The following is a 72089-nucleotide window of genomic DNA, read 5'->3' as shown; positions in this document are numbered from 1 at the left end:
AATTGACAAAATAAAAGCATCAAACAAATTGAACATTATATGAATAGGGACCTGGTAACATTTGATCAAGGCCTTAAGTGAGTTCATAGACCGCAATGCTTTGCTAGCAAGTGTATTAGCCGCCTGTATGAAAAATCCACCATAGTTAAATACTACAATGGACAGTTTCAACAGCTTGATCGTTGTACGGCCATATATCATTTCTAGCTAACTGACCACCATTTCTAAACACCACAATTTCAGTCTTTTCCACATTGATCGTCAGAATCCATTTACAGCAATAAGTACATAAATTAGTTAATGACTCCTGAAGGCCTTCCCTAGTTTCTGACACAATAGCTGCCTCGTCTGCGAACAACAACAAATAAACTGAAATCTCATTAACTGCCAGACCTGCATTTAGACATTGTTGTAACTGAAGCTCAATATCATTGAGAAAGAGAGAAAAACAAATCGGGGAGGTTATCTCCCCTTGAAACAAGCCAATATTACTGTCAAAGAAATCTGACACAGAACCAAGATGTTTAATACACATACTCACCTCACTATACATCGACCTCAGCAAAGACAAAAACTTCCCATCAATACCAAGTTTGATAAGTTTAAACCAAAGATGCCCTCTATCAATGCAGTCGTATGCCTTCCGGATAGAGAGTAAAGCATAAACACCGGGTTAACCGTACTGTAATTACTTTTAAAACCAAACTGAGCATCTGTCAAAATATCGTGCTCTTTTGCCCACTATTTAAGCCGGTCATTTAATATAACTGTAAAAAGTTTAGCAAAACAACTTATTAGTATAATACCTCCATAATTGTTTGGTTCCGTTTGCTGTCCCTTTTTATATATTGGAATTATGGCTCCTGTAGCCCAACTACTGAGAAAAAATCGCATATCAACTAAATTATTGAAGAATATCCCAAGGGAATTAATTATAACAGGTAAACTTGACTTTAAATACTCATACAAAATATTATCGAGATAACAAGCTTTGTTATTGCACAATTTCTTCACAGCATTAACAATTTCCTGATCAGATATAGGTTCATCCAAACTACCAAATATTATTGGCATTATTGTCGAAATCCTCAACATACTTCCTACTTTCCTCATCAGTTTGGACATCTATATTTGACATTAAATTATCAAATATTCCTTAAACTCTCTATTTGATATATTGTCCCCGAAATTACTATTTGACTTCTTCTTAAATATTTTCCAAAATTCCGTAGGTATCTTCTTTCGCATTTCATTCATCTCTTTACATCGCGCCTTATTTAAATTAGTCTTAGATGTTCTACACTGATACTTGCAATCTTTCTTTGCGCTAAACGCTACTATTCTATCCTCATCAGTTCAAGAAATATTATAATGAGAGACAGCGTTTTATATACACGGTACTTTCGCTTGCATTCACTGTCATACCAATCATTCTTAATGACCCGTGCCCTATCAAAATAAAGCGAAGAATTGGCTTTTTATATAAGAAATCTTTTTCCAAAGTTCAATCATAGGCTGATTGCTCTAGTTTGACATTAACTACAGTAAGCATTGAAATAAAATCAACAAATTGATTTTTTAAATAAACAATGAGGACAAATTGTACTGGAATTGCGTAGTTATAGATGTCAGCTGTCAGAATAGTTATAGTTATAAATGTCTTTAGAGGTGTACCATAATATTATCGTATTATTCCAATTATAGTTTATTGTTCAGGCATAACAATTGATTACATATGAAGTTTAATGTTGATATGCAACTATATCATTCTCATACCAACATATGATGTTTTATGTGAGTCACACACGATATGAAAACTATGCCATCTGTCGAACAGTTGTCTTGGTCTTGTTGCAAATCGTTCAATCATTTCCAACTCGGTCTATTATCATAGTATTCTATACATACATGTAAAGAATAAAACAAAACCAAGCATATATTGCTTTGTCAACGCCTGATCTGTGTTTCCTAAACCTAAAACTAGACATCCTGCTGTGAGATATTCCTTTAATCCATTAGAAGCGAAGAAACTCACGATTTAAAAGTCGCACATTTTTGTTTTCACAACAAAAAATGGTGCAAGTGATTAGGAATGAAATAACAGCTGAATGGCCCTTAAGTACGAATAAAATGAAACAAAATGATTGTTTTGTTTTTAACTTTTAGGTCATTTTTTAGTTATTATTATTATACTTTGTAAAAACGCTTATTATCATTATTTCCACTAAACGTATGTATTAGCACAATATCAGTTTGCTCTTTCGTCATAGGACACACCCATACATTTGTTTATACAAAAATGGTAATGTCTTTACCGTAGCCTTTCTTTGTTACTCTTGCTTGTGAAAATATAGCTATTTTAGCCAGTGATTCTTTTATAATAAGATTTGCCATCATCTTTTCAGTTGAATTTCATATCATCAGAAAATGTCAGGCGTCGCCCAAACCCGAGCAACACTAAAAAAAGAATGCTCATTTATATCTAACACTTGGTCATTTTCGCGGGAGATCCGAACCGAATATTTGTCTTATTAAAAGGTATTAATGTCAAAAAACAAAATAAAAAAACAACAAATCAAACGAAAAACAAAGCCTCAAGTATTGTAAACGCACACTTACCCATTATTGGTTAAGTCAAAATATCTGAAATAGGAACGTATTTATCCAAGTGTTAAGGCTCATCTTTTACATCACCGATGGTCAATAAAATGTACAGAAAGGTCAAAGCAGGATCAATTACATATATAAGAATAAGTGTACAAGAACACGTAAACATGCTTCTAAATTGTGAACAAACATACCTAGATCAAGTGGCCTTCAGATATCATTTTCGTTTAAGTATTTATATTTTTAGTAACAGTTCACTGGTAAAAAGGACGAAGGAGTGTATTGAAATGTGATATAAAGATATTTGGATTTGGTGCAAATCTTACATTCAATTTGACAAATGCTAGTACCTGAACATTACTTTAATATTGTTAAACCGAAGCAATATGTGAAAGATAAAAAAGAGTTATAAATTATTGTGGTCAGTAATTATACACCTAAATGATTTACCTTTTAGGTATTTTAATAACAATATGAGCTTCACTGACCCGTTTTGTTCACTACAGAAGCATGTAAGCATTTAATGACCATTTTATTATAACAACACAGTCTAAGCACATTTATTGTGTTTAAGGTTATCGAAAACTGTGTCGTCTTTAGTCGAATATCGAATATCGAATACAAATACCTTTAAGATCCTGTATAAATATTATCTGGGCACGAACAAGTGGGCGTACTCGCAATGATTTTTATTGTTGTAAATTAACAGTCTTGCCATCATCTGGTATACTTATATAGAACATAAAAATAATGTCCCATTTCGTTTGCTAAATAATACGCCAAAGAAAAAGTAATACCTTTATTTATGCAAAGTATCAATCTTTATTTTAAATCCGTATAGCAAACACACTAACGACCATTTATATATATACAATCGAACTTACACTTTACGTAGTATATCTATATTATACAAATATTTAATTAAAACAATCGCCTTTAAGTATACACGGTCAAATACTACCTCTATCATCGAACATGAGGGTTTGTAGTTACTAGTTGGCTAAAATATGGCCTCTACATCGTTTGCTTGTGCAGAGCAAAAAATACAAAGACGGTATAAATGCTTAGCACCTTACCGACCATATGCGCTTTTGGCATCGCTGTTCTAATAGAAAATATTGATGCAAAGACGCGGCTGAATAGGATCAAGTGTTCAAGTATGAAAACATGTTTTTGAATATAATTCGAAAAATGTAAACATAAGTTTTAACTTTCTAATAAATGATGGAAATAAGCATGGGTGACATGATTTCATGTACCCCGGTAAAACATATTGGGTCAAGAGAGCATTATGTTGTCAGTAACATCAAATATAAAATCAAAAATTTAGCCCCATGTAGTCATAATTTGTATATACAACATGTACAAACTCGCCAACAGGTAAACGGATAATTATTTTTACAGTTTTACCTTTCAAGCACATCAATAAAATACAAGAAAGTATACAAAGCACAATAAATTTAATCGATGAAATTCAGGACAAATAGAACTCAAAATACCAACTGCCATGGAATTATTCTAAACACGCCATTTATGTCCATATACATGTAGCAACAGAGTTTCATTAAATAAGCCTTCAGATATTAAAAAATCATGTTAAAAACACATTTTGAAAGGACTAGCTTAAGCAAAACATTTATTTGATGTTTGGGATGAACCCGGTGCGATACGCTTGATCAAATCATCTCTAATGTCGCTTCTCAGCCTTTATTTTCGTTATTTTTCTATATTCTAAACGACCTGAATCAAAAAGAGCTATCCAGTTTGCAAGTCATTTTGCAAGAACAATCATAGCCGGGGCTGTTCCAGTATTTGACTTTAGAGGGGCGAACTTGATTGCGTTACAAAGGACGTACGTGCATATCCCTTCGGGACCAAATATTTAGGCTTCGGTCGCGATCTGGGGATTTCTGAATAGTTTGAAAAGTACAATTTGTCACAACATGAAAGGTCTACAAAATTAATAGAACTAAAACATACATCATTGAAACACACATCAAAACCACGAATTCCCGATACATGGACGAGAAATATATATCGAACATCAATCAAACAGAGCTGTTTATTATATTTACAGGCAATGATTGATCAAAGACGGCCGTGGTAATTAGTGGAATGGAACAAACTCTCGTGCCCGTCACGTTGGGAATATAAATGTATTCATTTTCATGCCAGTCTGTTGATTCTACGATGGTCTTGAAATGTTTGTACATATTTCAATTAGTGGTATATTATTTGATGATTTGTGTGATACACAAAGAAAACAACATATTTATAGTTATCGTAATCTTAATTATATCAACAACATTCTACAATTTTGATTAATTTATACATTGTCAGTATAGTATACTCCATAAACGATAAGTTTCTGATTTGTACAGACTTTCCAGGATTTGTTGGTAATTTGTGTTCCAATAGCTGGCTTAAAGTGACTCTCTTATTCAAAATCAATACAAACACATATATAACAAACAATAATTCTGAGTGATATGCCTTAAACTACTTACTAATCAGTGCAATTTTGGAAATTATTAATTACTAAAAGTAAGATTATTACCGTGTTTTTGCTAGTTGAAAACGCAAAAATTTAAAACGATTGGTATAGGTGAATGCAAAAATTTACTCCGATTTTCCATCGTTTCATATAGTAGAAATACCGTGTTTTCTGCATCTTTCTTTCAAATTAAACTCTGTTTCCCGAACACTTGTTTTTGACGTTTATTCATCTTTTTTCGTATAAAAAAGCATAGTGTATTAATTTTGGTTATTCTATTTGGGAGTAAGAATGTATCTTTAAATCAAGACACGATTACCAGTGGTAATGATTTATTTCGAAAGAAATATTGTTGTGACGTCCAGGATTCAAAAGTTATTGACACAAGTGCATGGGAACTTGATGTAAGAGAATGTTTTTAACATTCCCGACAGTCTGGCAAAGATCTTTAAATGGACATTTGTATGATCGGAAAATATATTTTTATTTAGAAGTTATATATGATGTTGTTTTAACCATGAGGAACAACGCCAGCGGAATTGCAGAGTGGATGTCCGAATAGACACAATTGACGAAAGAGTTATTCAATATTCGACTGATATATAAAATATGTTGGTGTTAGGATTTTCTTTATTATTTGTTTTAATGATTATTGAAAGTATTACGAAGATTTACCTCAGTCTGTAGACAAAGTACGATATCTGACACAAGAATGGCTCTCTTGTCCTTGGGCTGTTCATTCCTGGATAACTGTCGGGGGCAGATCCAAGTCTTCAGGACGTAAGAGGGGGCGTTTCTTAAGGGCGTAACAGTTTGACTAGCGCAAATGGTGCATTTTGGACGTATTTTTTTCTCCTATATTGAAATAGTAAACTATGACGTTTTAGGGACAGGGGGGCACTAGGTGCTCTCCCCTACCCCTGGGGCCGTTTGTGACAGGGGAATAATATGGAAACCCTTGCCGGTAATTAAAAAATAACACTTTGTTTTATGTTATCGTAATAATCGCTTTCACAATCATCGTTTAAAACAATCCCTGGTATTCTGTGATGGACGAAATTTATATCCCCGTGTTTCTTACCGAGTACTTGCATTGATAAGGTTGAAAAATGCTGAATGTACAAACTGACTTTTAGATATGAAAAACGAGGTTTTAATGAGGAATGCAGATTGTCAAAAACCATGTCATAACCAGACAAATAAGACAACCTCTTTCGTGGATCTGACCACAAATCAATCATACCTCATTACACGAAACTTTGTGAAAAGCACCCGCAAGTCACATTTGAGGAAATTAATTTAGTTAATAATGCATGAATGTAATACATTACAACAAATTGATTTTATTTATTACTCTCGGTTATGACGGAAAATGCGCATCTAAATTACACATGTTTTTTACAGTTTGTCATTAGCTGCCGGGACAAGTGTTTCATCAGGAACATTTGATAATTGTCAAGTGTCTAATATTTCGTTCACTTAGAGTGATTTAAACCACATACATTTCACAAATAAAATGTGGAAGAGTCAAAGCTGCGATATTTGTAATGACACAGTTAACAAGTTTACTAACACTATTCTTATAGAACACGGACTTCCCACGTGTGATACAACTGTGCTAATAAAATCAAAATTGTTATTTAAAAGAGCGAGCACTTTATGCATAATAACTATGATATGTATACACGCAATTTCTTCAATAAAATTTCAAATAAACTGGCAATGTAAACCACGTGTATTTTACACTAAGTTTTATTCTGAAATGTAAAACACACCCAATCATATACTGAACAATTAAAATGCCAAACCACGTGCGCTAACTACCATTTGAAGTAAATATACTGCCATCATTTTCAGTACATGAATCAGTATAAACAAATATTACACATTCACTAGCATATGAAGACATATGGTGCACAACGCCTATTCATACAACAGGGCTTATCAGAAGTAGAGCGACAGATTGAAACAAGTTGGTGGATCGTTAACAAAACAAAAGTTGAAACTGTGGCTAAGAACACCACCCTGGTCATATCGTTGAAATGTATGTTCGCATTTTCCGTGACTTAGGTATCACGTTTTGAAGACTCTCTTCCTAAAACCCTAAATTGCACCATTTAAATGCTACCACCATTTGTTTTACTCATTCGATTTGCACCCTGTCAATAAAAACTGTGATATGTCTACAAAAACTGTGTCATGTCTACAAAAACTGTGTCATGTCTACAAAAACTGTGTCATGTCTACAAAAACTACAATAAAACACATATCGCATGTTACCACAACCATACTGCAGATTTGTTCGTGATACATTGTTCGCTATTTGTATTTGTGATATATGACTGGGGATAAAATCAAAATACGTTAGATTTAAGACACTGAGGCCATGGCTAAATGTGCCAAACCATTTTGATATTTACAAGAAACTGAAAACACGACATCATAAAATCATATACTGACCAATAAAACTGCTAAGTAACACATTTTGACCAATTAAAATGTCAAACCACGCGCACTTTTATTACCATTTGAAGTAAATGCATTTCCATCACAGCCGTACGTAAAGCCCTTAACCACATGTCTCAATATAAAAAGATTACACATTCACCAGCGTATAACCCATAAGGTGTACAATGCCTAATCATAAAGGATAGGGCTTATCATCAGCAGAACATTTGCCCCACTCATCCGCACACATATTTCTGCCTCACTCTTCCGCCCCCACTCACTAAACTTTGGAATACCTTCTCATTCAGCCTTGGGCTACGTGAACATCAAACAAGGGTGAAGACTAATTGACAGATGGAAACAGGTTAGAGATTATTAACGAACAACACATGAGAATAGATACTACAGCAATGCTGTACATAAAAAAACTTGCAAGGTAGAAATTAAGTTCCTGGATACAAATCACTTTTGTGAGGTACGTTTGCAGAAATTATTAACACTTCATTACCCAGTAAAACATTTCTAGATGCAAATCTACATTATCTTTAATTTCAGAAAAATCTTATTCACCCAAGCAGTCATCGAAGTATGTAGAGCGAGTATTTGATTATACAGTTCTATGTCAAAACAGTAAGTTGATCCAATAGGCCTGAAGTAATTGAATGATTTATCTTTAAGTATCAAAATTGTGATATTGGAACGAATAACATTTCAACGTTAAATAGCTTTTTCATTATACATCAATGACGATGAATGATAATAATCATGTAGTTCAAAAGGGTAACAAAGATGATGAAAACGAGAATGACGACGATGATTGCAATGACGATGATAATTGCACAATTGTCCACAATTGAAAACTTAACGATTTGCTTATTTTGTGTAAACGAATACAATCGCATTATTTCTATTAAAACGTAGGTTTTGTTGCTGGACTACATGTCAAAATGTGAACATACCTCTAACGATAAGGACAACTGTCCATACATTTTGGCACACTCTCACAATTAACAGTTTGCTCTTAAGTCATAGGGTTCTTTCTTGAGTCCATTGATTGAAACAAATGCTTGTGTTTTTGCCTAAACATTCAATGTGTAGTCTAAACTAAAGCTTCTTTACTCAGTGTAATGAAAACTGTTATGATAAATGCTTGCATTTTGGTGACTCCTTTTCCGCTTATATTCATATTCTTGAAAAATGTCCGGCGTCCTCATCGCCTCACCCTAAATGAAAAAAGGATGCTCAGTTTTTGCGAGGGATCCGAACCGAATAATTGTGAAGCATAATGGGGTATATGCCAGTAAACGATGACAACCACAAATCCCTAAGAAACATCGTTCAGTTTTGTAAACCTACACTTGGTTATAGTCCTAAATATCCAAATTAGGAAGTTATTTATCCAAGTATTAAGGCTAACCTTACACATGGCCGGTGGTGAATGAAATGTTCAAAAAGGTCAAAGCATGGTATATCACATGCACAAGAAGAATTGTACTTGAAAATATAAACAGGTTGTGGAAAAAACACACCAAGCGACGCAGTTTGGCTGGAAAAAGTGTGTGGAGTCCTTCTGTGGAGTCCGAAGCGTATTTTAACTCGCTGAACTGCGTTCATATTCCCGATAATGACATCAATCCAACAATTCATTAATTTTATTTACATCAACAGTTCAGTATTTCATTCAAGAATTCTTTAAAAATCACTCATTTCAATGAAAAAAAATAGTTGTCATCCATTCTGTAAATATAACCGCACGACCGTACCCGGAAACAGTTGATCAAATTACGTCACAATAACGCGGGAAAAGACAATCACTTCAAATCACTTCTAAACGTAAAATTGAAACACTAATGACAACATTTGCGTATTATAAATTAACACTTTCTTATATGTTGATTTAAGGTTTTCGGTGCCACCTGACGCAATGCAATCAATAACAATATAAACAATTGTCAGTTTACATGTATATTGTTATTCGATGGTTTGCGATCCGAACATATCCGAATACGTGCGTTCTTCGGAAAATATTCGCAATTGCCGAAAGGCAGTTCATTTAAGGAATGGAAGTTAAGGTGTAAATATTGATTGACAAAAACACATAAATGACACTCGTTTTAGTTCTATGTATTCCTTTTACATACATATTTTAATCACTGTCTTGCTTACCACAGAAGCATGATAACATTATCTGGTCAAGTAGGCTTTACATGTATCTAATAAAAGCGCATATTGTTTGTTTAAGGAAATCGAACAATGCTATCGTCTTCACGCAGATATCAAGGAAAAACTCCTCCATGATCCTGTTTACTATTATTTGGACACAGACACACCACAGTGATGTTTAAACAGCTCTTAATTTAGACTGTCAAATATTCGTAATTTCTTTTTATATATCATTCTCTATGTTCTTTTTTGGTATGCTAAAAAATGCCAAAAAAGATACAGGAATGCTTGCACTTACTTATCACTGGTATAAATCCTGAGTTAAATATCCATATACGAAGTAAATTTATTTAAATTCCACTTTAAATTTTATCGAGGAGCAGAGAGATGCGGTTATATCGAGCAGCACAGCGGTGCGGTGATATAGAGGAGCACAGAGGTGCGGTTATATAGAGGAGCACAGAGGTGCAGTTATATCGAGGAGCAAAGAGGTGCGGTTATATCGTGGAGCAAAGAGGTGCCGTTATATCGAGGAGCACAGATATGCGGTAATATCGAGGTGCACAGATGTGTGGTTATATCGAGGAGCGCAGAGGTGCGGTAATATCGAGGGGCACTGAGGTGCTGTTATATCGAATAACACAGAGGTGCGGTTATATCGCGTTGCATAGAGATGCTGTTATATCGGGGTGCATAGAGGTGCGGTTATATCGAGTTGCATAGAGGTGCGGTTAGATCGAGTTGCATAGAGATGCTGTTACACGGGGTGCATAGAGGTGCGGTTATTTCGAGGTGCACAGAGGTGCGGTTATATCGAGGGGCACTGAGGTGCTGTTATATCGAGTAACACAGAGGTGCGGTTATATCGAGTTGCAAAGAGATGCTGTTATATTGGGGTGCATAGAGGTGCGGTTATATCGCGTTGCATAGAGATGCTGTTATATTGGGGTGCATAGAGGTGCGGTTATATCGAGTTGCAAAGAGATGCTGTTATATTGGGGTGCATAAAGGTGCGGTTATATCGCGTTGCATAGAGATGCTGTTATATCGGGGTGCATAGAGGTGCGGTTATATCGAGTTGCAAAGAGATGCGGTTAGATCGAGTTGCATAGAGATGCTGTTACACGGGGTGCATAGAGGTGCGGTTATATCGAGTTGCATAGAGGTGCGGTTAGATCGAGTTGCATAGAGATGCTGTGACACGGGGTGCATAGAGGTGCGGTTATATTGGGGTGCATGGAAGTGGGGTTATATCGGGGTGCATATAGGAGTGGATATATCGAGGTGCACAGAGGTGCGGTTATTTCGAGGTGCACAGAGGTGCGGTTATATCGAGATGCACAGAGGTGCGGTTATATCGGGGATAACAGGGGTGCGGCTATCTTTAAGATTACAGAAAATATATTTTACATTAAATATATGTCGTCTTATGTCTCGAATTGTACATTGAACACAGGACGATTGGTAAGTGAATCCTAGTCCATTTGGAAAGCTTGGTTTCCTATAGATAGTGCGTACTGTGTTCCAAATTGAATATCACTTTAGTTAAACTAAGGAAAGATAAGATGACACTATTTGGAGGTATATTTTAACGCATGATTTGTTTAAACATCACTGGTAAATTAAATGAAAGAGATATGAAGTCAACCTTACAAGTACTATCCCGTACTCATGTACCGTTAAATATCATTAAGTGCCTGGTTTAAGCCTTCTTTAATGTCAATCCCGCCCTTATATCCGAGATATTGCACAATGTTGTTTAGTAATCCTCATATTTATTGTTCTCTGGTGTCTAATATCAACGATCATGACCTGTGCAGCAACCCAGCCGCAACTGGCAATTAACAAAATAACAATACATAGGAAATAATCACCCTGTTGATGCATCAGGGCAATACATGGGGTGGCATAGCTGGTGATTAAAACGGCTGATTTTATTCAATGAGGATTTTAAGATCCGCCAGGTAACGTTTTAAGAGCATGTATTAATGCATAATTTAAAATAAAGCCACCATCCCAGCGGCGTATCATAGTAATGCACTACAGTCCCCAGGCTCCGCGCTAATTACATGGAAGTGAGTCTTTGCCATTGGAAAACATTGCATATCTCATGATTATCTTCAAAATTTTGAATAACCTTTATCATAGTCCAACAAATAATGTTTATGTTCCGGAAAGAGAAAAGTCAGGCATAAGACAGATTAGCATGAGCTTTATCTTGTTGAATTTTGTCTAATTGTCTTAATCAGCTTTGCCTCTTAAGGTTTTCTTTTTAACTGTATAATTATTTGTTTTCTGTATTTTAAAAGGAATATCATATCGACACCTTTGTACAGCGTCAGTAATTTATGTATTCTAAAAAAAACATTGGATAGCGGCATTATCTAACAGATATAGAATGATCAATCAGAACTTTTGTTCAGTGTTAACACGACTCATGCCCTATATATTTTCGAAACCGCGAAAATACTTCAAAATAAATCAAGTTAAAAACTCTTCGTTCCAACTTGCTTACGGATAATGCAATGAAATCCGTAACAGAGGGAGTAATTATTTTTGACAAGTCGCATTTCTCAAAGCTAATACCATCGCGACATGACAGATATATTGCTTGATCAAGTGTCAAAATTTATTCATTGATACTTAATCTATCAAATTATACATTGATATTAATCAAAAATAATTATGTGCGTCAATAAACGTCAGACAGGTGCGTTAATTAACATCGTTGACAACCGAGTGGTACCAACTCTCGCGTCAGTCACGTGGCGAATATCAATGTATTCAATTTCAGGACAGGTTGTCTTGGAGGAGGGCTCATATTCTAATTAGTAGGTTATTATTTGATATTTTTGTTATGGACAGCAAAAAACAGACTCAAATATCAAGCTCGACTCAAATATCTGGAAGAACAGCTTACCAAGATTAGCCATAGGGATGTACCGAATAAGCCATGTTTTTATTTTTCTCAATCCGGCTAACCAAATACAAATTGGTAGAATAATAAAAGCAGCAACGGCAGCAACAGCGGCAGCACCAGCAGAACCAGCACCGGCACTACCACAACAACAATAATCTCCACTATCACCACCTGCATTAAAAGCAATATAATAATACCCATTTGCCCATGTGTTCAGTCTGTTAACAACATGATTACCGACATGGTTGTTTTAAACTCTCAAAGGAGAACTATTTCATGGTATGCTCATATATTAAAATAAAACAAATAATGTTAGGAATACTACTGCGGTTAACTGTATCCGTCAAGTAACATAAATATAAAAGTTAACCACGATGCTGTTAACAACGTCGTTTACTTTAACAAGGCCCTGAGCATTCGGTCCATTTGCATCAACACATATGAGATCTTTAGCAACAGCAGGAACATTATAGCACCTGCAACCACACCAGCGGCTGCATATCGCTTTCATTTTATTGAATTAGTGTCATTTTAACTTCATTAACTTAACAGGGTCATCGTAACAGAATAAAAACATAGATACCGGAGATCACAATACAAGTAATTAATCTTACCTTTTGTGTACGTACTCGAAATCTGAACCTGCCTATTCAGTGTGTTTTAAATCTTTCAGAGCCAACTCAATCAACAAAATATATAACGAAACGAGAAACTTGATTCAGTAATTGATGCTTCACTGAAAATACACATTATAGTATGCAGGGGCGTAGCAAGCCCATTATTCATGTGGATTCATATTTGTGCTAGGAGGGTCCAGGGGCATGCTCCTCGGACAATTTTGAAAACCATTGGAGCAATCTGGTGCATGCATTCTGGGCGTTCTGAGGTGCTTTATTTAGTAGTGGAAAATGGGCAGTTTTAGGATCATGTAATCAAGTACGCGTACTGCAACTTTTGCTGATTCTTTTCGTCAGGGTCATGTGGATTCAACCGTGTACTCGCGTATAGGAAGCTACGCGCCTGGTAAGATGATGGTTACACGTTTATTTACTAGCCAAAATTCTTGTCCTATAAATGTATTCTCTTTCAATGTCTATATTATAAATATGTACATACATAATGCATAGATCAGAGTAGTGTTTGGATTTTAAATTCCATTCAAAATACAATCTATATAGCATTTGTTTTAAACTTATGACAGACAGTTTGAATGTGGCAAAAGAAATATCGCAAACGTATTTATTTGTAAACGACACGTTCACGTTTTCCATTGTTCATGTAAATTTATTCAAAATAACGTATTTCAATTCAGTTTTAAGAAAATAACAGCTTTCATGGCCCATAACAGGAGCGATTCCAGGATTTGGCGTTAGAATGACAAGAGGGGGGTGGGGGCGAAACATTATGATATAAAAGCTGTTGGGGGTCCTATCCTGAAAATATTTTGGCTGTTTTTAGTCCGAATTAGTGCATTTTAGTGTGTTTTATTTAATCTGTTATAAGCAATAAAAAGCCGACTGCCCCTCCCCGCCACTAACTCAGCAAGTTCATTTAAAGTTAACCAAATCCCTCAATTAGATCTCCCGCAATATAAGGTAAATTTGCATAAACTTGATTCAATCATTGGAAGAAGATATATATCAAATTAACACCAACACAATCAATAACAACAACAAAAACAACAACAGCAACAACCATAACAACAGCAGCAACAATATCAACAGCAACAACAACAACAACAGCATTACTTGCTTAAACATTCATATTGACTATATTTTTAAGCAACTTTTTACGATTTTTTATTCGATTTTCTACAGACTGTATTATAAAATCACCGCACTGGAAAGCGCGGTGGGATGTGTGCTAACGGTCGGAGTCACGAGATACATTATATTGATCGTCTGGGTATGTCTGTATACAGGGATTGCAACAAAATAATTTATCACTATCTTCGTGCAGCAATGGCCGAGTTTCTGCCTTGCATCCGAACAATTTATTTTTAAAACCGATTCTTACGGTTCTATCTAAAAGACAGAAAACTACACAGTTCCAAAATGCCTGTCCACTTGCGCCGTAACTTTGAAGGTAGAGTAAAACTTTCAAAAACGTTTTCATGTGTCGGGTATTCAGCTTGTCTGCGGGCATGTACGTTGTCAAAAAGAAGCGGATAATACCCCAGAGTTTCAAACTGTATAACACAAACCATATGTACAAATAGTTTCTATCTTCCCCTCGCAAGAACGGCCTCACCTCACCTATGTTGAGCCTTTTCATTCTCTGTAATGAAAATAAATATATATATAAAAAACACATATTGAACGCCATGTTCGCGTTTCTGTTATTTACGGTGTCACAGAGATGAAACCCTCAACTCTTTATTAATATTGTGGCCACAACTTAGTAACTTGTGGCAATAACTCAGTAACTAATGACCACAAGTTACTTAGTTGTGGCCACAAGATACTAGGTCTGGCCACAAAAAAAAACGTTGTGGCCACGATTTAAAAAGTTGTGGCCACATAGTATGTAAATAAGTTAACGTCATTTGCACTGAGTACTGAGATCGTTGATGTTTAGACGGAAATAGTACAGTGACGCTTGTTCTATTGCTGAGTCAAGCATTCAGGACGTAATCATTGTTTTGGATTGAGCGTACAGACACAAGATGTGGTCACCATCATCCGTATATGCAACCCTTTAGGTACGTAAAACTAAGTTGTGGCCTCAAATAAATAAAGTGTTTCGGATGTCACCTTTGTGCCACCATAGTAATTAAAAATTAAAAAAGGTTGCTTTATTTATTTAAAGATAGCTAACGCATTAAAATCTGCTTATTTAGCGAAGAATAAATCCAGTGCGTGTATACCACGTGATAAATGACGTCATACATGCTAAGTGGTAAGGCAGAAATTTGCTTAAAATGAAGACTTAAATCAAAGACAACTTTTCATTTGCAACACAATTTTAAATGAAACAAAGGGCAGTCTACGCCGCTTAAAGATCCCCGCATTTGTTTTACCAAAATTTAATGAGGTCATTTGTTTCATCAAACACTTCGACAAACCTGTTTCCAAAATAAAGTTTTGACAGTGCTCCGTCAGACGGCCGTATTGTGAAAAGGTTTGTCGAAGTGTCTTAAGTTAGTAAACCCTCAATCAAACTCTTGTAAAAGACCGAAGGTGGGGCTCCGTAAGCTGCGTAGACTGCGCTATGTTCCATTTAAAATGGTGAAGAAATAGTGAAGTTATCTTTGTTTAAAGTCTTTTTTCAAATCAAAATATTGCCTTCCGACGTAGCATTTATGATGCAATTTATCACGAGGTATACACACACTGAAATCGAAGTATTATATACAAATGTGACGCAGAGAACAAAGCGTACTGTTTCTGAATAAAAATATGTGTGCTTACTAAGTAAAATATGATAAAACAAGTAGAAAACAGGAGGCAATGTAGGAGAAGAGTTGCCAGGCGATGTCAGCGATGTACATGAGCATTTCGACCTCGTGGTGGGGCAAATCGCTACGGATTCCGCACCATACGCCCGTACCGAAACAATAGTCTTCACCAAGGGATCCAAATATCGAAGCTACCACAGCAACTGTAACAGTGATTGCTATTGTCTGCTGGATTGAGTTTGTGTGTATTGTTTGTAGTATATATCATATAGGAGGAAAAGTTACATAAAAATGTTGTATCTATAATCACCATCATCATTATCATCATCACTATCGTCGTCGTCGTTAACATTATCATCATCATCATCATCATCATCATCATCATCATCATCATCATTAACAGCAGCAGCAGCAGCAGCAGCAGCATCATCATCATCATCATCATCATCATCATCATCATCATCATCATCATCATCATCATCATCATCATCATCATCATTATCATCATCAGTAGCAGCAGCAGCAACAACAACAACAACAACAACAACAACAGCAGCAACAGCAGCAGCAGGAGCATCATCAACACTTCCACTGCCACCACCACCATCATCACCACAACCACCACATGACAAGATGCAATGGGAAAAGCATACCCGGTACCGCCCAGCATAAGACATGGTAAATGAAGCGTGCGAGGCGGGACTTGGTTTTATCTGACTGCAGCACGACAGACGCCCACAGGTGCACGGCGATCACGAGCGTCCACAGGAAGGATGACATGTTGGAAGCGGTCGTAAGGAAACTCTGGGTCTTGCACAGCCACTCTTCTTCCGTCTTAACATGGCCACTGCAGTTCTGAACTCTCTATCAAAATATATAACAATTTTCTAAATTCATTTCCTATAAATTTATAAATATAGTCATACAGTCATGTGCATTAGTATTCATAAAATTAATACATCTTAGAAGCACTTCTAGATTTTAAAGCTGTTCTCTGGCAGATTGACAGTTTTGACATTTTTTTAATTTTCTTTTTGAACTTGGAATGGAGTAATTTTTGGCGTGAATGTATAAAAATGAGTGATATAAGAAGGCTGACTAAAGATTAGATTGCAGTTTCTCATATTAAAGGGGCTGTTCTCCGTATGATAAAATAGCGAATTTTTTTGTCGAAAACTGACATAAACTTGGCATCGATGTGTACAATGCATTGAAACTTACTAACTGAAGTACCACAAAGTTTACGATTTATTTAAGTTAAGCAGTTATTTCGTATTTTTCCATTAAAAAGATTACTGGGTATGTCTACCACGTAGAATTTATTCCTTATGCGTGATTGGCTAGTCGGTGTTATCACGTGATATTACCGAGTTAGGTGTATAGCTTAATTATGTCACCCATTTGGAGACAGCCGTCATAGCTCAGTGGATACGACGCTGGACTGCAATTTTGGCGACAAGGGTTTGAACCCGGACTCCGACAGAATTTATTTTTCATTTTGGTACTTTTTTACAATTATGATATCAAAGCGTAACACATTCTATTAGATACTTGTCCTGGGATTCGTTACAGAACAATTCTGGTGTACAGTCCCTTTAAAGGTCGGAAAATGATGTTTTGTGGCTAAAAGCGTTACCGACGCATAAACAAATCTCTAAGCGTTTCTTGTCATTTCCCACGTAGCTAAAGACCACACTTTATGACAAATAATTTATGTATTTATATACTTTGGGTATAAAAACAGTGACTTTATAAAAACAAAATAAGCATGGAAGTTCTTTAATATTATAAGCATAGGCATAGACGAATGGTGGACTAACTTCGTGTTATGTTAAAATTGAGTGATAAATAGCAAATGCAATGTTAAAACTTAAAAACATTAACTCTTCTTCCAAAAAAGCGAAAGCTGATTGTTTCTATTTCATTTCATTTGTACACCTTTACCCCATATGTTTCATCATCGTCGGATACCCCCGATACACACTACGCTATGCTTATGTATAAAGTGTGACGGAAAAAAATACCATGGTTGCTGACGATGATTTTTCATGCGAGTTTGATTTGTGGTCACCAAGCCGGACAAGTGGGTTTCCTCCGGGTACTCCAATTTCACTCAAAACACAAGACCATACTCTCGCGTAACAAGTGCCAACAAGAGTGACTAATGTAATGTTGTAATAACTTGTTTCCCAATATTTGTAAAATAATTCAGGTTGAACTAAAATTCTTTCACGTATATATTTTTTCGACGTCTTACTTAATAAGTTTTTTCAAACAGATAACTTTTAATCATACCGGGCCTGTACCGTAGAGCGTCACGTAGCGGACCATCCCAACCATGTTCCCAAACGCCGTCACAAAGTCCGCCACCGTCAGATACATCAGCAACTTACGGGTGAAATTCTGCAAAAAAACGACGTTCGGAATACAATCAGATATTCATTATAAAACATGACAAGAAAACAATTGATGCAAGCATCAAATGGCTGCGTGAAATAGCTTCTAGTGCAGCATGTACAAGACATATTTTGATGCAAGACATCAAAGCAGCGTCTAAATAGGCTGAATAGGTTTAAATGTGACAATATGTTTGTTTATTTTAGGGAAAACATAAGGTAAAACACTTTAAGATATGCATTGATATACATGTATAACATGTTAAAACCAGAGAGCGCCATGTTGTCAGAAACACGTTAACGATTGAATAAAACATATATCCTCCACCACCCGAATGGCAGCCGAAAATTTCTTTACATGAAAGTTCAATATCTAGGTGTGTAATTGACCTTTTAGCCCTAAATGGCTTAATATGCGGAATCGTCTGGAAAGAATCGGCTATTTTTTATCCTAGCTTGTGGTAAACCAAAGACTTGTACCCTGTGTGTCTAATCGTTACCAGGTATGTGCATGAATATGTTGCGATTTTTTCAAGCGCAGTGCTTTCCCTTTACAAGGGAAATAACCACTGCATCTAACCAACGACCAGTTTTTTTTAAAAAAGGCAGTGAATATATTTGTTTATTATCGTTATCTGGCTAACATTTCTTTTAACAAACATTTTTCACATCGACTGTTTATCTATTCTCCGAAATCAAAACGGTTCATTTACACCATCGATGAAGTAAAGTTGAAAGAAATGTGGAATTGATAATAATTCACTTTTATTAAAATCTCATGTTTATCCATACACCCATGACCATTGAAAACTGTAATGTGGTATTCAACGTCACATGGTGATCATTAAAGGATTCGATTAGCTATAGCCGCCAATATGACGGGTCAAACAAGAATTTCCGTCACGTGGAATCGAACAAAGCCAAACCTTTTTAAAATATATTTGTGTACAAAATATGATTAAAATATTTTCTAGACAGCATTTAATTCAGCCATTAACGATTGACTAGGGTCGAAGTCCAGTGAACTTCAATACTATCAAGAACGTAATGATTTAATGAAAGGGGCTAGACCTCAAGACACCCTAATAGAAGCTAAAGCAGATGACTGTTACGTTGTCAGTTGAACCCCATTGGCTCGAACTCCTTGGGACAAGCGAAAATACATCAAGCCTCGGAAATTTCGAGCCATGCGGGAATGCTTACATTTAATATAAAGAATTCGGTCCTTAATATCCTATTCGAGCCAATGAGGAAATCGAGTCAAGCGAGTTCGAGCCAACGGGGTTCGACTGTATTTTATTGTGCCATGATGATACAAACCAAACATCAGAGTAAAACTGATAAAACATAATTACTCTTAATAACTTTAAAAAAAGTATAACATAACTAAATGAATAACTTTTTTTATTCTTAAACATCAACATCGTTATCGTAATACTTGAAGAAAAAAGACAGCCGACCATTAAGTGTGTAAGCAATTTTATGATTAGCAATTCCATAAGAGGCTTCCACTTTAGTTCAGCCCATAAACTACTTGCATGCTTGTAGATATAAGAGCATCTGTAGCATCTTATAAGAAATACAAAGTGAGGATAGTGCACCACTGAGTTTGAATTTATTCAGGAGCTACAAGAACGCCGCGAAGTAATCCCCAATGCTCTCATATATATACAGTCGAACCCCGTTGGGTCGAACTCACAAGGACCGGCAAAAATACCTCGAGCCTCGGAGATTCGAGCCAAGCGGGAATGTTTACCCCAAGTAAAAGGTACTTGGTCCTTTACATCGAGTTCGAGCCATCGAGGAATTCGAGCTAAACGAGTAGTTCGAGCCAACGGGGTTCGAATGTATATAAATATATATATGTAGTCAAACAAGGGACATAACTCGACTATGGTCAAAGCCCGAGTGTTGGGCCTTGCTTTAAATGTTCCTTTTGTCTCTGGTATCGTGTACCACATCTGATTCAAATATCTTGAACAGTGTTTTGACCGATGTAAAGGGTTAAAGTTTTGCAAAACGACCTCGACGACAACATTCCCATGGCATTACCTCGACTCGTGTTGTCGAAGTTCAGGAGGGTTAAAACGGTACTAAGACTCAGCAAGTAACAGATCTAGCATCATAAATATATACTTGCAAGTACAAAAATCTACTAGTGTATGTAAAATGCCAACCTTTTCCGGTGGTATAAATGAGTAACTGCAAAATATGACAAGAGCTCCCACGATGGAGAGAGCGCTACTTCCGCCGGTCAGGATGATGTTAGGGAGCGCTATGTCCGACGTCTGGTTGGTTGGTGGGGCCGCAGTGATCATCATGGGTTACCACGCGCTTTACCAAGGTCACTTTAGCGTTGTTACTGGTCGGGCGACCCTATAAATTTATGAGTATATATGACCTTGAAAGACCATCGTGATCGCTTCTTGAAGTTATGTTTGATGGGGCTGATTGTTCAGAACTTTGTTAAATTTACCAAGGTTGTTAAAGGCACCGTTGTTAACTTTAACACTTGAAATATTAAACATCTGCTCATGCACTTAAATAAAACAGGTATATCTGAAACAGTTCTCTCAAAACTTGTTGGAAATACTGCATATCACAAATGTGCACAGAAATGTTTTAGAGAATTACGTTCGTATTTGAAAGTTAAGATAAAGACGTTAACACCATTGTTAACTTGTACATAGTTCTGAACAATCGGCCCATTGTATAGAACGAGTTATAGCAATTGTTTACATAGTGTTGAAAATGAAAGTTATTATATGTCGTCCTGTTCCCAAAATTTCTTGAATGTAAAAGTCAAGACAAACAAAGGCGTGATACTAAGGACGCTGATTAGAGAAGAGTGATTACTTGTATTAATTATTCGGTCATAAATTAAGAAGTATATTTTATGAAAAGGTGAAAAAATCAAACACCCTTTAACATAGAAACAGTTGTTAATTTCAAACTGTTTTAATTATAATGCCTTCTTTGAATAACATAAAACGTCTTGAATCACCGCAACTTATGTATTAAAGTAAACACAAACTTATTTTAAGTAATAAAATAAGAAACCTACATTTTACTTACATATATTTGATCATAACTATCTCCAGTACGTGCACGGATAAAACAAAGCAACTGATTAAATCATACTGTATCACCCAGTATGTAAATGTGGCGGTTTTTTTTTAACTTCCTCAATGTAAAATCAACTGAAGATATGATTTTACAAACGTTATCGCATTATTATTTTGATATTTCAACTTCCGCTTTGCTTCATGTAACAAGTACATCGTACTTTGATAAATTTAAACATATTTATTTTACACCGGCTGTGAAACAAGTTATTACAGCATTTTATTAATCAATCTCGCTGTCACGATGTTACACGAATGTTTGGTCTTTCGTTGTGGGGAAAACCGGAGTTTTCGGTGTAAACTCACTTGTCTGGCTTGGTGATTACACACCAATGCAAACTCACATGCGCACAGGTCGGGAATCAAACCAGGATCGCCTAGTTGAGTGTGCTAACCACTGCGTTAACCGGACAACTTATTTTAATTGCACCTATTGTTAATCAGTATACTCTTGTTGGTCCAACATTTCAGGATATTCCCATCGTCGGCAACCACGGTCCTTTTTTCCGATGATCTTCAAACTTACTCGCGTCAAAAAGATATTAAAGAAATTGTACAATATAAAGAACGCATAAATTTTATAACAAGGATGAGTATTATGCTACAACGACGACGACGATAAAGATAACGATCAAGATGGTATTTATCACTTTGAAACCACACGTAAATGCATGTTAAACCACAACATTCATTAATCAAATTTTCAAATAAATAACATGTTATCTCGAAATTCACAACTGTGCAAAACCACAACTGTGCAAAACCAATGTATTTTTTAATAACCTTTTGAACAATATCTATATTAATAACTACAGAAACAAGCACAGTTTTTGTCGAATGTTTGAACATAAACCCCGATCAATTGTACAGGGTCACGCCAAATACATAGAACACATTACAAACAAACACCAACCAGAAACATGTAAATACAGCACAAAATTCAACAAACAACACAGTACATATAAACTATATAAAAAAGGGGAGTTTATCAAGTGTTTATCATCGTCTGTTGCGTCCCAGCGTAGCGTCCCTTGGTGTAGGATTGTACGCGATTTGTAGAAATGTCGAATGACATCGAGTCAAGGTCAATCCAACTCGAGAATCCAAACACATTTTTTTTCCGTGCCTTTTCTGTTGTTTTTGAAATTGCATGATTAAAGTTATACCATGGATATAAGCGATCGAGTCCGCGTTGTTAAGTAAATGTTATCAATGTTTTCTGAGCTTTCACTGACATTAACGGAATTTTATCGAACGTTTTCTGTCAAAAAATGGAGATGACGCGTAATAACATAAATATTGCGCGAATGAAAACTAAGATTACCACATGCAACCATTTAAACCATATTTCATAAATAAAATGTATGTTTTGAAAGGGCAGATGTCCAAGATTGCTATTTTCAATAAAACAAAACAAAAACGTCAGCAAAGAAAACATAGGAAAGTAAAGGTTCATATTTTATTTTATTTGTTCGTCTTTAGGCCACACCAAATTCATGACTTGTTCATCGGATTTGTTCATCTTCAGAAAAGCAAAAAAAAAATATTTTTTATTTTTTTAACACTTGCGCTAATTTTTTTAGTAGATTGCAGCCTTTCCCCCCGCGTTTTTCAATAATTACAATTATCAAAGCACCGGCTCAATCATGCAGGCGCTCTAATTAGACTCAATGAACGATATAGACACGTTTACAAGCGTCTAGATGATCGAGACTAAATTGGCACCAGTTCACTTCCTGCAACGCGTTCAGTAAAGATGTTTGCGGCGAACGTTTGCTGTTTGGTTTCCCGCTTAACTTTTATGCGCTGCGTTGCAACAGGGATACAAAACAAAACGTTCGCGAGCGTTTTGTAAACGCTCGCCTGACTGAACGCACTGCTGATTCTTGAAAATTAATACGTCAACAAATGACAATTCTACCACTATTTAAAGTTTGATTAAATTTTGGACAAATGTGTTTGTTTGAATTTGGCTTCCGCTAAAAGTAAACGTATATATACTGGGCAAGAATTGCTGAATTTTATCGTGAATGACAGCGATTATCCAAAGTGAATTTGGTTCGGACATGTTTGACGGAAATCGGATGAACCTTACAGTGAAAAGACAGTTTCCAATCTGTCATCTACGCCTACTACACCTGTCCAGGTAAAAATTTCAGGCGTGTATTTTAACATCTTTGCTGTTTATATAGCAACTATGATGTATTATTTGTTTCCTTCAAAAATACAATATGTTATGATTTATGCATGTTTGTTTTCATTTTGCTACAGATCTGAGTATAGTGTTTATTTAATTCATATGCGATGCATGTAAAGTAATAGAAAAATAAAGTTTGGTCAAGAAACGAGCACCACCTTTCTTGTGTTATCATCAAATTGTTTCAGTAATGCATACTACATTATACTACAATGAACATTTATGTATTATATTGCTTATTAAAATTTCAGATTCCTCCGACACAGCGGATCATGAAATTCCTGTCCCCATGAGGCAACAACGGCATGCTTGGGTAGGAGGCCTTGGTCACCAATGAGTCGATGTTCGTGGACAGTAGGATGACGCTAAAAATTAATCTGACTGACATTCATATGTGCTTCATTAAATCCCATGAGTGTTACCATTCACACAAAAAAACATCAAACAAGCCAGATTGTGTATATTTTGTAATTATTAGTTAAAAAGGATAACAAAAATGGTGTCAGACACTGTGTGATTGGAAAAAGGTATTAATCACACTTTGTGTTGCGAATAAATGTTTGTAGATTTTTTAGATGTTCATGTGTATATTTAAACTATATATGGAAATCATTCAAGTGTTAAATATTTATGCTGATTGTTTTTTTTCTATGAAATAATATTGTATATTCTTGTATTTTCTTGAAATATTTTTTTGCTCTATATGAAAATTGACACAATCAGTATTTGCAGTACAACAGAAGTAAACGTGTCTTTTAATTTTATATATATGTTTATGTTTTCTTAATTACTTGTCTAAATTTGAACAAGATATCTAAAAAAATAAGGAAAATCCGCAAGTTTAAAAAAGATAGGCGTTAAATTCTGAAAAAAGCCTAATGTCAGTCTGGCGCTGGCTGGAATTTTCTGTGACATATTTTCAGTTGAAATAGTTTACAATACAGTGTATTTTTTTTGTAAATTTTCTTTCTGAACTTAGATGGCTACCAAGGCCAATCATGTAGTCAATGCAAGAATGATAGTTGTAGTTTATATTTGATTGCAAATGCCTATATTCATTTTGTGAGTTATTTTTCAAGTCACCTTGTCTAGTCATTTCCATGGCATGAGATATGACAATGTATTTTAATAGAGAATTATTTTTAACCAAGTTTTCCTAAAGAAAAGTGGAAAACCTAGTAAATAGATTTGGATATGACATTGGGCAGGCAGGGGGCTGTGACCATTGGTATTTGTGTCCAGGCTTTAACTTAGCCATGCATAGGGTATTTTGAATTTTTTTTTTTTAAAAAAGATTTAAAAACCTGAAAAACTGGTTTTAAGTTCTCTCATTTATGAAATAGTTTAAAGAAATACATTTGCTTGATCTCAAATAGCATTTGTTTGATATCAAAACAAATATTTGTATAGAATTATCTTTTAGTGTTATCATTCTTTCACTGGATGTTATCCTTTTACTATTTACACTATCATTGTTTAGTTAATAAGTGAATAAAATGTGAGCAAAAGTGAGTTAAATGACTATAATATTTGTTCGCTCTTCGCTCGCTCCTCTTTTTTTGCAAAAAATCCGATGAACAAGTTATCAATTTGGTGTGGCCTTAGGCAAAACGGTCTGACATCAATTTAAGTATATGTAAAATGTCTTTGATTTTAAAAAGCACTACTTTTTTAGACAGACTGGTGTATATATATATATATATATATATATATATATATATATATATATATATATATATATATATATATATATATATATATATCGTGGCAATTTAAAACACTCGACGGTAGAGTAAATCAAATTTCGATGTGTTAGAATTCCCCAGTACGCCAGGATTTTCAATAAACTTGAGACATGATTTTATAAGGCATTAGTATTTTGAATGAAATTATATGACGCATGTTAAACATAAGTAGAATAAATTCGTGCTTTTAGAGAAATTGTACAGGTAATATTTAAGTGGATTATACATGGTTGTAAATGTTTGCCGTTGAAATAATAAAACAACTGACCTTGATGGACAATTTTAAAGTTAGGAAAAAAATGAATGAATAACTTTCTTGTAACCACAAACGTTAAAATCGTCATCCAGAATCAACTTCTGTTACTCCAACGTCAAACGTTCACCATACGACCATGCGATTACACACAATTCGTATTAGCATTTGTTGTAACATACACACTATTTAATTCCTCGCTATACAATGTTCCAATTTCTGCCTTAGTACCAACCCCTGTAGCACCCTGGTTTCCACATGACAGATAACAACAGATCACCGTAAAATATTTTATTCTCGTTCTCTTCTTAGACAATAATAACAAGATATAAGATTACAAGATATAAAATACTTTAATTAAAGAGTAATTCAAGAGTAATTTACCAAACATAAGGAATTTCATCACACATAGAAAAAATATCTGTATGAATTATACAAGGCTACATTATTAATAAAGATGAATATGGCATCGTGAAAGATTTTGAAGACTGGAGGCCTTAATATTTAGCCTTGTGACACACCTCACACGATGATGTTCCATTCATTTGTTATATGACCAGGTTTGGCCTGTTTTTCTGTTTGTAAGATAGATGTGCATACGTGTACGTGCTAAAGTTGGATGATAATATGCATTTAGCTAGTCTTAGCTGAGATAATGGGGGAGGCAGTCGAATGCTTTTAAGAGGTCCATCAGAATTGCACATACACATTAATTTTGTTCTCATCAAGGTTCTTTTCAGTCTTCAACCAGCCTTAACAGGCTAGTTTGACATCTATATGCTGCTTTGAAAGCTGCCAGGAAAGGATGAGAAAGGTTACCATGACATCGTTACATCTCTACTCAGACTATAAATACCTACTTCAGTGACCTTGAACTGAGCCTCTGTTGTCATGTCAGGTAATGACAAATCAGTTGCTCGAAAATATCCCGTCTATAAGATAAGAACATTGATGGTGACGCACTGACTGTTCTTTAGATACTTTCTATAAACGGATAACCTTTTTTAAAATAGGGGGAACTTGTGCAACTTAATCTATTTAGAATTATCCTTGGCTTCATCGGCCATGTTTTGGGTGGGAACTTTAAAGGTATCTTTGCCAGCAATGATAATTTTCTAAATCCTTGATCGGTAACTGGGTTGAAATAAAAAAAATGGTGGAATTAAGCAATTTTCCTGCATTTTGTCAAGACTAGGGTATCTTTGCCAGCAATTATGATTTTGAGAGATATCAGAACTAGTCAGGTGTTTATTTTGGAACTAATACATGAACATATTTTCAAAAACCGTTATCGCTGACTGGGTTGAAATAAAAAATTGGTGGAATGGAATAGAGCAATTCCTATATTTTGTCAAGTCTAGGGTATCTTTTCCAGCAATGATGATTTTGGGAGACACCAGAGCCATTCGTGTGTTTATTTTGGATTTTATCCATCAGCATATTTTCAAAAATGTTTATCGGTGATAACCAATAACAACACATATTTCAATAGAAACCCATATAACCGTTTTGTTTACGTATTACCAGCTATACGCCGACCCCTGTAAGCTTTGAACGCTATCAACACGAGCAACAGAAGTACTGTTCCTGCGGTAACTCCGCCGAAAATATATTCAAATCTGATTGAATCAAGCCAGTGACCACCTGTGACATCAAGGGCGTTCCTCCCGTTTAGGTGTGCAACATCTATGAAGTCATTCACACAAACTAGATACTGCTGGGCACGCTTTTTGTTCCATTCGAAATCTACACGCTTGTCGGTTCTTACCAGCCTTCCAAAATACTTCCCTTGTACTACGATCTCCCTGCTAGTGACAGCAACTCTATGACACAAATGCTTAGGCAATAAATGCATTCTGTGCTTGTTACGAAACGAAGCGGGAATAATGAATGGTTTAATTGGAGTGTACTCATTATTTGAGTCTGCATCGTACAGCCGAGAATTGTCCCCACTCAGACTATAAATACCTCTTGAGCCTACAGTGACCTTGACCTGAACCTCTGTTGTCATGTCAGATACCTTCACACTAGTGTCACTCAGGACCTTAATGAAAGCAGATAAACGCACAATCATGTGACCATAAGTAATATACGTATCATTTACACCGAAAACAAAGTATAATACATGAAATCCCACAGTGTCATCCATAATCTTCTCCCACTCGCCATACACGTAGTTGTTCTGAAATATCTCAGATGCAGAGGTGTCGAGTATATAGCGCAACCTTTTTCTGTATCCTATAATGTTCTTTCCAGAAACTCTACCCTTAGGTTGGATTTTTAGTACCGTTTCCATAACAACGTTCTCCATGTTTGCTATTTGTGGCACGCACTTGCCTTGAAACCAGAAAGTCCTCGCCGGACAGAGAAGTGGTCTGCAAATTCCCTAAAATGAGAAAATTATTTTGAGTCTTGGAATGAGCCATTTTTTGCGCAAATATCAGCAAACCAGTGATATAAGACTGCTGATAAAAGATCAGATCGCAGATTTTCATATTTCCGTCCGTAAATAATGTTTTATGGCTAAAAGCGTTACTAACGGTTTAAGAAAAATACATAAAACATCCATATTTGAACTTAAATATGAAAATCTGCGATCTGATGATTTGTCAGCAGTCCCCAATGGTTTCCATGCATTTTCGCGTGAATTTGCTCGTTCTAAGACAAAAATAAAAGAGGTTGTCATAGCGTTAAATCTGTGAGAGTGCAGCTTTTAATATTTATATATATACACGAATTTTGTCGATTAGCTGCAGGTACAATCTCAAGTTATAGTTGAGATTTAAGTCGTTTATGGACTTGCTGTTATCAAACCAATGACTTTTGTCGAGCTACTCTTACTGCTATTCTAAACATGTTAACAATACACATACACAGAATACGAAGTGCACAAAAAGGTTGTCCACATAAGTATACCCATACCCGTACAAGCAGCCTTTCCCAAGCTCTCTTATTTGTGCTTGAAATTATGTGTTTAGCTTGTTTGTTATTTTTGATTCGGTATATGTTTTGCATATTTCTTATCATCTTATAAAACCCTGTTAAATGGAACCAAAATAATACGAGGTCACTAGGACATAAAAAGGAAAAAAAAAATGTACGCTGGGGACCATCATCGGATACCCTAATAAACACTACGCTATGCTTCGTTGTGTACCGTGGGCAATTTGGTTAGGAAACTCTCGTAATCATGAATAATTAATAAAGCAGTTTCATTGGTTCCGCACATACCAGATGGTTTACGGTTGAAAAATATTCTGGCGATTGCCGGAATTGAACCGGGACGGTCCGCCTTCTCAGTACAATATTAGATGGGATTAGTCAAGCCACGGAGGCTACTGACGCTGTAATGTTATTGAACAATATTTGAGTGTAATATGCGGATTAATTGGAAGAAGAGTTGTCTCTCCTGCCTCATGCATATTCATTAAAAAGCGATTTTGTCAGTCTATTGTCCCACGGTATGTTTGAAGTGTAGCGAGAGAAAGTACCGTGGTTGCCGACGATGACTGGTGACCGAAAGGCATCATTTTGCAACACACTTACAATGAATTAATTAATATTTCATAATTATATTCAATGCCCAGCTTGTCCATTGTTTTGCATCTGAAAGTTGAAACCTGTTGGCTCGACATCCCAGGGACTGGTCAAAAAACTTCCAGTCTGGTGAACATCGAACCAAACTTACATAGAGAAGAACAAATTTAATCCTTTGCCTCAAATTCGCGATATCGAGCCAACGGTTTTCAATTGTACATATGTGACGTAACAGTATAATCAGTTATTTTAGATGTACAGTCAAACCTCGTTGGCTCAAACCCCAAGGGACCCGCAAAATACCTCGATCCTCGGAATTTTCGAGCCAAGCGGAAATGCTAAGCTATAGTAAAAATAAAGCGGTTATTTACATAAAGTTCAAGCCAAGAATTCGAGCCAAGCGAGTTCGAGTCAACCGGATTCGACTGTAATATATTTTTAAAAATACATGTTGATTTTTACTAGGAATTGAACTCACTTACCCGTGCAATTTTATTATCGAACACATGTCCAATTTTGCACTTTCCAAAATTTTGGTTCTCATTTGGTATTTTCTGAAACACTTCTATCTGATTGTCTGCAAAACTAACATTCCATAAATTCAGTTGAAGTTTATATTCATCTCCAACAGCTTGTAAGAGGACACAACTGTTTATAGCTGCGACGGTACTGCACTTTACACATGCACCATTCCTCGAAATGTTATAAGTGTTTTGCGGACCATCTTTAATAAATACAGGAAGGTAAAACAGTTCGCACAACCCTCGCTCTGTGTCGTAATTAACACCACACGAGAAACCGTCTATATCAGCAACCTGGCACTCACGGACAGCCGCAAACTCCTTAGGCGGCTTGTATATAACGCTGTAGGATGAGTCTCCTAGATGAACGCGTGCCGCTCTCAACAAAATCTCTTTCGGATAGTCCAGTTTCCATTGGTCGATCGTGTTGCTCACGAGATTAACTATGTAAACATTAAATTCAGTATATGACTCGTGGTGCTCTCTACACACCAAACAATGCTTGTTTCTATACATCTTTCCGGTTCTGTTAGACACAACAGGTATAAGATTTTCTTTGTTGGTCGGTTCGACAGATTCACATTGGTATTTCGTAAGAGCGGAACTAGATTGGTTCCCGGCAGGCGGACACGTGGTTGTCATCCAAACGCCCGGGTTAAGCTGCCCGGGCTTGTACCTAACATTATCTTTTGTTTGCATTTCAGCTACACATTCCTCAAACTCTGCTTTCTCGTTACCAACAGCAGGTAAACTAACTTCAGACACATTATCAGCTGCAAGTGTACGACGAAGGTCATCTATATTGGAAAGCTTATATTCATTTTTCTCTCCCAAAATGTCTTTAAACCAATAGTCAGGACAACACAGCCCCGACAGTTCACAAGATGGTTTACATGAGCAACGTACACAGCACGAACCGTAGCTGCCATATTCGTCCATGTGATATGAACTATTATAGTGTGAGATCGCCCGAACATAACAGAAGTCGTAACCGCCACAGTGATCCACGTGAATCTCCATCAAGCGAAGCAAGTCTTCAACAAGTACATCCTGTGTCAGTTGTGTTCGCTGCCCATTGCAAATCAGTGCCATAATAAAGGCAACTGGAAACAATAAACGAAGAGTTTCCATCTTTATAAGATAAAGTCTGAATGAAATGTATAAACATTACATGATGCAAACTTAAACTAATATGCCTTTTCCTAAACAAATCCTTCAAATATAACTTCGGTTGTGGAAACATGTAATACAAGTAAATCATAGCTTTAGCGCCCCAAAAAAGCGTGCCAGAAAAACGATGCATTCCACACATACAGAGACAAAGATAGTATTACCTCATACAATAAACGATACTAATGATTTTGTAGATATTATGGAATCATTGCATTGATGAAAAATGAGATTTCTTCCAATACTTTCATGTGATTATCAGGTAACAGTATGGGACATATTAAGATTCTGGGAGAGGATATGTTGTTCGTTCCTAAAATTACTGTTAATGACGTTAAATGATTAAGGATAAATATGAGAAGTATCAGGTCCCAATATCACGAAAAAACTGTGACAAACGAGTGACAATCTCATTCAAAATCAATACATACTCATGTTTAACAAACATATATTTTGAGTGATCAACCTTTAACTACTTACATAATAAGGTATTTATGGAAAAAATAATTACCAATACAAAGATTGTAACCGTATTTTAATAAATGAAAACACAAAAATATTTAAGGATTGGTGAGTGCTAAAAGATTTCTGTGATTTGCTATCGTCCCATAAGGCAAAAATACCGTGTTTTCTGCACCTTTCTTTCAACTTGAACTCGGCAACCTTCATAAGAACCATTGTTTTCGACATTTAGTCATCCTTTTTGGAATATTAAAACAATCGTTTTAATTATGGTAAATCTTATTTGGGAGTAAGAGTGCATCTGTAAGTCAAATCTCAATCTCAGTCTCAACTCATTTTACCACATAGCTTCAGAAGCTATTAAAAATAAGATATGATTTTACACCTTTTAACAGGCATTTTATCATATGATATGTTGATTTATGCCTTTGGTCAAGATTCCAAGGGAAATATATTCTTCAGCCAAAAGTGTATTTGAGTAGAATTTCTCAAACATTTTCAAAAAGTATAAAACATGTTAGATTTTAAATCATATTATGCTTTTATGTAGTAAGTTGAGTTGAGTTTGAGATTTAAATTGAGTATTTTGTGATAATAGGGATGGTTTTTGGTTGTTGTTCTATTTTTGATAAGGGACACAACTCATTGAAAAATCACTATACAGTCGAACCCCGTTGGCTCGAACTCGCTTGGCTCGAATTCCCTGTTGGCTCGAACTGGAAGAAAATGACATATTTCTTTATACTGTATATAAGAATTACCGCTTGGCACGAATTTTTCGAAACTCGAAGTATTTTGGCCGGTCCCTGGGATATCGAGCAATTGGAGTTCGACTGTATTAAAGATGAACTTTCACAGATTGACATGTTTTATTTTTTAAATGTCTCAGAATCAGCTTATTGTGCCATCAAGCTTTCAATTCGGGCAGGTAAGAATACAAACAATAGGGCTTTTCTCAATTATTTGGAATACTGCTGAAAATTTCGTCAGTAACGCTTATAGCCATAAATCATTTTAGCGTTAATATGAAAAACTGATCTTATGTCACCAGTCTTATTTCACTGGTTTCCATATATTTAAGCATTCCAAGACAAAGAAACAAAGAAAAAAAGTTGTCAAAACGGTTCATCTATGAGATGGCATCTTTAAGTTGGGATTCGCGATTTCTTGCTTGCCAGTCTGCTTCTTTGTCTGTCTGCCAGCCTGCTACTTTGTCTGTCTGCCAGCCTGAAACTTTGTCTGTCTGCCAGCCTGCTACTTTGTCTGTCTGCCAGCCTGCTGCTTTCTCTGCCTGCCAGCCTGCTACTTTGTCTGTCTGCCAATCTGCTTCTTTGTCTGTCTGTCAGCCTGCTACTTTGTCTGTCTGCCAGCATGCTTCTTTGTCTGCCTGCCAGTCTGTAACTTTGCCTGTCTGCCAGCCTGCTGCTTTGTCTGTCTACCCGCCTGCTACTTTGTCTGCCTGCCAGCCTGCTACTTTGTCTGTCTGCCAGCCTGCTACTTTTTCTGTCTGCCAGCCCGCTACTTTGTCAATCTGCCAGCCCGCTACTTTGTCAATCTGCCAGCCTGCTATTTTGTCTGTCTGCCAGCCTGCTACTTTGTCTGTCTGCCAGCCAGCTACTTTTTCTGTCGGTCTGCCTGCTACTTTGTCTGTCTGCCTGCCTGCTTCTTTGTCTGTCTGTCAGCCTGCTACTTTGTCCATCTACCAGCCTGCTACTTTGTCTGTCTACCAGCCTTTCACTTTGTCCGTCTAACAGCCTGCTACTTTGTCTGTCTGCCAGCTTTGTCTGTCTGCCAGTCTGCTAGCTTTGTCTGTCTATCAGCCTGCTACTTTGTCTGTTTGCCAGCCTGCTGCTTTGTCTGCCTGCCAGCCTGCTACTTTGTCTGTCTGCCAGTCTGCTTCTTTGTCTGTCTGTCAGCCTGCTACTTTGTCTGTCTGCCAGCATGCTTCTTTGTCTGCCTGCCAGTCTGTAACTTTGCCTGTCTGCCAGCCTGCTGCTTTGTCTGTCTACCCGCCTGCTACTTTGTCTGCCTGCCAGCCTGCTACTTTGTCTGTCTGCCAGCCTGATTCTTTGTCTGTCTGCCCACCTGCTACTTTTTCTGTCTGCCAGCCCGCTACTTTGTCAATCTGCCAGCCTGCTATTTTGTCTGTCTGCCAGCCTGCTACTTTGTCTGTCTGCCAGCCAGTTACTTTTTCTGTCGGTCTGCCTGCTACTTTGTATGTCTGCCTGCCTGCTTCTTTGTCTGTCTGCCAGCCTGCTACTTTGTCCATCTACCAGCCTGCTACTTTGTCTGTCTACCAGCCTTTCACTTTGTCCGTCTAACAGCCTGCTACTTTGTCTGTCTGCCAGCTTTGTCTGTCTGCCAGTCTGCTAGCTTTGTCTGTCTATCAGCCTGCTACTTTGTCTGTTTGCCAGCCTGTTACTTTGTCCGTCTACCAGCCAGCTACTTTGTCTGTCTACCAGCTTGTTACTTTGTCCGTCTACAAGCCAGCTACTTTGTCTGTCTGCCAGTCTGCTACTTTGTCTGTCTGTCAGCCTACTACTTTGTCTGTCTGCCTTCCTGCTACTTTGTCTGTCTGTCAGCCTACTACTTTGTCTGTCTGCCTTCCTGCTTCTTTGTCTGTCTACCTGCCTGCTACTTTGTCTGTTTGCCTGCCTTCCTGCTACTTTGTTTGTCTGCCTGCCCGCTACTTTGTCTTTCTGCCTACCTGCTACTTTGTCTGTCTGCCTGCCTGCTACTTTGTCTGTCTGCCTGCCTGCTTCTTTGTCTGTCTGCCAGCCTGCTACTTTGTCTGCCTGCCATCCTGCTGCTTTGTCTGTCTTCTTGCCTGCTATTTTGTCTGTCTTCCTGCCTGCTACTTTGTCTGTCTGCCAGCTTACTTCTTTGTCTGTCGGCCTTCCTGCAACTTTGTCTGTCTGTCAGTCTGCGGAGATCGAATGCCCTTATTGTGTTATGAATTTAGGTTTTCTTCTATCTTCATAAAATTGGGTTTCCTTCTACACATATGTGACTGGGTTTCTTTTTACTGTTATGAGTTTTGATTTTCTTATAGTGCTATGAGATTGGCTTTCCTTCTATTATTATGAGATTGGATTTCCTTCTAGCATTATGAGATGGTTTTTTCCTAGTTTTAATAGATTCGGTTTCCTTCTAGAGTTATGGGATTCGGTCTCCTTCTAGTGTTATGAGATTAAGTTTCCTTCTAGTGCAATGAGATTTGGTATCCTTAAAGTGGCATGAGATTCGGTTTCCTTCAGTGTCATGAACTTTGGGTTCCTTCTTGTGCAGTGGCATTCGGTAACCTTCTAGTGACATGATATTCGGTTTCCCTCTAGTGTCATGAAATTCGGTTGCTTTCTAGTGTCATGAAATTTGGTTTCCTTCTATTGTCATGAAATTGGGTTTCCTTCTAGTGTCATGAGATATGGTTTCCTTCTAGTGTTATGAAATATTGTTTCCTTCTAGTGTTATGAGAAGTGGGTTCCTTCTAGTGTAATGAGAAGTGGGTTCCTTCTAGTATTATGAAAAGTGGTTACCTTCTAGTGAAAATGCGATATGGTTTCCTTCTAGTGTTACGAGGAGTGTTTTTTTCTAGTCTTATAAGATAAGGGTTCCTTCTAGTGTTATGGGATATGGTTTTCTTCAAGTGTAATGATATATGGTTTCCTTCTAGTGTTATGAGAATTGATTACCTTCAAGTGTAATGAGATATGGTTTCCTGCTAGTGCTTTGAGATTCGGCTTTATCCTTGTGTGATGAGATTCGCCAATCCCTTGTGTTATGAGATAATGGTCCTTCTAGTGTCATGGGATTTGATTTCCTTCTAGTGCTATCCGATTGATTTTTCTCTCCATTAGAGTCGGTTTCTTCCTACGTTTAAGAGATTTAATTTCACTTTAGTGGTATGAAATTCGACTTGCTCGTATTGGTATGAGATTCAGTTTTCCCAAGTATCATGAGAACCGATTTCCATCTAGTGGTATGATGAAGGCTTTTCCTAAGAGCTTTCCTTTAGCAATATGCAGTTGAGCATTAATATAAAATGTCAAACGTGAATGCAGAGTTTATCATAATTGCGGCTCACTTCGTTAGTAGATTTATTTCTAAAAAAAACAACAACAAGGAATGAGCTGTAAATATATAAATCAATTAAAACGATATCTGGATAAATCAATTGCGATGACTTTCACATATTTGAGTCAGTGGTGACTGTTCCCGTTCCTTTTATCAACAGTGATGTTTCCCTTTAACAAGCCTTTGTCCTAGTTACATACAATTAAAACTAACGGATTTAAACTATACATGCATTTACGAGTGCGTTACATAGTCTATACTCCATACACAAGGGGAATAATAGACAGCGAAACTGATGTAAACATAGCCGCCATTTGATATAGATAAACATAGATTTATTTACATACCCTTACTTAAGCGCGTTATCTACATGGTTTTGATATATATGGTGAAATCACGCGTTTAGCTAATATGTATTTTGTATGCAACCTTTACTGCACAGTGTGACAAAATCGTACGACTTCTAGGTGAGGGCCGTCCAAATGAGGGATATATAAATAAGATGTCGCTGGAAGTTAACGGCTTAAATTAATCCACCTGGCCCCAAATTCTTGAAGTATCTCTAGTCCCTTAAACTATGTTTTGGTTTTTATAATCGGGCTTAAGGCAGTAATTAGGCGAAATAAAACAAGTGAGTTTAACGTGTTAGGCTTAATATATGTCGATACATTGAGGCCCGTGTTTGATTAAATGTTAAAAATAATAACAACACAAAAAGAACAACATATAGATCTGCAACAACAACAACAACAACTACATCAACAACAACCACATCAAAAACAGCACAACACTAACAACCCAAAAACGTACATTCAGGTCCGCTGATAACTTTTCTAAATTCAACTTATTTTAAAAATAATTATTTTATTCTCATAAACTTCCATGCGTGCATGGCTTCGTCTGTTATCATATTGTGAGGATTCTCCGTTCGTCCGTGTATCAACAAATTATGATTGAGTTCACAACAAATGCATATCTCTGAATGTATCAGCTTTAACCCATATTTTAAAGTTTTTTTTTTTAAGATTAACAAAACTTAAGAACTCGTCAGATTTCAAAATTACATTTTGTCCAATGTACCGTACGTTCAAGTTGGTAAATCAGCAGTCAGTCGGTAACGGTTTTCATCAGGTGAATCGGTATATTTAAGCAGAGGCTGGGTCAGTAGATAAAATATATGCTCGAGCAATAAAGATAGACGAAAATATAATCACGAAGACTAAAGGTAGACAAAATATAATCACGAACACGAACGGTAGACAAAATATAATCACGAAAATTAAAGGTAGACAAAATATAATCACAAAAACTAAAGGTAGACAAAATATAATCGCGAAGACTAAAGGTAGACCAAAAATAATCACGAAAACTAAAGATATACAAAATATAATCACGAAAACTAAAGGTAGACAAAATATAATCTCAAACGCTAAAGGTAGATAAAATGTAATCACGAAAACTAAAGGTAGACATTATATAATCACGAAAACTAATGGTAGACAAAATATAATCTCAAACACTAAAGGTAAACAAAATTTAATCACGAAAACTGAAGGGAGACAAAATATAATCACGAAAACTAAAGGGAGACAAAATATAATCACGAACACGAACGGTAGACAAAATATAATCACGAAAATTAAAGGTAGATAAAATATAATCACGAAAACTAAAGGTAGACAAAATATAATCACGAAAACTAAAGGTAGACAAAATATAATCTCAAACGCTAAAGGTAGACAAAATACAATCACGAAAACTAATGGTAGACAAAATATAATCACGAAAGCTAAAGGTAGACAAAATATAATCTCAAACACTAAAGGTAGACAAAATATAATCTCAAACACTAAAGGTAGACAAAATTTAATCACGAAAACTACAGGGAGACAAAATATAATCACGAAACCTAAAGGTAGACAAAATATAATCACGAAAGCTAAAGGTAGACAAAATATAATCTCAAACACTAAAGGTAGACAAAATATAATCACGAACACTAATGGTAGACAAAATATAATCACGAAAACCAAAGGTAGACAAAATATAATCTCAAACACTTAAGGTAGACAAAATATAATCACGAAAACTAAAGGGAGACAAAATATAATCACGAAAACTAAAGGTAGACAAAATATAATCACGAACACTAATGGTAGACAAAATATAATCTTTAACACTAAAGGTAGACAAAATATAATCTCATACACTAATGGTAGACAAATTTAATCACGAAAACTAAAGGTAGACAAAATATAATCACGAAAACTAAAGGTAGACAAATATTAATCTAAAGCACTAAAGGTTAAAAGTCAATAGTTGGTATTTATCAATTGTAATAAGGTATGCTACTGAGTCGAGTTAAACTCTTTATTTTGGTAAACACATGCTTATAACCTTCTACCATGACATAATGGTAGTATTTAAGGACAATTTAAATAGTTAAGCCGTAATTGTAAAAAAGCGTCCACAATGATAAAAGATTGTTTACTTTTCGAATGATTACAGTATTTTTTTGTGAGGAACAAGTCGATTACGATCGTCTATCTCTTAATCACTTTTTCAAACAAATCCTTTTGAGCGCCCCCCGTACATGTTTTGTCGACGTAACATTCATATCGCGGTAGTGAATAAACATTACAACGAACACGCGGCTTTAATTTTACAAAAATAACTCGCTGACCTGGATTTTAAGTGAAATGTTTAAATATATTGTTTTATATTTGTGTATTGTGGAAGCGCTGTCCAGTGGTCAGATAAAGGAAGATGGGTTGATCAACCAAGGGTCAAATAAACACGTGGTTTTAAACAAAAAACATCAATCGACTGACGACAGTTGTGAAGGTATTTTATCGCCTTATCAACTCCTTGGAGTTTGTTTCATTCATTAAGACATTTATAAGTGTTTGAATCGATCTATTACAAATGAGCGCGGTGACAATTTGTGATCAATGTGTCGTCTGCATGTTATTGTAATTCAACTGGATTCAGTTAGAACCTATAAAGTAAACCCTAACGTTAAAAATATTTATACAAATTATCTTTTTTAAAAACATGACAAATCTTGGTATTACATCTAAGTATTATGTTTAAGTGCAACTGTCTTCAATTCGTACTAAAATGTACATGTTTAATCATTTATGTTTGTATTTGACTGTAAATGTGTTTAATAATACTTTAATGTACACTATTTATCAATATGATTTCGAAATACACGTCAATGAAAACCACATCATGAACACGATAACAAAATCAACAATAATTATTTACATAAAATCTCGCTTTTATTTGTTTAATTAAACGACAAGTTTTTTCGAACAGTAAATGATAAAATGATTGTAAGCTTTGTAGAGCAAGTACATATTTAACAATTTCTATACATCTTGAATTATTTATGTGTGTGATAAATGGAAACATGTATTTTTTTCTGTGAAATTGTTGTAAAAGTTGTCTTTTATCTTTTTGCGAATTTCGTTTCATTGTCAACGTATATAATCCCTATGAAATTTAACGCATTTTGTTTTACTGAAACGGGTCAAGAATTTCATAAATGTTGTCATACTTTCGACAAATAACTCAGGCACCTCATCCACAAAGGCAGAATACTTAAATTTAAAACTAAAAGAGCAGTTTAAAGCCATTTTAAGAATGAAAGTTTCACGTGGGCGTTGATCAAATAATGGGATTGCTATTGTAAACGAGGGTCATTATAATATTGTAAATTCTCCTTAAGTTGACCTTGAATAACTGGTATGATTTGAAACCGCATTCCTAAATATTAAAGCTAGTCTACACACGTAATAACTGCATTGAACTATTTCTTCCTCAAATTAACATACCATGCATAAAATAACTTAAATAAGGCTAGGTATTGCGTCATCAAGGTTACACTCTACTGATTTGCTGATAAGATTTATGCATTCAAACTCAATGGGGGTCGTTGCATAAATAGCTTTGCTTTTTATAATTCAATTTGAGGTATGATTTTCAATTAAAGTGTTACATTTCGTTTTTTTAAAGAATATAACACCTCTATTAAATCGTGACGCACTACCCATTTCAGATTTAGGTTTTTCATGACTGGCTCAAAATATTATGATATCCAAAAATGTTTATAAATATTTTTTATATAAACATGGTCGGTCATTTTGCACATCAAAACAGTGTCAATTTAAACCCCAAACTTATTTAACTTCATTAACATGACTTTATTATATACATGCAATTTGGTATGATAATCAAGGGTGAACATCAGGCCCCAATTTCTCGAAAAAAAATCTTAAGTCCTTTATAAAAGGATTAAGCTAAACTCACTATTTTTGTTTTTCAATAATTTGCGTTATATTCACATCTTTAAGAGTTTTTATTCTTTAGAAAGAAATAATCTTTATGATAATCACATTTATCAACACCCAATTTAAGTATGTGTTTGAGCTAATTGAAATAAGCTACTTAAGCCTGTTAAGTTTAAGAAGTTTCGAGAAATTGTTTATTTTTTATTTTTATTGCTTGATGCGTAATCGTTCATAATAGATCAATGATTGTATGGTAAATATATCCCACGCATTTTTTTCTGATTTTAGATTGTGGAAATGCGAAGGACAAATCAGCAGACATTGCGGCAAATGTTAGACATGCGTCGAATAGAAAGGTACCGTCATGTATGTTTCGACTTTGGTTGCTAATTTCCGCGAACAGGCATGATTGACAACACCCCCAATGCAGTATTTGTCGCACAGGCGTGTTACATCATTCGGAACTTCACGGCCATTTTCCATCGAAAACAACCTCGGGTGTATATAGACGGTTTACAATGTCGGAAATCGGTACACTTAAACAAAGCTGTTAAACGTAATGACTAAACTCTTGGGAATCTTTATTATGTTTGCAATAATACACTTCACTGGCGATCAATTTAAACTTAGATCTACGAAAATACAAGCTAAAACACTACATTTCATGAATAATATCATTCAAAATTTTACGAACTACTTCTACTGATGTAACGGCATACATCCGAGGTTGTTTTCGATAGAAAACGGCAGAGGAATTCCGAATGGACCGATTCACAAAAGTAGCCGCGAGTCGGAAACGTTACACCTCTCCGGTGTTCATAGATTTTCTTTTCGTTTTTCATTATCAAACCTAGGGGTTTGCCAGTAAATCAAATTGCGAGTGGACCACACATAGCAAATAAACGCTTCCCGGCCTGGGCGCATGTGAATTTTGTTTGCGGTCACCAAGTCGGTCAAGTGGGTTTCCTCCTGATACACTGGTTTCCCCCTCACTCACACGTTTTCCCCCGCTTTCCACCACACTCTCGCGTAACCTCGTGCCAATGAGAGTTATTAATATAATGCTGTAATAACTTGTTTCACAATAATTGTCGAATAAATAAGTTATCACTTACTTTTGACTTATTGTGGCTTAATTTGGAATGTATAATCACATTTACCACCCTTCTCACACAGAGACAAAAGACATTTGAGGCGACATCAAGAGAAGGCCACAAGAAACCTTTTTTGAAACTTCACCAGGTCAAAATTGAAATTAACGACGATGATAATGAAGAAGATAAGATTATAGATTTGAATGAAAAACATCCACATGAAGATACTGACATGGATCAAGTTATTGATGACATCGAATTCGATGAAAAGCTTGAAACAAACGAGGAAACAAACGCAGGATTGAAGGAGGTGTCAAAAGTGGAGCCAAACGAGAAAACGAAATCGGGACCAAACGAGAAGTTAGGAGACGGACTAAAGATGATCTCAGAAGCGAGACAAAACGAGAATTCAAAAGCGAGACCAAATGAGAAATCAGAAGCGAGACCAAAGGAAAAATCTGAATCGAGACCAAAGGAGAATTCAGAAGCGATACCAAACGAGAATACAGAAGCGATACCAAAGGAGAAATCTGAATCGAGACCAAAGGAGAAATCAGAATCGAGACCAAAGGAGAAATCAGAATCGAGACCAAATAAGAAATCAGAAGCGAGACCAAACGAGAAATCAGAAGCGAGACCAAAGGAGAAATCAGAAGCGAGATCAAACGAGAAATCAAACAGTAAATCAAACAAAAATCACAGAAATAAACCAAAGAACAGAAAGCTTAAGCTAGAAACCAAATCTTATAGGACAAAACATGTTCAAACAACAAATGAGAAAACATCTCCTGGAACTACAAAGGGTAACGCTGCCAAACCTCAATCTAATGTACCTATAGTTAAAACAGACAAAGATACTAAGAAGGGTAACACTAGTGAAATAGATAAATTCCTGACTTTGGTTGATAACTATTATAAAGACAAATCAAAATCCTTGGACCAGTCTGATTCTACACATGATACAAAAAATGGAGAAGTGCATAGTTCAAATTCGAGCTCAAAACCGAAAACAAATACTCATTTAGAAATTGAAAGAGTCAGTAAAGACGGCACCTCTGTTAAAAATGATAAGAAAGGGGTTACTGGGGTACAAGATAACCAGAAGAAAAAGGAGACCAAAGCAGAAAAACCTGAGACTTTCGTTGACACAGTTGAAGAAGACGATGATTTTTACATGGTAAAAGAGGACACTAGATTCATTGAAAGTCAAGAAAATGAACAGACAAACAAAGCAGACGACAGAGAAACTAATAAACAAAATATTGGATCACAGGAAAAACGCCATCGGGAGGACGAAGATAAAAAGAAGCATTCTCCAAAAGTATCTTCACACCCGATTCCTAAATCTAAACAGAACATTGGCCATTCAAAACCAGGAGAAAAGTCACAAATAAAAGAGAAAACCTCAAAAGTGCATAAGGATATCGTGTCTGAAATTGACAAGACTAAGCTGAACACAACCTTTAACACCGGAAATGGGAAGTTTGCTACTGACGATTTGTTCCCAAGGGATACAGATGACACTGGGGAGGTGAAGGCCGATGTTGACGTCATCATCCCAGAGAAAGCTGACGACAGGTGGTCACGTGAGGGGCTGGATGCGGTTGCCGGGGTTGCTAGACTGGTGAGTTTTTCGGACTTTTTTCTGGGGTATAAACATTCAACGTTAAACATTATTTACCTTGCGTGGTATTCAATATGCAACTTAAGTTAATCTTAGGTTCATACATCATTGACTTCACTCACCCTTTTGGTCAGTAATTAATAATCCGGTTAGCTACATCTACTTCTTAGATCCAATTAAGTTGATTATTGAATACCAGCCCAAGGCGTTGATAACTAAAATACATTTAAATGAATTTAAACGTTAGTGCTTTTTATTTTTTTCCGCAAAATACTTAAAGCTTAAATATTTGTTTAATGTTGTTTTTATCTTATTGCATTTAAAAAAAAAAATAAAAAAAAAATAAAATAATAATAATATTAATAATATTATAATAATAATTATAATTTTAATAATAATAATAATAATAATAATAATAATAATAATAATAATAATATACTACTACTACTACTACTACTACTACTACTACTACTACTACTACTACTACTACTACTACTACTACTAATACTACTACTACTACTAATAATAATAATAATAATAATGAAAATAATAATAATGAGCTTAATTATAATACTGAAGTCCAACGCAAAACATATTTTGCTATTGTCTTTCATTTATTTTTTTGTTAAGTTTATAAAAGAACGTTTGATGCAACGTTTGAAATAATATCACATTAATTCAGTATGAATTTTAGTTAGATGAAATATTTGTTACTTTGTTAAAAAAAAATGTTACAGTTGATATTTTCAAGATGAAACCACATGATAAACTGAGTACTAAACGTTGTCATCCTGCTTTAAATGATGTGAGAACGCCGTGAACTATGTCATTGCTAAAGAAGATGAGCTGAAACAAATGTCACTGTGTTTTACTACAGACCTTTGGTATTTGAAAGTATAAGTGCTCGAAATATACATCATTAAACGTCTGGAAATTCTTGTCGTGTGATACAATGGTGTTGTAAAAATGAGCGGATGATTTTTATACTTATAGTAGCACCATGTAATCATCAATCATTGTCATTATTATGCAAATACACCGATTTGTTTGACAGTGTTTTGCATATGTTTCAGTCACAATTCGATTTGCATCAATGATATGTTTACTAAAAACAACAGTTGCCCCAAAAAGCTTTACATTAGCAGCACACTTTAAAAGGCCGATTTTTTTTCAAGTTATCCTTATGTTTATTGATTGGTCAATAGTTATCCAAGAATGGGCCGATTGTACAGTTAACAACGTGATTAACGACAACGTTAACTATTACACGTGAAATATTTGATGATGCGTTCACACATATTGGAAACCCATTGGCTCGATATCTCAGGGGCCGGCCAAAATACTTCGAGTCTCGCGAATATCGAGCTAAGCGAGAATACTTTCACAGTGTAAAACAAAACCAAACAATATCGAGCGAAACGATATCGAGCGAATGGGTTTCGACTGTATTTAAATATTAACAATTAGAGCTGCAACATCTGTCTCCAATATTGTTAGAAATACAGCAGATCACAAGTGTATCCATTAAACTTCCAGAGCAGTTACGATTTGAAAGTTAACAACAATGACAACAATGACGTTAATAACGTTGTTAACTTTAACAAAATTCTGTATATCGGCCAAATATCTACTAAATAATTTAATTTTTTTAATGACTCCACTAGCCAATGATAACCCGTGGCCAACTTTTTATACAATTGGTTGCAGAGCTGTTTTGGCTATTGCCTGGTCCTTTGATTTCTTAACCGTAACTCATTTAAGTATCTTAAATTAATTTAGCAAAATTGATTACCTAAAGACGAGTTAATAAAATAAAAAGAAGTTCATCTTATTAGTTCAAATATGATGTCCTTTAAAAGCCGCAATGTAATGCATTTGCATTTATGGCGCAGACGTTGCACCTCACTGTGGTAAAGCCAGTCCGGGACATCAGCCTCTACAAGGCGCGTCTCGTGGCGGTGTGGCAGTGTTTTATGGCTCCGTGCCCTGCTCCTTTGGTACTCTCAGTAACTTAATATACGCGTATTTCAGGAGCGGAAGTTGCACCCCACAGTGGACGCGCCAGTCCGGGACATCACCCTCTCCATGCAACGACTCTTAGTGAGATTGCAGGGCCTTGTTGGCACGGTAGGTGGACTTGTTTTTTTTATACGGTTCTTCGCAAGTTGGTTGATGGTGATGACATAAACATGTCAACAACACATCCGGTGAAGTTGTGTTATATATTTGTATCGTTTTTTTCGCAGCATACTGTAGTGTCAAAACTATAGGATACATGGCACACTTGGCAAATGCTCTGGAACAGTCTTAGGCCGTTTAAGGCAGAATAAGTCCGATGTGCTTCTCGAGTGGCAATAAAGGATGTTTTCAGATGTAACCCGAGTTATTATACATGGCTTTTATTTAGCTAACTTACCTAAATCACATACCCCCTACACCCCTTCAGCTTTAAATGCATATTTTGGCTTTTTATTTTTTTTATGATTTTTGAAAATCATGTGTAGACTCCGGCCTAAAGTACCTACGTTGAGCACATAATAATTATTGTCAAACCTCGCTATGTCGAAGTCGTTGGGGTCACGGGAAATATTTCGAGATAACGAACATTCGATATAACCGAATAACAAAACATGTCTTACTTAACCCAATTAATTGAGTAACACAAACAATAACACGTAAACTTTACTTTTAATTATAAACCAAAGTTTCGGCGCCAAGCGCCTTCTTCAGGGTTATAATAACAACTGCAAACGGACGTTTTGTTGTTGTTTTTTTACTCAACCCAACACATTCGAAAAAAGTAACCTGGCATAACCTGAACATCATCATAATAGAGTTCGACATAGCGAGTTTTAACTCTGCGTATAATATACAAATAAATGACAGGCATTTGTATAATTGAATGCAGGTTAAAAACAAAGGTCATATGTTTTTTTATGAGAAGTTGCTTCCAAATGATAGTGTCTTTCAGGTTGTCCGTGATTATGTCCATATCAACAACGTTACAAGGTGGCACTACATGACCGGGGTGAGAACCCAACTGTCCTCACTGAGACAGCATAACGATAGGATATACAGTAGGTTTTGTTTTACGATTAGTGTAACAAAATTAACTTTAAAAAAATGATGATGATGTGATGCTGTTACTGCTGCTGCAACTGCTGCTGCTGCATGATGATGATAATAATTGATGATGATGATGATGATGATGATGATGATGATGATGATGATGATGATGATGATGATGATGATGATGATGATCAAAAGATAAACTGTAATGTTGTCAAAATGGTAATGAATGACCCGATAATATTATTTTGACAGCTGTGGTTTTGGAATCGTCCCTCCTGACAAAGCAGATCTACAGACGAGCCCACGAGCGGCGGCGCCCCAACCAGTTCCGGTATGATTCTTCCCCGGTGGCGGACCTCCGTTATCGCTCCCGGAAGTCTGAAAACGCCGCTCACAACGCGATCCAGCATGCGATGATGCTTAAACAGCAGATAGCAGTTCCCAAGGCGTGAGTTAATTATCTTCTAGATTCAGTAGAGGTATTGTCATAGACTTGGCGTTGTTTGCGACGGCGTCGTCTTCATAATCGTGCAGAAACTTTAACCATGCGTTATGTAAGATATTCAAACGAGCGATTGCGTTCGCTCCGCACGACATTTTATTTGAAACTTAAATTCTAGACTTTTCTTACTTATACACAGAAATGATCCGATGGTATCTGAGCCCCGTTTTAATACGATATCTTAGACGTAAACCTGCTGAAGAGGGCTCGGGTTCAACCGTAAAGTTACGGGCAGAATCTAAGCGATAAATGCGCTAGTCAATTGTAACGAGGTGGCCCCTCAGTGCCGAGTGAAAGTTTTGTCTTCGCCCAAAACTAGCGGGAAATGGGCCTTACCTAGGGTCCCTAGTGTGCGGGGGCATTTGGCGGGGATTTTACCATCTGTTCGTCCACGCATGGCGGGGATTTTAGCCGGGGTTGGCTGGACCAAAAGTCAAAGTCCCCGCTATTCCCGGGACCTGGGGGGGGGGGGCGTGGTTACAATTGACTGGTGAATTACCGTGTCTGAAACTTTGTTCAATGTTTGATTACTTCACAATGGAAAGGATATGCTTATATTGTGGGCAAAAGGTTAGAAATAACCATTTTAACTTCTTTATTACACTGAAATGTTTCATAAAATCTATGGGTTGATAATATATGCACCACATATGCATAGATGCATTCGAACAAATATATACAATTAATTTCAATAAGCGATCTTTTAATTATGCTTTTGAAACTTTATAGTGATCTATCACCCTTTTTTCAGCCTATGAAATAGCTGACACAAGTAAGGTGTGTTTTGTATTCATGATATAAGAAGATTTAAAAAATAAAAAAAATCAGAGAAAAATCCCCTTTTTTTATTTATTTATTTCTCCTTCGGGACATTTTATGCATTTTATTTTTATTTCCTCCTCCTTACCCAACTTTTTGAAAAATCTCCCGTAAATCTAAAGATAAAAAAACTCTGGTCTAACGATCTTTAATAAAACGGGACCCCGACGATACATTTAACAACTATGCAAATATAATATAATGTACATGCATTTAAAGCATTCTTTTATTTTTGCAGGAACTATGACATGATGTACGACAAGTTTCTCCGCCTGCGGCAAGAGGTCGTGAGCGGAATTCCTGTGCGCGCCCTGTACGACCTCGGCCGCCGCGCTAACCAGACGATCCGCAGACTAACAATAGAACGGCCGCTCCGTCAGCAGGCATACAGGGTAAGCATTGCGTAAAGGCAGTTGGATCTGTGTAGTGATATGCATACTCGTGCGCATGCACAGTTGTGTGCATACTCGTGCATAATTGTATTTGAAAGGTTTAGCGCAGTGTTAAGCACACTCGCTTCTCACCAAGGCGACCCGGGTTCGATTCCCGACCTGGGCGCATGTGAGTTTGGTTAGTGGTCAACAAGCCGTACAAGTGGGGTTTCCCCGGGTACTACGGTTCCCCCCAACAAAACAAGACCACACTCTCGCGGAACATCGTGCCATCGAGAGTGACTTAGTATAAGTTATCATAACTTTCTTCACAATCGTTATACAATATAGAATGTTTGAGCTAAACTAAAAGGTTTAAAATATTCAGCGAATCAGGGCGACTTATTGCTATGCTTATTGGTACGTTTATTTTTCAGCGGACCGGAAGTGGGACAGGCATCGGTCTAGCAGACGCCAAGTATCTCGTGGCACGCGCACTAACCATTGTGTCAGAAACAAAGAAAAACCTCATGGTATAATTTCGAGTATTCGAGTACTCGATCGGAGTTTATCCGAGTACTCGAGTACCGATTTTACTACTCGTTGACATCCATAGTAATGATATAAATTATGTTTGTTTACAATTTTACATATAACCTTGATGGTAATTAAATATACCTTTGCTGATTTAAGATTGTAGCTTACTCTTATTGCAAGTTCCTCAGCTGTTTTTTATTATTTTTTACTACAATAGCTTACGGTATGATTACAATGAGTAAACACTTTTTATCTGGTAAACTCGGTTAAGGAAATTTGAGCAACATGCCATCAATGCGTACCATCCTCTATGTGTTCCCATTCATTTGAAATTCTAAATTAGTGGAAATAGATTGACCATGTTAAAAGCTGTGCTTAAAATTTGTTTTGTTTTCAAATTGCAATTATAACAAAATGCATGTTAAAATACCTTCTGGTCGTGAACTGTCCAAATAGAACCATTTTTATGTTTTATACCCTTCGTGTGTTTTAGGTAAACCAGAAACGGTTTTTGGCGGACGTGCCGGCCTTCCAGGGCCGCGGGATGTCCCTGTGGCCGGTAGTTGACGCCGCCTCTAACTATGCCACAGATCTCATGCATCGAGCCGGCAGCATAGACATGTAGGTACCCCATAGTGTTTGTGATACATCACTAGCCCTATTGTAACTCTTCTTGATTGGTTTATGACCTAACTAAATTGTGAAGACAGCTTGAAGTTGTTATGAATTTGTTTTCCCTGGGCAGCAACCAGTACTGGTGTCTTTTTTGAGAGGCAAAACGAACGTTTCGCTGGTTGGGATCGAATCCACAACCTTGGGCGATGGGCGAACACCTACATAACTCTCACCCCAATGGGGATCGAACCCACCAACGCTTGAGTGAGAGGCGAACACCTACATCACTTCCACTTTGGTCGGGATCGAACCGAACCCCTCTTGGATTTGTGGTGGACACCTTTACCAATAGAAAACAATCAATCTGGTGGGGATCTAGCCAACAGCCTTTTGGGAGGGAGGCGGAAACCTTTACCACTGGTTTTTGTGGGAAACCTCTTGGATCCCATCCTCTCGGGTAACCACTAGAATGTTGGAAACGGTTAAATTATCACTAAGGTGGCAAATTTGTCTCAAGTCTGGAGTCGGGGTAAATTTGACCCCCCCCCCCCCCCCACCTCCCGTTTTCACCCCCCCCACCCCCTCCTTCCGTGGGTATTTTATGTAAAATACAGACAACAAATGAGTTGCTCCTGGGAGTATTTTGATATTGGCAGGGTTTTATAGTAAATATTTGACAACTTATACAAAATAAAGGAAGAATATTGTTATACAAACAACTTCACTCTATCAAACCTCTTTTGATTTTTTTTATATATGTTATAAAATGGAGTGCTAAATCTTTAAATGCATTTAACTAAAGCTATCGCTCACCTATTTCAGCTTATACTTTAGGAAGCATCAATTTTAAATACATCATTGATTTTTTTTAAGAATGAAACAAGCTTGAACGCGTCCAGTTGAAATGTTTAATGACAGTATGACAGTATCATTACACACCGATTTCCTTATCATTTTCCAAAATTACTGAAACATGATATCGTTAAGTGAATAAGATTGGTATTAAATACAGACATATAATATGCTGGTGATATTAGCTTCATCATATTTCTAATGTACTTTTCAAAACAAACTTAGCATTAGGCATACCCTAAGCCGGATCTGTGACATTTTTTTCAAATTTACAGTCGGTGGTTACGTTCAACCTATCATCCTAATGCATTTTTCTTACCTGAAAAACGTTACTCGTTTTCAACCTTGCTTTATTTTTGAATATTGAAATATGCAAAGGCGGATCCAGGAGTTGATATTAGAGGGGGCGTAACCTTTTGACTTTCACCCCTCCCTCAGAACCAAAATTTATTTGGTTTAGAATGTATGCAGCGGGGAGGGATTTCCCCCGATTTCATTTTTAGTTATTTATTTCTAATCCAAAATGTTGCATTTAAAGCGTATTTTATCACCTTTTTTCTCCGATATTGGCAGAAAGAGTAAACTTGGACGATTTAAGGAGGGGGTGCCCCCCCCCCACCTTTTGACCTTTATCGGTCTCGAGGCAGCACCTCCTCACTCTTCTCATTCCTAGCATCTTAAGGGTAGGTTTTAAAGCTATACTCTCACAGATTGGCCGTTTTAAAAACTTTTTTTGTTTGTTTTGGAATTTTGGATTAAACCAGTTGAAGATGCATTGATAAAAGCATTAAAAGTCTGAAGATAAATGAGTGCTTCGACATAAAACATTCAATTTTTGAACGTAAATATGAAAAACTGCGATCTGATACTTTGTCAGCAGAATTATATCACTGGTTCTCATACATTTACGCAAAAAATGGCTCATTCTAAGACAAAATCTGAAACAATGACGACTGTCAAAACGGTCCGTCTGTGAGAGTGCAGCTTTAAACTCTGCCGACAAATAAATGATTTTCTCTAAAAGGGAAATAACCCTCGCTACGATTGTGTTGTCTATTCCAGGATATTATCTCCCGTACTGAAGCGAGCCGCCAAAATGTTGACTGGCGGTCGCACGTCAAACATGCAAAAAATCATCCAGAACACAGTGAATGGCTTGTCAAAAGACACTAAGGTAACATACAAACTTGAATAAAAGTGAACTGTTAAAAAGCTAGTTTAAGGAATAGCAATATAAATCGTTCGTATCATTGAGCTGTATAATACGTTCTGAAAATATCGCATCTTTGCATTTTAACTAATCCGATGCAATGCAAATTCACATTCACAGAACAGAACAAACATTCTTATAACAGTAGGCCATACACCCATCTGACCGAATATCGTACCAAATGGCGTTTTTATATATTAAAAATGCAATCTTACCCCCCCCCCCCCCCCGATAAGATTTACCACAGTTGATAATATTGTTTTAATATTCCAAAAATGATGAATGAATGTCGAAAACAATGGTTCTTATGAAGGATACCGAGTTTAATTTGAAAGAAATGAGCATAAAAACGGCATTTCTACCTTATGAGACGATAGTAGATCGCAGTAAATCTTTTAGCATTCACCAATCATTTAATTTTGTTGCGCTTTCTGCTATTAAATACACGGTTACAATCTTGTTATCAGTAATTAATATTTTCCATCAATGCATTTTTTAGTAAGAAGTTAAAGGTTTATCAGTTATAATTGATGTTTTTTATACATGTGTATGTATTGATTTTGAAAAAGAGTGTCACTTGAACAATTTTGGAAAGGAAAAAAATGAACGTTTGGTGTAAATTTTAGTAATTAATTGCGTTATTGATGTCATTATCGGGGATATGCACGCAGTTGGGCTGGTTAAAGTATGCGTGGAGTTCTTCAGACTCTACCAATTTTCAACCATCCCATCTTGGTTCATATCCCAATAAGTCACACAATTCATTCCTTAAATTAAGTATGTTTGAGTATATAAATACTGTGATCAGTGTATATATGCAAGAAATCGGCCTAGGTAAACAGTGTGCATAAGTTGTGATGGTTCACTTTAAAGACGCTATATTTGAAAAAAAACGGCTGAAAAAACTGTCTTCAGTTGTTTAATCACGGACGGAAGAATATTCAAGGAAATATAATTATATAAATTGTATAGTATCTTTTTGTGTTGAAAGGAGCTGACTCGTGTCCTGGATAAGATTCGGGTACTGATAGGTGACACCAGGTTTTTACAAGAACGCTGTGAGATGCTCGAAGGGTCGGGGATGGGTATCGGTGATGACGAAGATGATGATGATTATGATGACGTCATGATTATCGACTGCTCGCAATATATTGAAACCATCCCGGAAGGCAGTGGTGACAGAACAGATGAAATCAGTAAGCTGTATAACGAAAAACTTTTAAAAAGAAATTCTTATTATCAGCAATAGGTCAATCGATGATCAATTCTTTTTGATCGACTTTAGTAAGTCTTCGCCTTCATTTGAACTAAGTATACATAAAGTAGTAAAGTTGTATATTAGGAGCTCCTCGGCCATTTTCCATTGAAAACAATCTTGGAGGTATATGGACGGTTTACAATGTCAAAGTTATAACATTTGAACTAAGTTGCAAGTTGATCGCGTAGTAATTTCAATTAAGCAGTTAAACGTTATGACTTAACTCATGGAAAAATTAATTATTTATGCAAAAGTTAAACTTAGATGTGCAAAATTGTTAAAACACTACAATTAATTAACACTATTATGTTTTACGAACTTCTTGTACTTCTTCAGCATACATTCGAGTTTGTTTTCGATTGAAAATGGCCGAAGAGTTCGGAGTGTAATTGGTTAATAACTGACATGGGATACTTTCTTTTCCTCGTTTCCCCGAATAAGGAACTCGTTCATAACAATTACTACGGACGTATGCGTGTCACAATTTCTGCATGTCATAGCAGCAAGTTGATATCCCATGTTTTCTAGCAGACGTTTCCAATCCCAACTTAAGTTCAAACTTACTGCATGTACTGGCTCTTGCAAGATCTTTACGTGTGTCAAAGCTGGTTCGCATCCTCTTGCCTTTTCAACTTTATTTTCTATAGTGAATTTATAATTGTATTACCCTATTGTAGTATTAAAATACAAGTTGGAACTAAATGAGCTATGCTATGTGTGTTTTTATGCAACCGTTTCCAGCTCTACCTTACTCAGTGTGTACATGCGTTATAAATGCTTCGTCGGAAGGCAATATTTTGCTTCGAATGAAGCCTAAAAACAAAGATACTATTTATTCACCTTTTAAAATAGAACATAGCGCATCATACGCCACTTTAATAGCCCCGGCCTAGGTTTTTTAAATACTAGAGTTTGATTGAATGTTTCGTTTCATAAAACACTTTTACAAACCTTTTCACAAATCCGCCCCCTGATGAAGCACTGTCAAAACATTAATTTAGAAACAGGTTTGTTGAAGTTTTTGAGAAAATTAATCACCTAATCATACTTCGGTGAAAAAACTCGTATACAAAAGCTGGGAAACCATTATGCGCTATTTTTGAAAGGTTAATCTCAGCTGAGACAGCGGCAAAATATTCATTTCATGATGTTTTATCAGCCTCATACTAGCTCGTATTGACAATTCTAACTAATTTTGGGGGAAAAACTGTATTTGTCGATTTTAGGACCATCTGGTATCTAGTCCCTTTAAATCCCGAACGATGTCATACGTTGATTAGCTTTTGATAAGAAACAAAGCTGTATATTGAAGTTAAACATTATATACTTAAAAAAACTGACATGTCCATTTCTAAACAGTTTCAGAGGGTTCCGGAGACATTTCTGAACCTATCTATTCTAACGAAACCACCGGCCTGCTCCTAACCGACGACGGCGAAATCATCGACGACAAGATCGACGGAGACTTCACATTTATTGACGGTGACCTTGAAGAAGATGGACACGAAGTTGACAAGGTTGTTGACACGTCAGAAGAATCGAAAATACCTCAACCCGAGATGATAAAACCGAAGCCGACGAAACATGCAGAACACGTTACTACTGCACCGCCTGAAGTTACAACACAGAAGCAAATAATGACGTCATCACCGAAAGATGACGTCACGACTATTAAAACGGTAGTTACAAAAGCGACAACAGAAAAGAAGACAACTACCGAGGAGGCCAGCGTTCTCGACATTTTTAGTTTTTGGAACGACGCACCTGCGGGTCATCCATATATGACCAATGAACCATCAACGTTAAGTAAGCTCAGTTTATGCTATTTATATTTGAATAAAGAAAAAATAAAATTATTTAAATAAAATTGTCGGCAATTGTACAATGCTGCTCTTGTTACAGTGACGCGATGTTTGGAAATTAAATGTTGATATTGACATTGAAATGGAATGTCTTGTGACCATGCTCAAAGCTTATGTCTATAATTCCATCCACAAAATAATCAATAAATATGCATAAGAAAAATACTTACCTCATGCTGGTATTCATTTATAGCTACCAGTATCAGGTACATATATTTATGCGGCATAAAGAATGATTATTGTGTGGATGAAATTATAAACAATGACTTCGAGCATGGTCACAAGACATTCAATGTCAAAAACAACATTTAATTTCAAATATCAAGCCACTGTTGCTCTTGGGTAAACAGTTATTGTTATTACACAAAATAATATTTTTAAACGTCCATACAGATGAAGCTATCCGGGAGCGTCTATACAACTATTCTGCGACAAGTAAGATGGTGAAAGAAGAGGCGGAGGGTGTTGCTAAACTAGCAAACGGTAAGTTACTTTACTTCCTAGTGACGAGGTAGTGAGTTGAACGTTTGAAATATCCACTTCTTAATCTGGATATATATAACACATTGCATGAACAGAGTTGATGGATATATCATATAAATAGTCCATTTGAATCACTATCACGATGTGTTGGTGTTGGGCTAATAATCTTCTTAAATTACCCCATTTTCAATGGGAGAGAACAATATCACCTCTCCGTAAACAGCATTTTAGGTTATTGCGAAATATCATCTTATACAATTGGACCCAAGAGTTTGTGGGTTTGATCCCCACCGGGGGTACCTTCTCATGGCCTTTAAAAACCGGTTTCTACCCAAAAAACGGACTCAAGGGTGACAGTATAAACTTTCAGTGTTTGTCAAAATCAATCTAAGAGAAATTTGAATGGATAACCTAAACTTGGAAATGAATGCGACAACCGTCGTCATGTCTCCTTTTGTTTTAGACTTGTCCGACACATGGAGCAAGGTGAACAGCAGGTTCGCCGTCGTCGACAACGGCACACGGGAGGCCCGAGCTCAAACACTTAAGGCCCGTACGTGGGTCAGTACTGCCGAGGCCATACACGATTATGTTACCGAGACTGTCGAACGTATTGGCACACAGGTATAGATACTTCTCTCATAAACCATAAAGTTCTGTGGCGGTGTTCATAATTTTTTTTAAGTCATTTCCTAACTGAAGTCAATTTCTTCAAATTGTCAGAGTCAATTGAAAAGAAATGCATAAGTGTTTTTAAAATTAAAGTATATTGTTTTCAATACGATCAATATAAATAATGTATTTTGGAAACTATTTTGGAAATTAATTTTAATTTCATGTAACCTCAAGAGATAATAACAATAGGAAAGTGACTTAAGTTAGGAAATGAAATACAGCCCCTGAATAGTATTATTAATCTAAGCTTATTAAAAATGCGGCTGTTTTTTTCTCACATATCGCTTGCTTAAAATTGAGATAATACTGAAAATAGTTAGGAAGAGTTACATCACTGACGAACAATAACGATGCATGGCATTTTGTTTTAAGAAGGCATAATTTCTTTCACAATATGTTTCTTACTTGACATTTCCTTTTAATTTTATAACGTCAGGTTGATGTCACTGAAAAGTTGTGCAAAACGGCTACAGAGATCGCGGCGAAGAAGGTTAAGACATATGAGGAGCTGTATGACAAAAATAAGGACAGGCTTACTTCCGCACCGTCTGATGATGCTATTAACGACGCTAGGGACGCTGGTGAGTGTTGATTTCCTAGATGTCCTGTACACTCGAACCCCGATGGCTCGAACTCGCTTGGCTCAATTTTCTCGTTGGCTCGAACTGGTCAGCATTCCCGTTTGGCTCGAATTTTCAGGGGATCGAGTTATTTTTGTCTGGGAGTTACAGCCGACGGGGTTCGACTGTACACAAATATAGCAGGTCAGACACGTCCATGAATTTAAACCAGCATATGTTTCAATGTTGCGTAAACTAATGATTTCTTATCTGTATATATGATAGAAGTACATTAAGACTGATCTTTTTACAAAGTTCCGACGGTTGCGTCTAACGCACGGGAGATCGCGCGCCTTGTTCGGGTGCGGCCGGACCCTTGTGGCACCCTGGAACGCTATGACCTTCATATCCGGGGGAACATCACCAGTCTCCGTGATAAGATAGAAAGGGCGAGGCTGCTAGCCGCTTCGATGCAGGTAACCTAAAGTGTTATTTTCAGCATACCATTGTCATTCCGTCGGTTCTTAAAACTGCTCAAGATTTTCCTAACGCTGATTAAACGATGGTGGCTTTAAAATACAGTCAAAACCAGCTAAATCGTCATAACCTCCGTAAAATCTTCGAAAAAACGAGCATTCGATTTAACCGAAACATATAAATTGTATATTTAAACCGAAAAAAGTTCGATATATCCAGAACATCGAGATAACGCAAGTCGACATAGCAAGTTTCCACTATGTTCCAATTATCATTGTCTTATTTACTTATTTCGTGCTTTATTATTTCGCTAGTTGTCAGTGGAGGTGCCGACGGAGCGGCAAGTGGTGGCAAAAGTGGATGTCCAGGCCGTGGCAGGATCGCTGCTCACAGACCGTGTTCAGCTGCATTTCCGGCCGTCACAGGACACCGGACACCTGTTTACCGTCGATTACAACGACACGGTAAAGAAATACACTTCTGCTTTCTTTTATAGTCATTTGTAACAACTTACCAAAGAGCGTCGTCAAAATATCGTAAGATAAAAAATTCAGTTGATTATTATTTATACAGTGTGTGTATACCACGTGATAAATGCGTCATAAAATGCTACGTCGGTAGGCAATATTTTGCTTCGAATGAAGACTTTAAACAAAGATAACTTTACTATTTGTTAACCGTTTTAAATGAAACATAGCGAAGTCTATGCCGCTTACAGATCCCCGCCTTCGGTTTATTACCAGAGTTTGATTGAGAGTTTAGTTTCTTAAAAAACTTCGACCAACTGTTTCACAATACGGCCGTCTGACGGAGTACTGTCAAAGCGTTATTTTGGAAACAGGTTTGTCGAAGTGTTTGATGAAACTAATGACCTTATCAAACTTCTTTAATAGAACGAAGGCGGGGCTCTTTAAGCGGCATAGACGCCCTTTGCTTTATCTTTATCTTACGTTATGATACGCTGGGGTGCCGAGGATGTGGTATATAGTGAGTGGCGGAAATCAAAATACTAGGCTTTTTACCTGTAGTATCTTTACTCAGTCTTTTTAAGTCTAACAACGCGTCTTTGATTTAAAACGTATCTTTTAACGATCAAGCATATATGTTTCGAAAATAACATAAGCAAGATACGTTCATTGATACTATTGCGTATTTAATCATACATATAGGATGGCCAGTCGTGTGATTAATGAAGGCTTGACGTTTTGTTTTAAATTTAGCAAACTTGTATCTGTTTTATTATTATAATCAAACGTCATATCGCTTCGTCAGAAGAAGTCATTGTATCTATGAGAGTGTTTATAAAATAATTATATCGGCGATCAATATATTTGAAACAATTTATACTTTTATTGTATTTGGTATTTACTGGTCAAAGAGCAGCCAATAAATACTTGACCATGTGCATGTGACTTTGCGGGTGAGAGTGGTGCAGTGGAACAGGTGTACACCCTCAACCAAGAGTTCTCGGGTTTAATCCCAACGAAGAACAATGTTTGGTTGGCTTTTATACAATATATTTGTTTCAGCTTTTGTCGCTATCAAGCCAAAGAAATTAGTACATACAATAGTGTATGTGGGTTACAACCAGCCGCCCCGTAAGCTCAGTTGCTTAGAGGGCCGTGTTAGTGTTGCGGTGCTCGTGGGTTCGAGCCCCGTACCACGCGCACTTTTCCTCCCAGGTTTACTTTACTGGTGGCAGCGGGCGGCTGGTTCTAAGCCACACTCACTACAAAACTTTAAATGACTTATCTGTTATATTAAATAATTTCTCTTTTCCTGTAGGGCTCTGTCGAGATATTCTTGAAAAGCGGCCGTCCGTCCGTCACACAGACATTGAACGGCGATGATACTTCCGTTTCCGCTGACACAAGCCTCCAAACAGATTCCTGGTACACCTTACTAATCGAAAGGTAACGTAAAATAATGGTTAAATAATTGTAGTATTCACGTACTTCTTTTCAACAGCTTTTTGAGGTTACGATTGTTCATGAAAACAACAACAGTTTTAGTTCTTTAGAGACATTTTATAATGAAGTTATATTTCTAATATTTTCTGCAGATTCGCCAACACCCATACCCTGTCTCTAACCAACACTAGCGGTTCGTCCGCCCGTCTGTCCGTCAAGGGCACACAGCCATTTTTGCTACAGGACACAGCCCGCCCAACCCACGTGACAATCGGAGGGGAAGAGACGGCGGGTGGCTGTATAGGAGGGCTCACGGTTAACGGGCGGGTGACCAGCCTAGGGGAAGGGCTGTCGAGGTCATGTCCATCTAACATGTAAGTACTCACATGCACTTGATTATATTTCTTATATCATGTTTTTGGTCCTAAGATGCGTAGTGCATGTATGTGAAACGGACGTTCTCATTTTTTATAGACTTTGAACGAGTCATGGTTTGTTTGTGAAATATTTGAAAATTGTTATAATAGTTACGGTTTAGTCGCCATGGCCATAGCCGTTTTGCTTATTCGAAGCATGCTTAAATATTTCAGAATGATGCACGTTTTGAGTACATGATCTTGTAAAATATTTTCATAAAATGGCTACCTCAAGATACGTTGTGTTCAATTTTGAACGACAATCAACTCATCTACATATTTGTGTGTTTTTTTTTATATTTGGAACTCTCTATTTTATTTCCCCCAATAACACAACGTCGAATAATCCCAAACAGTGAAGGATATAGAAATAAATGGTAATTTTACTCCTAAACCCCATACCAAGTATCATTGCATTCATATGCAGGGTTTTCTAAGATCCCGATCTTTCCTTTTTGCTGGACAGAGGAGGGTACGACCGCTACGCGTCCACAAGGAGTGTAAATACCTCAATGCAATCTTTGTACGCATAATCTTCCAAGACTCCTCTATCTGTCCGTGCTACTGGTCATTGTAGGGTACGGCCGTTACTGGCTGAGTGTATCGCTACATTCTTAGTACGTACAGGGTTTCCAAATGCCACATTTTTCGGTGCTACTGTATGATGGAGGGTACGGCCGCTACTCTCTGGGATAATTCCAACATCCTTTGTACATACACAATTTCCATCATCTATGTCTAGTCGTGCATCTGGACAGTGTCGGTTACGACTATTGCTCTCATGGTTAATTCCTAAATTGTTTGTTCATACAGATTTTCCAAGCCCCCAATCTGTCCGTGCTACTGGACAGTGGAGGACTCTCTGGATTAATTCTTTGACTATTTGTACATTCAGGGTTTTTCAAGACCCTGATCTATCAGTGCTACTGGACAGTGGAGGACTCTCTGGATTAATTCTTTGACTATTTGTACATTCAGGGTTTTTCAAGACCCTGATCTATCAGTGCTACTGGACAGTGGAGGACTCTCTGGATTAATTCTTTGACTATTTGTACATTCAGGGTTTTTCAAGACCCTGATCTATCAGTGCTACTGGACAGTGGAGGACTCTCTGGATTAATTCTTTGACTATTTGTACATTCAGGGTTTTTCAAGACCCTGATCTATCAGTGCTACTGGACGGTGGAGGGTACGGCCGTTACTCGCTGGACAGACACCGGTCAATCAGGGAGCTAGAGGTCACCTTTACCCCTCTCTCAGATGGCGCCGTGTTCAGTCTTGGCTCCAGATATCTGGTACGTATTAACTGCTAAGATCATACTTTTTAATCAAACCGGGAGTAATGTTACCGTAGTGCATGATAAAATTAGCAATGAAGATTGTGAAATTGAATCTCAGTCTGAACATTAATTTGTTCATAATAAATGCATGGAACAGTGGCACATATAACATGTCATATAATATCATTTCAGTTAATATGTTATTTTGGACAAGTTTTGCATACGGGCCATTGCATACATACTGCTAAATCCACTGCTTTTCTACGTGGAAGGTTACGTCACCTGATCACCATTGCAGTAATCCTTAACATGCTTAATACCTTTAATGGTCTGTATATGTTTTTTTTATGTTTGCAGCGAACTAAAATGGCGGCTATAGTCTCCGCCGGGCGGTTGCACGTGTATCTTGAACAGAATACCATGAAGACGTCCTTGGCAACGAAACATAAAATCCTCGGAGAAAAACTGACATTGTCGGTAAATATAAGCTATTGTATATATTTATGACACTAATTCTTTATCATTTGAGAACAATCAGAACTTTACAGATGGTGGTCTATGTCTGCCACACGCTGGGCCCATATTCATTATCGTTTGATTCTGAATTCAGTATTTGACTCTGCCATTTTTTTTAATTCTTTCCCTCTAATTACCAAGAAAAAAAATAGCCAATGTCAATTTTCCAAGTTTTTATTCTCGAAGTATGCATTAAATAGATGCAAATATTGATTTTAGTGCAAAATTATTGCTTTTTTTCCATGGCGCCGGTAATTTAGAAACTTGATTTAGAAACTAAAATAGTTAAATTTTGTTCCTGCTAACTAAGCTATAGAAGTTACACTTGATCAAAATGAAAATCAACTACAACATTTTCTCTTTGCCAGCTGAGAACAGACGCGAGACGGGACAGTCTCATTCAAGTTAATGGTGCATCAGATGAATTTGATGACGTCACGGACGCACGCTTCGATATTCTGTCTAACCATAGGAATGGCTTAGTTGTGGGAAGCATGTTTACCAACATAAGGTAGGCTTTTAGTGAGGTTTATGTAATAGTAAGATGACATGAAGTAAAATTTTAATGATAACGAATGGGCGGAGTGAGCGAATACTACTTCATTGGCTTACACATTGTTAGCGCAAAATCTGACGCAGAGAGTGTGTATCGGATGAGTGGCAGTAGGCGGGCCTTTATACACCAGCGAAATGTGAAATTCTTAACCATTAACCCTATTACTTAATGATTACCTTCCTGCAATTTCATCGGCTAGAAAAGTAGGTTGTATTCAAAGGGCATTACATGTACGTGGGAAGACGGGGACTACGTTTTGAATGTTACGTCATCAATCCATGTGTGCAACCATGTAAGTGATGTCATCATGACGCAAGGAGTCACGTGTGTGAGATATTATGGCACGGATTAAAGACCTGTGATACCATGAAGCAAATGTTTAAATCGAATACCAGTGTGTTCAATAGACGGATTAGACATACACAATTATGTTTTAAATTAACAAACAATGTTTGCTCTAGGTTTTCTGTGTATAGGAACAATTACAATGTGTTTCTATGTGATGCATTGATCCGAAAGTTGCTATGTATTCTCTGCTTCTATATAGAGTCATACCCGATACCTTATTCTTAACACATGAGTATGCACCAGTCAATTGTAATCACGCCCCTGACCGCCCCCAGGTCCGTAGAATAGCGGGGAATTTGACTTTTGGTCCAGCCAAGCCCGGGTAAAATCCCCGCCATGCAGGGACAAACTGCTGGTAAAATCCCCGCCAAATGCCCCCGCACCTTAGGGACCCTTGGTATTCCAAGCTATTTTTGGCGCGAAAACAAAACCACCTCATTCACCCGGCACTGCGGGGCCACCTGGAAGGTGAAAACACGGCCCATTTCCAGGGCTATCCCAGGTATACCCCGGACCTGGGAGACTTAACCGGTGCATTATAAGTATCTCCCACGGAGTGAATGATATAGCTGGCGGTGCCGGGTTGCAAGGTTATTTACGGAAACTAGTTTTATCGAGTTTCCATAAGATATCCGAGCCGAGGGTTGGGGTTTATCTTTTTTCCACTCTGACCAATGGTATATTTTTTACAGCTCTATGTCCGGCTGTGTCACTGCTGTGAAGGTGAACGGTGCTGATGTTGAGCTACAGAGGCTAGAGGATGCGAGAGGTGTTAAGTTCGGATCATGCCAACAGTCTGTGAGTAGTGAAATAAACCTTCGAATAATAATTATGTTATTTTTATATCCCAATGTTTTATTGTTAATAAGGAATTTGATGTTGTTAAAAAAATGTTTGGTAAATGCTGTTTAATACAAATTCACATTTTAAATCATTTTATATAATTAATTTACACAGAATTGGTATAAAAAATACCGAAGAAAGAATGAAAGTAGTACTGACAGTTTAAACACATTTTCCAGGAATGCGTTTCGTTTACGTCATCGAGCCGTCCGTTAGAGATGAGTGACGTCGAAGACGGGGACCGGGTATTCCTGTCAGTGCACGCAGATGCTCTTGGGCAGGTTTTGGAGTACAATAAAACCGGGGTATGTATGAGGCTTAAGATAAAACTCAACTGTAATTGAATTAATAAATGATGGGAGTGCTAAGACAAAGTTTAAAAAGAGATTTCTTAAACCAGCGACAGTATTGAATATCGTTCTTATCCCTGTCCCTAGACATTCCATTCAGTCCATTGGTCAGTTATGCTTACAGTCCAATCAAAACACTTAGATTCTAATATTAAAGTGAAGCCTAAGGTGGTTATAGAAAACAACCGTCTCCGTGGCCTTGTGGTTAAGCGTCCGCTTACGGAGCGGGAGGTCGTGGGTTCGATCCCAGGCCGCGTCATACCGAAAGACGTTAAAAGCTGGTACAAGTAGCTCCCTTGCCTGGCGCTTGGCATTTAAAGGGTAGTGCTTGGGAAAGTGGTATACTCAGTACTGGTTCAACCCAGGAAAGTTGTATCCCGTGTATCGGTGCTTTACACCGAGCACGTTAAAGAACCAAGAGGTCTCTTCGCAAAGAGCTAGGGTATCGCACCCGGATTTCTTGTATCTCACTCTGTTTCTTCAAGTCTTCCAATGCCTGGATTTGACTGCGATTTGCTGTCACTTCTATCTCATGTCACTTATGGCATTTAAACACAATTTAAGTCGTGATGGCGTCACGGCGGGGTCAAGCCATAATGCAGCCAATGGGCGCGGGCAGACCTTGATAAACTCAAATAAACAAACAAGTTATAGAAAACATCCCCAGTTTTAACCACAAGTGAACTAGGATTTCACTCCGAAGTGGGAGACCATTTATTAAATGCTTCGCGGTGGTATATAGAGAGTTATCAGTGAAATAAAATTTATATTTCACTGTTTTAAACAGTGAAAAATCAATTTGATATTTTATTGTGTTGAAATTTCCAAATCCAACGTCAGCGCACACAAGGCATATCCACAATTTCAATGACGTCATTTTCGATATTTTCATCATTTTGCATGCTTATATATATATATAAGTTCATCCCAACGTTTTTTCTGAATGTCCCTTTAGATCGATCATCGACATACAGTCGAAACCCGTTAGCTCGATATCGCTTGGCGCGATTTCCTCGTTGGCTCGAACTTGATGAAAAAGACCGATTTTATTACTCTTTGGTAAGCAATCTCGCTTGGCTCGATATTCGCGAGGCTCGAAGTAATTTGACCGGCCCCTGAATATGGAGCCAACGGGTTTCGACTGTATTGTTTATTCTTGTTATAGACAGTGAGAAAACATTGTTTAAGAAACGCTGTTTTAAAAGTATTACATTTTTCTTGATATAGAAAGTCAGTATTGCGGTAATCCTCGGAGCGGACGGCGAGGTCACGATGACAGAGAGTCTGAATAAAGAGGAATCGAAAAGAACATTTGATAGCGACAACATCTACCACACAATTAGTGTTATGGACAGTCCGGACGATAAAGAGTAAGTTATCTTTCTGCAAAATGTGCTTGTTAATAAACATAAGACACTCGATCCATGTTGAATAAATGATACCTTATTTCTTAACATGAATTTACACAGATACCAACTCGGTTTAGATGGGGTTTTTATTCCCTGAAAAAGCCCCGTTGGCGCAAACTCCAAGGGACCAGCGAAAATACCTCTAATTTCGGAAAGTTCGAGCCAAGCGCAAATGCTTAGCTTTAGTATAAAGAAAGCGGTCCTTTACATCTAGTTCGAGCCAACAAGGATTTCGAGCCAAGCGAGTTCGTGCCCATGTTCGACTGTATTATTAAACTTTACCAAACGAAATAAAAACTATTCAAGAGCTTAACGCTTATAAGGATCATACAGCCCTTACCCGGATTTCTTAACCTCTTAATATTATCCCCAACTCGGGGAATATATAAACACGTGTTAAAGCTGCACTCTCACAACTTAACCCTTAAGCTGCTGATAGCGATTTTAAAGGCTTTGCAAACAGCTTGGAACCAGACCAGACGCCGAGTAACAGGTTCCAAGCTGTTTGCCACTCAGTCAATATATCCCCAAAGTTTTAAGTAAATTGAAAGAAATTTAGAATAAACCAGACGACATTTTTGAGCAGACGACAATTTACCCAGCATGCAAAGGGTTAACAGTTTTGACTTTTGTGTTACATTTTGTCTCAGAATAAGCGGATTTTGGCATCAATGCCTTCAATTCAGTCATATAAGAAAACTCACAAAAGAACATATCTCAATTGTTTGGAAGACAGTTCATTTTTCTGAAAGCGTTAGTAACGCTTTTAGCCAGAAAACATAAAATTTCGAGCGTAAATATGAAACTCTGCGATCTGATCTTATGTCAGTAAACTAATATAAATTGTTTCCAGCCATAAACGCGATAATTGGCTCATCCCCAGACAAAAAATAAAAAAAAGTTGTCAAAACGATCAATCTGTGAGAGTGCAGCTTTAAGGATGACTCTCATTTTGTAAAGCAATTTGCAGAGCATGTTCAGCATGTTGACGATTACGTACAAAACATAATGATCTTACTTTTAACCTAGGGTGAAGGTCACAGTTGCAAGAAAAACATTCGAGTTCAGCTATAAGGAAAATGGTGGTGGGGGAGGGGGATGGGGGTGGGGAGGGAAGGAGGAAGACGCTGAAGATGATGTGGAGGAGGAGGATGAGGAGGCAGGGTACGATATCACGTTGGGTGGAAACCCCGATAAACCTTTTGTGGGGGACCTCCTGGAACTTATCATTGGTGACACGTGAGTATTAATATGTGACATGGAAATGTTTTTTGTCCAATGAAATTTGACTGTCCGATGTTACAGCCATTGCTATAATGCACAATTTCATGGTATATGTACACTGGCGTTGTTAGTAATATTCTGACCAAATTGTCAAATTGTCCGATACTTAAGTTTTTGTCAGCAAATCCGTTCCTAATTAGGAAAAAGGATGATATAACTCATGCTATATCTTTGTTATTGTTTTTTCCCCAACTACAGCCTTATGTATATATCTGCGTTATTGTTTTCTTGGTTTGTTCAAATATAACCAAAATGTTTATTCCAACAACAACTATTACCTTTATTGCATATAAGGTAAATAAATCGCAAAACTCTGATTGGTTTATCCAATATGACTTCTAACCAATCATATCGTTTGAATGCTCAAACTCGACTGTAGATAGTCTGTAGATGCCTTATCAAAGTTTTATACAATTTGCCGCTCAATTCAATTCAATACGTTATTGCCTCCAATAATGAAGCTATGTGAATAGGAACATACATGGATCACGTGGAAAACACATACAAAAGTAATTGATGAAACAAACAGTTGTATTCAAGCGATTCGCACAATGTTTTAAATGTTACTATGTTTTGATTCAGTTCTTTGAAACTCCGAGACTTCCTCTCTTCCAACAAGCTGCACAGATGCTCAAGAAAAGTTCCAAAAAGTGTTACAGAGGAACCAATCCAGATAAAACCCCGTGTATGTGGATAAGGAAAAAGAGCTCTGGTCCATATTTTAGAGAAACATGTCCAGATAAAACGCCGTGTATGTGAATAAGGAACCTTTGATATATATTTTTTGACGAACCAGTCTAGAGTAAATGACGTGTATGTGAATAAGGAACCTCTGATCTATAGTTTGAGAAACCAGTCCAGATAAAACGTCGAGTATGTAATAAGAAACCTTTGGTCTATATTTTGGCGAACCAGTCAAGCTAAAACTCCGTGTATGTGAACAAGGAACCTCTGATCAATATTTTAGAGGAACCAGTCCAGATAAACGCTAGTGTACTTCGATAAGAAACCTTTGATCTATATGTTAGAGGAACCAGTCCATATACAACCCCGTGCAAGTGGATTAGTAACATCTGATCCATATCTTAAGTACATGTATGTACAATTACAACAAGCAATTAAAAGAAATTTATTTCTGATCAGATTGGAACTATAATTTTCTACTATATTTGTTGAAATTTTTATTGGAGGTTTGCTATTTTGTTATTCCAATGCGTTTTCTTTAAGCCAAAACCTTTGTAAATATCAATAATAAATAATTCTTTGTGTATTATATTTCTCTAAATTATTTAATCTAAAAAATGTTTTTTTGTGTTTTTTTTTTAATCTAACACGTGATGTACTTGAGCGTCTTCTTTCATCTGCATGTATAAAATATTTATATACCCGTATATGTGCATGCACCTGGCCCTAATTTCTTAAAACATCTAAAGTCCCTTATAAGATAAGCCTTCTATTGTTGTTTACCTATAATTTGCGTAATATTAACATTCTTAAGAGATCTTGAACTATAAAAAGAAATTATCTTTATGACAATCAGGATTATTTTATTCAGTTAATCGAGATAAAGTAAGTAACTTGGCTTAAATGAAAAAAGCTTTTTATTTTTGTTACGCTTAAAAACTTTCGAGGCATTTAAGCCAGCAGAGTTGATAATCAAACGATTTAATCTGTTTTCATCAGGGAATACATGTATTTTATACTGAAGATTGTGAGCTCAAATCTTGTTGAATTCTACATTACTCATTACCATTTGGTTTCAAGTGCTTTGCTTTGCTTTTATTGTCCATTAAAAATAATATTGACGTATCTATTTATATCCTATCTACATTTGACCTTTCTTGTATAGGAAACGTATGTGTGCTTGTATTTTTTGTGTGCATTCTACTGGTTGATTTTGAGTCAGTAAATCAATTCTACGGCTTTTTTGTTGATATAAAATTAACCAAAGCATGTTTCAAAGTGCCCTGTCTCAAAATGATTAAACGTGTATTTTAGATTTGCACCACCAGTCATATGTGTAATTGTTTGTACTTTTTGTCATGTAAATGTTCATGAAAATAGAGATAGGTCTCAATAATTCGCTATTTAGCTTTTATCAGTTATGTTTTGCGTGTGTTGATGTATTTGTTTCTTAATGACACATCTGTCACTATATAATGACGCCATTATTTCCCCCAGTCATTCATGTGCTGTGCCTTCAGAATCATTTAATATGATTTAGTGTTCGAAATTATTTTTTGTTCAACGGGACGGCAGTATTTTAAAATATGCCATAAAAGCAGACGTCCGCCGTTATTGATTTTAATCAGGTGAATCAGTACATTGAAACAGATGCTTAGCAAGAAACTAAACATAATTTCAAACACTCAGCTGCTTTAAGAGTTATAAGTTTGCAATTTCAAGAATACAATGCGACACATTTAGCATTTAATTTTGGAAAATACATTACTTATAACCTTTTACCACATTAGTTTTATTGGAATGTAATCCTGCTTTGGTGCCATATGAACTGTACAGAATTTAGTGAAAAATAATCAAAAATATAGTTTCGCAAAATAGTTTAGGTTAAATGACACTAAATTATTTACAGGTCATATGACACCAAAGCAGGAGTATATTCCCATCAAACAACTGTGGGTGTTGACATTTGCTGTTTCTGCTAGACATGATGTCAATGAAACATTCCCAACCAAACCGAGACTTTTGTTTTTGAACGTTGCCCGTAATTTGTGGTCCGGAGGGACGCCTCTTTCAGAATTTTAATCAATAACAACCTCACGTCGAAATTGCCTTTTGTAATACGTTCGATAATACTTTTTGAAATAGGTTTTTCAGAAATTGTTTAAAAGGTGCATATATATCCATAATATTTGCTTCCTGTCTCTAAAACTGTACTGTATATTAAATATATTTTATTTTACAGTACTTTTGTTGCGCTTTTATGCTAATAACTCAATAAAATACAACATTAAACAAATATTTTGTGATTCGTTTTTTTGTTCATACATCTACCAGCTCCATACCAGATTTTTGTAGTACAGTACTGGTTTGTTAATTTTGATATAAATAGAAAAAGTCGAACACGACTCGGAACGGATAAGACTCTAGATCATGTGGTAGGAAATCAAGAGACATATCATAGCCCTGCGTAGTCAATAAAGTAGGGGTCACGCCAGTCCAACTCTTTTGAGCGGATGATATTGAATAGCAGCAATGAATGAAGAATCTTTACGGGGACTGATTTAATGTATCAATAAAGTAGGGGTCGCCCAAGTCCAGCTTTTTTATTAATGTTAATCATGTGAGTTGTAACACGACGGTGATCTTGATAACATCCTCATATTTGGCGGGAACCAATGAAAATGCAATGGTCAGTTAGTCTTTTCATTAAATATTTTGCTATATTATTTTGCTGCTCTTCATCATGAAAGGGTGCATATCAGCTCACGTTACTCAAAAACATTTGGTGAAGAATACCGACGCCTCTGTCTTTTTGAATAAGGACATCATGATGTTTTGTATTCGACAATGTTTCAATGATCCAGATAGAGTAAAACTAACATCAAATAAATTTGGTTTCGACCTAGCGTTTTGTATAATTAAGATTGAATCTATTTACATTAATAAAGGTGAAGTAGGTGTCTCGCCAGTCCAGTTTTTTTAATAAACAGCGGATGTCAAGTTAATCATGATATTGAGTAGCAGCAACGGCTGAAGAATCACAAAGCTTGTACGGGGACGGTCCGTCTTCATTAATCAAACACTTGATCTAGAGAAAAACACTTGAACTGTCAATGATCAGTTAAAAACGTTCGCATGAATTCAGCACTTGTGTTAAGAGCTCCTTTATATAAAGTCTTGACCCTTCGCGCCTATCATTGTAGTGAGATCAGTCATTAACACACAAAGAAGTCAACTTCAGAGGTAACTACATTTATTGTACATACCAATTTGAAAATAAATGAACAAAACCTTGTACACAATTTTCAATAATCATTTTCTCAAGGAAATTCACTAAGATGTATGTTATAAATATGAGTATGTACTTGATAGTTTTAAAAAAAAACATTGATAAGAGTAATGTAAATTCATAAGTAATAATGTTGGTTAAATGTTTGAAGCAATAAAACGTTATCTAGGCGACCATTTACAAAAGTCTTTCTTACATTTCTACTGGTTTTATAAAACGTATTTCAAACGAAATTTCAGATAATCACTTGAAATTGTTAATCTTGGGAGACTACACGCCATAAGAAAGAAAAAAACACAGGCACTCTACAGGCAGTTCTTTGTGTCACTACACAGGCACTATACAGACAGTTCTTTGTGTGTAACTATTTTTAATAACAGCAGATGACGGTTAGGGTCAAGTGAGTGTAAATTATAACCTCCATCGGCTGACCTTTGAATAACCTTCATCCGCTGACCTTAGATGACTGAATGTCCTTAAACGACCTATTCAGTCATTCACCTATCATAACCTAAACATTTAACCTTTAATAACATTGTACTGCTCCGCTGAAACAGCTTGACCATTCATCCGTCAACTTAATCATAGTGTTCTTATTAGAAAGAAAACATATTTTAATATCTGTAAACATAATATTAAGTATGGATTTGAGAGTGTATGATGCAAATCAGAGAATGATAAATTCTTTTTTTGATGAGAGTGGATAACAGTTACCATGGATATCTGATTGTGAAGTTTTAAGTATATATTGGTGGATGCAAACTAGCCATCGGCGTATGATAAACCTATTAAGACATTCCAACTTTCAAGCAATTGTCGATGAATACAATAGCAATGAGCCACAGTTACATGAAGAAACATATGAATTTATACCATATTTATTAACCTTCTCTCAAAGTAAAGATATTGAGGACTATATTCCTAGACAATAGTTTTAAACTGTTATATGTTACCTTGTTCAATAATTGTAAAAATCATGACACAAGCACACCTGGATGCGATCAATTTTAAAATTAATGCAGATGTTAGCATAGTGGCAGTTCATCACGAAAAAGAAAAATCAAAAATTAAATGTATTCTATCTAATGAATGTGTCTTAAAACCATGGAAAAATAGTTATGTCATCAGTGTAGAAGACGGTTGCAGACGCCTAACACTATCTTCAAACCAATTATTTAACTTGTATGATTTGAAGGAAACATTGTTGTTTTTAACTTTAATTGTTGAAAATCAGTGAAAATGAATCAAACAGATTGTATTTCTTTTCAAAGTGGTATTCCTTTTTCGGAATATACTCATCCAGTGTATTGATGAGGGTCGCCTTAGCACCTATACGTTTTGGCCGGAGCAAATAATCCCTACTAAACAAAGTTTAGCCAAAGCCGGATTTTTCTATACCAATGTGGGTGACAAGGTGACATGTTTTAGTTGTGGAAAGACATTGCTTCAGTGGAAGTCATCCGATAACCCCTGGGCGGAGCATAGTAAACATTCAAAAGATTGTGAATATATAAAGATGGTTGGAGGAGATCTATCACATCATATTGCGTTTACCAACCACAAGAACACATCTTCAAATTCGTTTTCTCTTTGGAGTTAATGACAATGGCGTCTGTTTCAATTAATACATCAATCGAATTGTTATTTGAATCTTACTTCAAAATATTACATGCAAGGACAGTGTTGAACTCATTTTCAAAGATTGTGAAAGAACATTGTTATGGATGTCAATTTGATCGATTTAGTCAATCAGATCACACTTGTATAATGCGTACGGAGAGAGAAAATTTGGATTTGTTTTTCGACAAAACACTAGATAAACTTGACTACAATAGTCTTATGTCTGTATGGGAGACATCTGTTTATCTATCAACAGAGGAGGCTGATCTCGTACGATTAAAGTTCTCTTCACAAGGATGGAAAAATCAAATTGACTCTAATGGATGGAAAGAAGAACTGAAAAATACTGTTTTGAGAATGAAAGCAATAGATGATCGTTTACTTCCTATCAATGATGAACCTGATAGCCATTTGATTTACCCGCATTCCAATAAACAATGTGACATGTTCCAGAACAATTGTTTTCATCAAAACCAAACAGAAATGGAGTATTGTTCATTGTGCAGTGAACAACAAATGGACGAATAAAAACAATTGACATGTTTTGAGTTCAATGATTAAATTTGACTTACCAAATTGTTTATATGTATTCTTTTTATATTTTACATGTATTACTTTTATGTCCTTGAATAAATCGTATATAACCATAAATGTTTCATTTTCTGTTTATGTTTCACATGAATGTTTGTTACTTTTACCAAGTACATTTTATTTATCTTTTATAAACTATCATTAAAAATTAGTGACAGACATTCAAGTGATTCATATTGTTCAATATAAAAAAAATAAAAAATAAATAAAAAAATAAAATAAAAAATAAATGAAATGCTGAACATGATAACTTGTCAACATTAGATTCAGATTGTTTTATAAGACAGATGACAAGTATTCAAGTTCACCATTCAAGATGAATACACAACAAAAAGAAGACATATTAAAAAACTATTATTTTAATAGTTCAAATATAGCATCATTCAGAGGATCACAAATATTATATGCAATATTGAATAAAAAATATCCAGGACTATTCACAAAACAGTTCATTCGTCAATGGTTGGATAAACAAACTAGTTATGCTACTTCCAAACAGGTTCGTCGAAAGTTTAGAATGGCCCAAGTACGAGTGTCTTTTATTGATGAACAGTTTGATGCTGATCTCGTGTCTGTAGGCAATCTGTCAAAAGAAAATGATGGATTTTTTTGATAGTTATGGACATTCACCAGGATATAACAATGATTTTTTTATCACATTTATTAAACAATTCAAAACTGTAGACTATTCTGACAAACATCTTCAAAGCAATTATTCAAATATTTGTGGACTGTATTGTTTATTTTATTTTATGTTAAGATTAAAAAATATATCACTAGTAGATATTGTAAATATGTTTCTTCTAACTTTTCTAGAAATGATGTTTTTGTTTATGATGTTATGTCCAACATATTTTGTTATTGTATAAAACATGTAAAAATAATAATCAAAGTAGCAAATCTAGAATTAAAAACATATAAAATTAATGTATTCGTTGTTTCTTATCATTTTGAGTTTATATCTTAGCAAAGGAATATATCTCAACTTTCATCACAATAAAACAAGATGGATGAAGCGACTATTAAATTTGAATGTCCCAGCACATGTATTATTGCTGGAAGTACCGGGAGTGGAAAATCAACATTTACATATGAATTGCTGAAAGTGGCAGATAAAATATTTACCATACCACCAAAAAGAATATTTTATTGTTATGGTATATACCAGAACTTGTATG

The 72089-nt window shown here is 36.4% G+C and overlaps 4 protein-coding genes across 4 annotated transcripts; 1 reads left to right on the top strand and 3 right to left on the bottom strand.

Moving 5' to 3' along the window:
* Positions 1-14770: 14770 nt before the first annotated feature.
* On the bottom strand, positions 14771-21805 carry LOC128211842 (G-protein coupled receptor 157-like). Its single transcript, XM_052916932.1, has 6 exons — positions 21501-21805; positions 20603-20801; positions 18325-18432; positions 16683-16893; positions 16043-16232; positions 14771-14909 (listed from the first exon to the last, which is right to left on the bottom strand). Coding segments are annotated over exons 2-6 (654 nt in total). The 5' UTR covers positions 20747-20801; positions 21501-21805; the 3' UTR covers positions 14771-14908.
* Positions 21806-32870: 11065 nt separating this feature from the next.
* On the bottom strand, positions 32871-33704 carry LOC128210507 (uncharacterized). The gene is made up of 2 exons (XM_052914856.1): positions 33456-33704; positions 32871-33110 (listed from the first exon to the last, which is right to left on the bottom strand). The coding sequence occupies exons 1-2, from the start codon at positions 33702-33704 to the stop codon at positions 32871-32873; spliced, it is 489 nt and encodes a 162-aa protein (XP_052770816.1).
* A 100-nt stretch (positions 33705-33804) lies between these two features.
* On the bottom strand, positions 33805-34750 carry LOC128210506 (octapeptide-repeat protein T2-like). The gene is made up of 2 exons (XM_052914855.1): positions 34703-34750; positions 33805-34350 (listed from the first exon to the last, which is right to left on the bottom strand). The coding sequence occupies exons 1-2, from the start codon at positions 34748-34750 to the stop codon at positions 33805-33807; spliced, it is 594 nt and encodes a 197-aa protein (XP_052770815.1).
* A 3379-nt stretch (positions 34751-38129) lies between these two features.
* Positions 38130-67707, top strand: LOC128211860 (uncharacterized). Its single transcript, XM_052916963.1, has 27 exons — positions 38130-38353; positions 40093-40160; positions 40981-42522; positions 44554-44649; positions 45494-45599; positions 45847-46042; positions 47154-47307; positions 47724-47819; positions 48317-48444; positions 50353-50464; positions 51492-51696; positions 53118-53564; positions 54014-54103; positions 54567-54727; positions 55215-55359; positions 55654-55814; positions 56130-56279; positions 57601-57728; positions 57878-58099; positions 59286-59436; positions 59779-59898; positions 60306-60448; positions 61534-61639; positions 61864-61989; positions 63262-63404; positions 64473-64682; positions 65310-67707. The coding sequence occupies exons 1-27, from the start codon at positions 38209-38211 to the stop codon at positions 65422-65424; spliced, it is 5466 nt and encodes a 1821-aa protein (XP_052772923.1). The 5' UTR covers positions 38130-38208; the 3' UTR covers positions 65425-67707.
* The last annotated feature ends 4382 nt before the right edge of the window (positions 67708-72089 follow it).

Source organism: Mya arenaria, chromosome 12 (assembly GCF_026914265.1).
Source record: "Mya arenaria isolate MELC-2E11 chromosome 12, ASM2691426v1".
Lineage (NCBI taxonomy): Eukaryota > Metazoa > Mollusca > Bivalvia > Myida > Myidae > Mya > Mya arenaria.
Note: the sequence above shows the minus strand (reverse complement) of the source record. Positions and strands in the feature narration are given on the sequence as shown.

Excerpts from the sequence above, each read along its gene's own strand:
- LOC128211842 (XM_052916932.1), bottom strand. The coding sequence starts at position 20,746 with ATGATGATCACTGCGGCCCCACCAACCAACCAGACGTCGGACATAGCG. Across the intron at positions 16,894-18,324 it reads CGCTCTACGGTACAGGCCCG|AGAGTTCAGAACTGCAGTGG; the intron begins GTATGATTAAAA and ends ATATTTTGATAG. Across the intron at positions 16,233-16,682 it reads CTTATGCTGGGCGGTACCGG|TTGCTGTGGTAGCTTCGATA; the intron begins GTATGCTTTTCC and ends TCACTGTTACAG.
- LOC128211860 (XM_052916963.1), top strand. The coding sequence starts at position 38,209 with ATGTTTAAATATATTGTTTTATATTTGTGTATTGTGGAAGCGCTGTCC. Across the intron at positions 53,565-54,013 it reads CAATGAACCATCAACGTTAA|ATGAAGCTATCCGGGAGCGT; the intron begins GTAAGCTCAGTT and ends ACGTCCATACAG. Across the intron at positions 64,683-65,309 it reads GAACTTATCATTGGTGACAC|TTCTTTGAAACTCCGAGACT; the intron begins GTGAGTATTAAT and ends GTTTTGATTCAG.
- LOC128210506 (XM_052914855.1), bottom strand. The coding sequence starts at position 34,750 with ATGTCACTAGAAGGTTACCGAATGCCACTGCACAAGAAGGAACCCAAA. Across the intron at positions 34,351-34,702 it reads TGCACAAGAAGGAACCCAAA|ACAGACAAAGTTGCAGGAAG; the intron begins GTTCATGACACT and ends GCAGACTGACAG.
- LOC128210507 (XM_052914856.1), bottom strand. The coding sequence starts at position 33,704 with ATGGACAAAGTAGCAGGCTGGCAGACAGACAAAGAAGCAGGCAGGCAG. Across the intron at positions 33,111-33,455 it reads CAGGCTGGCAGGCAGACAAA|ACAGACAAAGAAGCAGGCAG; the intron begins GTAGCAGGCGGG and ends GCAGGCTGACAG.